General features: G+C 39.7%; 1 pseudogene; it reads left to right on the top strand.

Annotated features, from left to right (window-relative positions):
* The first annotated feature begins 47,623 nt into the window (after positions 1-47,623).
* LOC112621907 lies at positions 47,624-47,723 on the top strand (annotated as a pseudogene).
* Positions 47,724-72,089: the final 24,366 nt, after the last annotated feature.

Raw genomic sequence — 72,089 nt, 5'->3', positions numbered from 1 at the left:
ATGATTCAATTATCTCCCCCTGGCCCCACCCTTGACACGTGGGGATTATTACAATTTAAGGTGAGATTTGGGTGGAGACACAGCCAAACCATATCTTTCTGCCCCCGCCCCCTCCCAAATCTCACATCTTCACATTTCAAAGCCAATCATGCCTTCCCAATGGTCCCCCAAAGTCTTAACTCATTTCAGCATTAACTTAAAGTCCACAGTCCAAAGTCTCATCTAAGACAAGGCAAGTCTCTTCCACCTATGAGCCTGTAAAATCAAAAGCAAGTTAATTACTTCCCAGATACAATGGGGGTTGTATCAGTCCAATTTCACACTGCTGATAAAGACATACCCGAGACTGAGTAATTTAGATAGATAGATAGATAGATAGATAGATAGATAGATAGATAGATAGATAGATTTAAAAAAAAAAAAAGGTTGAATGAACTCACAGTTCCACATGGCTGAGGAGGCCCCACAATCATAGCAAAAGGCAAAAGGAACAACTTACATGGCAGCAGTCAAGAGAGAATGAAATCCAAGCAAAAGGGGTTTCCCCTTATAAAACCATCAGATCTTATGAGACTTATTCACTACCACAAGAACAGTTTTGGGGAAAACCGCCCCCATGATTACATTATCTCCCATTAGGTCCCTCCTACAACACATGGGAATTATGGGAGCTACAATTCAAGATGAGATTTGGGCAGGGACACAGCCAAACCATATCAGGGATACAGGCATTGGATAAATATACCCATTCCAAATGAAAGAAGTTGGCCAAAACAAAGGGCTACAGGCCCCATGCAAGTCTGAAATTCAATAGGGCAGTCATTAAACCTTAAAGTTCCAAAATAATCTCCTTTGAATCCATGTCTCACACCCAGGTTGCACTGATGCAAGAAGTGGGTTCCCATGGTCTTGGGTAGCTCTGCCCATGTGGTTCTGCAGAGTATAGTCCCTCTCCCGGCTACTTTCATGGGTTGTCATTGAGTTTCTGTGGCTTTTCCAGGCACATGGTGCAAGCTGATTGTGGATCTACCATTCTGGAGTTTAGCGGATGGTGGCCTTCTTCTCACAGCTCCACTAAGCAGTGTCCCAGTGAGGACTCTGTTTGAGGGCTCCCATCCCACATTTCCCTTTGGCACGCCCTAGCAGAGGTTCTCCATGAGGGCTCTGCCCTGTAGCACACCTCTACCTAGACATCCAGGAATTTCCATACATCCTCTGAAATCTATGCAGAGGTTCCCAAACTATAATTCTTGACCTGTGTACACCTGTAGGCCCAACATCATGTGTAAGCCACCAAGGCTTGGGGCTTGCATCCTCTGAAGTCACAGCCTGAGCTGTACCTTGGCCTCTTGTAGCCATGGCCAGAATTGAAGCAGCTGGGACATAGAGCACCATGTCCCAAGACTGCACACAGCAGGGGGGCCCTGCACCTGGCCAAGGAAAACATTTTTTTCTCCTAGGCCTTCAGGCCTGTAATGTGAGGAGCTGCTGTGAAGGTCTCTGACATGCCCTGGAGACATTTTCCCTATTGTCTTGGTTATTAATATTTGGTTCCTCATTACTTATGCAATTTTCTGCAGCAGGCTTGAATTTCTTCCCCAGAAAATGGGTTTTTCTTTTATACTGCATTTTAAGGCTGCAAATTTTTCAAACTTTTATGATCTGCTTCCTGTTGAATGCTTTGCTGCTTAGAAATTTCTTCCCCCAGATGCCCTAAATCCTCTCTCTCAAGTTCAAAATTCCACAGATCTCTAGGGCAGGGGCAAAATGCCTCCAGTCTCTTTGCATAGCAAGAGTGACCTTTACTCCAGTTCCCAACAGGTTCCTCATCTCCATCTGAGATCATCCCAACCTGGACCTTATTGTCCATATCACTATCAGCATTTTGGTCAAAACCATTCAACGAGTCTCTAGGAAGTTCCAAACTTTCCCACATCTACCTGTCTTCTTCTGAGCCCTCCAAACTGTTCCAACCTCTGTCTGTTGCCCAGTTCCAATATGTCTTCAGAGTAATGAGTGAGTTACCAGTCTATTAGTTTCCACAAGAGCTAGTTGTTGAAAAGAAGCTGCCACCTTCTTTCTCTCTTGCCAGGTGATCTTTGCACACATTAGCTCCCCTTCACTTTCACCATGAGTGGAAGCTCCCTGAAGCCCTCATCAGAAACAGATGCTGTCACCAGGCTTCTTGTAAACCCTGCAGATTCATGAGCAAAAAACAAACAAACAAACAAACAAAAAAACTCTTTTCTTTATAAATTACCCAGTCTCAGGTATTCCTTTAGCTTACAGTAACACAAACAAACAGACAACCATAGATTGGGTGACTTATAAACAATGGGAATTTATTTCTCACAGTTCTGGAGGCTGGAAGTCCAAGATCAGGGCAGATTTGGTGTCTGGTGACAGCCCAATTCTCTGGCTCATAAACAGTGTCTTTTTACTGTGTTCTCACATGGAAGAGGTGGACAAGCTCCTGTGGGCCTCTTCTACAAGGTGACTGATATCACTCATGAAGGCTCAACCCTCCTGATTTAACCACTTGACAAAGGACCCACTTCTTAATACTATTATATTGCAGTTTAAGTATCAACATCTGAATTTGGGAAGCACACAAACTTTCAGACCATAGCACAGCATACAACTTTTAGCTGGAGCATGGGCTCTGGAGCCAACTGTGTTTGTATCACTATGCAACTACTTACTAGCTAGCTGTGTGCTGTTAGAATGGGCTTTTTAAACCAATTTTAACTCAATTTTCTCATAAACTGGATATATATATATATATAGAGAGAGAGAGAGAGAGAGCCTGCTCCATAGCTTCAAATCAGTTAAAATGAAAAATTGTTTAAAATAATGTTGAGCACATTAAAAATAACATGTTAGTGCTTACTGATATTATAATTGTAATTACTTGTATTACAGCACACAGGCCAGGAATATAAAGACTGGGTCCCATCCCCCTCAAGGGGAGAGATTCTTTTTTAAAGAATTACTCAATTTAAAAAAAGAAAGAAAAGAAATGAGGAATGACTATGAAATAGTGTAACTAATACAGTAAAACCACCAAAAGCTGCAAATAAGATCCAAAAACTGCAATTTTATGAAAGACTGAAGTATTACAAGGCTAGTAAAAACTAATTTTTTTCTACTCCATCTTCTGTGAACTGTTTGAGCAAAGATATTTTCACTGATTAGATGTTTTCATGAATATATTTTCTATGAACTGTTTGAACAAAGATATTTTCACTGATTAGATATTTTCCTTGATTAGATAGATCAATTACGTTTTTAAAACCATACACTGTATCTTGTATACCTACCCCAACCAAACCCCACATGGTTTGTGAATGAAATCCATCACCAAAACTTATCAGAATTCACATTATCCCATGGTTTTGCATATTCTTTATAAGATCAACCAAAATGTAAGCATTCATGTGATTTTTTAAATCTCTGCAATGTTCGCCTCCTAATATTATGCACATATTTTAATTCATGCAACCATTGCTCAAATTATTGTTGGAAGTCATCTTTCTGAATGGCCTCTAGTAGTAATTCATGAACCAGCAGAGAAAACCTAAATTATGCTTTTTAGTTAAAATTACCCTTTTAATAAAATGCTACATGACTATCTTAGTCTGTTTGTGTTACTATTACAAACTATCATAGTCTGCATAATTTATAAACAGCAGAACTTATTTCTTACAGTTCTGGATGCTGAGAATTCGAAGACTAAGGCACAAACACTTTTGGTGTGTGGCAAGGGCCTGCTTCCTGGTTCACAGATTGTGCCTTATAGCTGTGTCCACATTTAAGAAAAATGAATGCATTGAAACTGTCCAAAGATTTTGAAGATATTAAGTTGGGTCATAATTTACAGGTAAGTTTATCAATCAGCTGAGTTTGAATTCTTTTAGGAGAAAGATTAATGTGAGACCAGACAAAATTTAACGAGAAGAATACACGATTTTTTTAAAGTATCATTGGCATTTTAGGGTTTGATAAAGGTAATAAAATTGCATTCCTGAACTTTAGTTCTATTTAAGATTTTATCAAATTTAAGAGAAATTTGTTTACCAAGAAGATATAATCAATAAAAGGGTAGAGTGCCAAGGGCAGACATAAAAGTTTTTCATTAAATGTATTTAAGGAAAAAGTTTGCGAGCACAAACATGTCCTCTTTTCAACTTTGAGTTTGTTAACACTGTGTAAGAACAGATGGTTCGGATAGGGTTTTGTCATGCCCCATGAAATAGGAACTGCAAACGCTTGATTTATGTGACAAGAATCCTCACTCAGATTAATTTCTTTGAATTTTACAATGAAATCACTAAAATATTAACCATGTTTTCTATATCACTTAGATTTCGTCAATACAGTTTAATAAATTTATACAAATTTTCTTTCCCCCAAAACTAAATGCTAAATAAAGCAGCCACTGATCCTTAAGGTGAGAAAGAAGTAGACCAACAGTCCCTGGCCAACACAGCATTCGAGACTTAACAAAGCATCCAGGAGGAAAAGTGTGTCCCCGGGGTGTCCCCATCTCTTTTCCTCTTCCCAAGTAATGACCCCCTTCACCTCTCCTCCCACTAGGGAATTGGTGTTGACCCCACTATGTAGCTTTTCTATTCTGCTTTGCCTCTCTAGCTTTGTTCTCTCAATAATACCTTTATTATGATAACTGTCCTCATCACAATCAATGGTATTTGAAGTATTGTTCACCTCAGAAAAACACACTTCCATTTATAAACAGTCACCAAAATATTTTGCTTTCTCAAAAAACAAGGGGAGTTATTAAGATGGATAGACAACTAGCTAGACTAATAACGAAAAAAAGAGAGAATATCCAAATAAACACAATCAGAAATAACAATGGGGACATTACCACCAACCCCACAGAAATAATATTTTTAAAAGCCCTCTGAGACTACTATGAACACTGCTATGCACACAAGCTAGAAAACCTAGAAGAAATGGATAAATTCCTGGAAACACAACCTTCCAAGATTAAACCAGGAAAAAATTGAATCCCTGAACACACCAATGATGAGTTCAGAAATTGAATCCATAATAAAAAGCCTACCAACCAGAAAAAGTCCAGGACCACACAGATTCACAGCCAAATTCTACCAGATACATACAGAGCTGGTACCATTCCTACTGAAGCTATTTCAAAAAATTGAGGAAGAGGGACTCTTCCTTAACTCATTCTATGAGGCCAGTATCATCCTGATACCAAAAGCTTGCAGAAACACACACACACACAAAGAACACTTTAGGACAATATCCCTGATGAACATAGATGCAAAAATCCTCAACAAAATATTAGCAAACTGAACCTAGCAGCACATCAAAAAGTTAACCTACCAGGATCAAGGAGGCTTTATCCCTGGGATGCAAGGTTGGTTCAACATATATAAACCAGTAAATGTAATTAATCACATAAACAGAACTAAAAACAAAAACCATATGCTTATCTCAATAGCTGCAGAAAAAGCTTTTGATAAACTCCAACATGACTTCATGATAAAAACCCTCAACTAGGCATTGAAGGAACATACTTCAAAATAATAAGAGCCATCTATGACAAAGCCACAGTCAACATCATACAGAATGGCCAAAAGCTGGAAGCATTCCCCTGGGAAACCAGAACAAGACAAGAATGCCCACTCTCTCCACTCCTATTCAACGTAATACTAGAAGTCCTTGCCAGAGTATTCAGGCAAGAGAAGAAATAAAAGGCATCTAAATAGGAGGAGAAGAAGTCAAACTATCTCTCTCTGCAGATATGATTCTATATACTCAGAAAACCCCATAGCCTCTGACCAAAACTCCTTAATCTGATAAACAACTTCAGCAAAGTTTCAGGATACAAAATTAATGTACAAAAATCAGTAGCATTCCTATACATCAGCAACATATAAGCTGAGACCCAAATCAAGAATACAATCCCATTCACAATAGCCACACACACACACACACACACAAAACCTAGAAATATAGCTAACCAAGGTGGTAAAAGATTTGTACAATGAGAATTATAAAAGTCTGCTCAAAGAAATCAGAGGTGACATAAACAAATGGAAAAACATTTTATGTTCATGGATAGGAAGAATCAGTATCATTAAAATGGCCATATTGCCCAAAGCAATTTACAGATTCAATGCTATTCCTATTGAACCACCAAAGACATTCTTCATAGAATTAGAAAAAGCTATTTTGAAATTCATATAAAACCAAAAAAGAGCTCAATTAGCCAAGGCAAACCTAAGCAAAAAGAATAAAGCTAGAAGCATCACATTTCTCAATTTCAAACTGTACTGTAAGTCTACAGTAACCAAAACAGCACAGTACCACTACAAAAACATGTACATAGAGCAATAAGAGAATTGAGAGCTGAGAAATAATGCAGCACACCTACAAGCATCTGATCTTCAACAAAGTCACAAAAAAAAGCAACAAAGAAAGGACTCCCTATCTAATAAATGGTTCTGGGATAACTAGCTAGCCATATGCAGAAGATTGACACTGGACCCCTGCCTATTACCATATACAAAAACCAACTCAAGATGGAATAAAGACTTAAATGTAAAACCTAAAACTATAAAAACCCAGATGGTAATCTAGGAAGTACCATTCTGGAAATAGGACCTGGCAAAGATCTTATGACAAAGATGCCAAAAGTTATTGCAACGACAACAAAAAAAATTGACAAATGTGACCTAATTAAATTTAAGAGCTTCTTCACAGCAAAAGAAACCATCAACAGACTAAACAGACAACCTACGGAATGGGAGAAAATATTTGCAAACTACGCATCAGAATCTACAAGGAGCTTAAATCAATAAGCATAAAACATACAACCCCATTAAAACGTGGGCAAAGAACACGAACAGGCACTTTTCAAATGAAGACACACACACAGCCAACAAGCATATGAAAACATGTTCAGTGTCACTAATCATGAGAGAAATGCAAATCAAAACTATAATGAGATACCATCTCACACCAGTCAGAATGACTATTATCAAAAAGTCAAGAAATAACAGATTCTAGAGAGGGTGCAGGGAAATGGAAACACTTATACACAGCTGTGGGAATGTAAATTATTTCAGGCATTGTGGAAAGTAGTTTGGTGATTTCTCAAAGATCTCAAAGCAGAATTACCATTCAACCCAGCAATCTCATTATAGGGCATATACCCAAAGGAATATAAATCATTCTACCATACAGATACATGCACTTCTTTGTTCATTGCAGCACTATCCCCAATACCAAAGACATGGAATCAACCTAAATGCCCATCAATGGTAGACTGGGTAAAGAAAATGTGTTACATATACACAATGGAATACTACACAACCATAAAAAAGAACGAGATCATGCCCTTCGCAGCAACATGGATGGAGCTGGAGATCATTATCCTAAGTGAACTAGCACAGGAACAGAAAAACCAAATACCATGTTCTCACTTATAAGTGGAAGCTAAACATTGTGTACACATGGACACAAAGAAGTGAACAACAGACACTGGGGCCTACCTGAGGGCAAGAGACTAGGAGGAGGGTGAGAATCAAAAACACTACCTATCAGGTACTGTGCTTATTACCTGGCTGGTGAAATAATCCTTACACCAAACCCTGGCAACACACAATTTACTTACATAACAAACCTACACATGTACCCCTGAAACTAAAATAAAAGTTAAAAAAAAAGGTGGGGGAAGGATGATTCCCCATAGGATCGCTGGCTGGACAGAGGTAGTACTTTGGGGAGGGGATGCAATAAGCATTATCATCCAGGTTTTGTAGGTTAAGGCTAGGGAGAGAATAAAGCCAACCTCATTAAGCACCAGATGTCAGGCACCATATTGGAAGTCTTGCTTCCTTTTTCTAACATGGTCTTCTTTACAATAATACTCCATGTTACTAACATCGTATTATGAAACAAGAAGCTCATGAGAGGAATTAAGCATATTTTATCTGCTCATCCTTTATCTATGGATACAGACAGGCTGAAACCCCAGACCTTTGTTCCAGTGCTCTATCCCTGGATCCAAGCCAAAGGCAGCACTTCCCTGTGGCAGCTGTTACTGTATTTCATTTCTTATGTTCCACACCCCTTACATTTTATCAGCATCCTCTAGAACAGGAAAGAACATTGTTTTTATGGAAGTACATTCATCCCGTGTAAAATTTATTGGATGCTATGATTCAGAGTTACAGAAAAAAGACTACAGTGTAATAACATTATATTTAACGAGGTGTTACATATTTTCCATCCTTCTCTTGGCATTTTAGACATTATTCTCCTAGGTCAGAACACCAATATTTCATGCTGTTTTCGTGGACTTGAAGCTTACTTGACTATGGTTAATGCTAATTAATATTGTGAACCCATAGAAGATGTCTGCTGATGTCACATTACCACTGAAACACTGTCCAAACTATTGTTTTGGAAGTTAAGATACTGAAGAAATAAACCCCTTGATATACAAACACGAGCTGGGAGGTCACGTTTCTAGCGTCTTCTTATGCCTTGGAAATTAGCTAACTAAGTTAGCTGCATCTTCCTAGATCCTAGAGGGAAGCCAGAGGTAGTTCAAAATGCTGACTTTCTATAAACTAAGCCCAGGTGGGGAATATAATTCAGACCACATAGAAAACATTTTTCCCCATTTTTATCCCTTCTCAGACCTCCTAATGTACTGCTCTAGCAATTAAATCTCCGTATACTCATGAGGCATTTCCTAAGTGCCCTGAGACTTCAAACAAAACGCATGGCTGGTTAAAGGTTTGCTTTTTTTTTACGTCCTGATAGAAAATTTATATTGGATCTGGGACACCATCTGGGTGAGACACAAGTGATTAGGGTGTTAGCTCTAAACCCCTTGCTTAGCAATTTTACTAGATGATATTTTCTTCATACCATGATATTCAGCATGTTCCAGAAGGTTTTGGCAAAAAAAAAAAAAAAACTTATTCCCATTATACTAGGGTTATGAAATGCAGGTCGGTTTTGAATGGACACAGAAGGGAACAAGTGTTTAAAAAAAAGTCAAATTGTTTCAGGTAAACCTAATTTACCCCTGACTTTCAGCTGTCATTCATGGGAAAACTGTCACCCGTAAGATGTACTAAAATTACTCTGAAGTAATTTAAAGCCAATTTAAAGCCAATTATTTAAAATAAATGTTGATGACAAAGTATACAAAGTTTAAAAATAAAAATGTTGAATGTAACACAACTTAATTTGTCCTGGTCCCTGTACCAGGTGGAGCATGTAAAGGCAGCAAGCATTGATGTTTTCCTGGCTTAGCAAACTGCCTCACCGGCTTCAAACTGCTTTGGCACTTCTAATTTTACATTCGGAGTAACCGCCTCCTTCCCTCTTCACTGCTGCTATCACTCCTACTTGCTGGTCTCCCTCTAGGCATCTTTGGCTTGAAGTCAACAAAATTACATGAGGGTGAAAGAAATAGAAACTGCAGTTTTCTCTCCAAGCAGCTTGGTAAATTTTCATTTCTTTTCTTTTTTCTTGTCCTACCTTGACTCATTCCTACCACTATCATACTACTAGATCAAGTCTCAAAATATTAACAAATATTTTTTAACATTTTGCTGGGCCTATTCTCTCCTATAAATTGAAATCTATATGTCTATGGACTTTAAATAACTACGATAAAGTATTTCATTGATTTGAATAATTTTAAGACTCTTTTTTACTACTTTTCTTCTCTTTATCTACCCAAAGAAAAGGCAAGATTTTTCAAATAATTTCCTCAGGAGACTGCCTTCCTAACTCACTCACTGGTAGAATCAAAGACTTAGAAATGGATTCCCATGTGTTCTTCATGAAAGAAATAGAAAAGCAACTTGGCTTCTTCTCTTATTACTTGGTTAATATGTGGGCTGCATAGTACAGCCTACACAATACTGCACTTGAAAGTGAAGACCTGGGAGTCAGAAAAATGTCCAACTTCAACTCTGCTGTATTCATTTTCCACCATAATGAATTACCGTAAACTTAGAGATTTAAAGCAACCCAAATGTATTATCTGACAGTTCTGTAGGCTAGAAGTTCAACAAGCCTCTCACTGGGCCAAAATCAAGGTGTCTGCAGGACTGTGTTCCTTTGTGGAGACTCTAAGGGTAAATCAACGTTCTCGCCTTTTCCAGTTTCTAGAGGCTTTCCACATTCCATGACTCATGACTCCCTCCCCCATCTTCAAAGCCAAATGCAACAAAAATACAGAGAAATGCAATTCTCTGACCATTCTGTAATTCCATCTTCCTTTCTCCGATCACAATGGGAAGGGCTGTCTGCTTTTAAGATTAGCTTGAGCCTACTTAGATAATGCAAGATAATTTCTGCATCTTAAAGTCTTTAATATCACATCTTCAAAGTCCTTTTTGCCTTGTAAGGCAACATATACACATGTTCCAAGAATTAGGATGTAGACATCTTTGAAGTGGTCATTATTCTACCTACCACATCACCTATCAGCACCTCGTTCCACATGGACAAAGTCATAGGTTAGTTGTTCTTTATCTGAAGTAACTCCAAGTTCTTGTAAGAAATCTCAGACCTGTCTCTCAATCTCCTCTGTTTTCATCTAAAGATTTCGTTAGTGTATATCTTTGAGCATTCAAAAGTAGACAGATGCAACTACAAACTCATTTCACCTGTTCCACAATGATTTGGTTAAATTGAAGGATTATCTAACGACTCTATAACATCCTAGTTATATTTTCTGAGAAACTTATGGTCCTTATTGGGCCTCAATCAAATGTCATTCATGTCTTATTTCACATGTAGTTAGAAGGGGAGTGTGTGTAAAATATGGCCATGATGTGACTCTTGTAGTATCTTTACTCATCTTGGAAACAGAAAAACTTAGCTAGTTTCATAAACTTAATTTCTTTCCTTCTTCAGTTTTCTCTATCTGAAATTTTGAGGCTTATCTTTAACCCATCTTTGAAAGCACAGAATTTCCTAAACTTTTTAAGAATTAGATGACTTTTCCAGATTTTGGAATTTTCTTTGCCCTTCATGAACACTATCACTGCAGAAAAAGCAAGACTTGTACTTTCAAGACAATAAAATAAGCCTAGTTTATAAAATTATTATTTAGAGGCTAAATATGGAATTTCAGATATTCACTCTGTACCACAAAAAACTGAAATTAGCATTCTTCTTGGTAGCTGTATTCTCTGCTACGGTACTTCCTTATTGTTCTATGTACTGTACTCTACTTTTGAAACTCCCAATCAGTAGGAAACCATTCTATGCTCTCAGATAAATATAAATACCCTGATGAGTGAAAGAAATGTAATGGGACCCTTTGAAAAAGTAAATAGTTAATGTACACAAAGAAGGTGGAAATGACATTTGGATTCTCCAAAGTCTATCAGTTCTCAAACTTTCTGGCCTTAGCATCCCTTTACACTCTCAAAAGTGAAGGGCCTCAAGGAGTTTTAGGTCACGTGGATTGTGTGTACTGATGTTTCTAATATTAGACATTTACATTGAGAAATTTAAAATATTTTTCAGTTTTAAAATGACAGTAAACACATTAAATGTTAACACAAACAACATCTTAATGAAAATTAACTATATTTTCCAAATCACAAAACTTAGAAGAGTTGCACAATTTTAATTTTTTTTTTTTTGAGATGAAGTCTCACTCTGTCACCCAGTCTGGAGTGCAGTGGCATGATCTCAGCTCACTGCAACTTCTGCTTCCCCCACTCAAGTGATCCTCCTATCTCAGCCTCCCAAGTAGCTAGAATTACAAGCATGCGCCACCACGCTGGGCTAACTTTTGTATTTTTAGTATAGACGGGATTTCATCATGTTGGTCAGGCTGGTCTCGAACTCCTTGCCTCAAGTAATCCACTTGCCTTGGCCTCCCAAAGTTCTGGTATTACAAGCATGAGCCACCACACTCGATGTAAATATTTTTACGTCTCTTTAACGTACACCCTAGTAGAAGGCAGCTAGACTCACCAGAGAAGTACCCGCTTGTAAATAGTTTTTTTACTACATTTAGTTAAAATGCTCCTCTCAATATTGTACCATATGAAACTTACATGTGGAAACTTAAAGATCTTTTGAAAACCAAGTTTTATTTGTACTGGTTTCTCCTACTATTAATCCTTTTTTGCCTCCTGCCAAACAGTATTCTTTGTCTTCTTCCACTCATTATGTTATTTATGCTTATGTAGTAAATGATTATAATTTATCTTAGAATTTCCATTAAGTTGTTCTTGGATCATAATCCTCAGGGTATGGTTATAATCCGATGGATGAAGGGAAATGGCAAATAAGATTTCATGTGGGCATAGATTAGACGGGTGCAACAATTAATTCCAAGCATATTTACAGAAGGATAGCTATCACAGTTGTCAACAATGGTCATGACCAAGGAAAATGGTATAAAAAGTATTATGTATGGTTTGAAAGAGATTTGTCCTTTGGAAAGCTATTAACAACAAAAATAATGCTAGGTAATAGCAAAAAAGGATATCAAAAGTAAATCATACAAGTCTGTCATTCCTTATTCAAAATGGATTCATACCATACCTAGGACACTGTGAGCAATTCTGACCTCCATAAAGGCATAGCCAAACTAGATGAAATCCAAGAAGATTAACTAAAATGCTTAAAAGAGAGGTTTCTCAAAAATGAGAGATTAAAAAAAGAAAAGAAGGTTATATGTGTAAGTAAACTCTGTCTTAGTTCAGGTAGTTATAACAAAATACCAAAGACAGGGTGGTTTATAAACAACAGAAATTTATTTCTCAGCATCCTGGAGGCTGGAAGTCAGGGCGACAGTACAGTCTGGTCCTGGTGAGGACCTTTCTCCAGGCTGCAGACTATCATCTACTTGTTGTATCCTCACATGGTGGAAAAAGAGCTGGAGAGTTCTTTTTGGGGTCCCTTCTGTAAGGGCACTAATCCCACTTATGAGGGTTCCACCCTAGTGACCTAATCACCTCCCAAAGGCCTTCATCTCCTAATACCATCACACTGGGGATTAGGATTTCAACTCATGAATTTTGAAGGCACACAAACATTCCATCCATTGCAAAGTCTTTGAAATCACAAAAGATATATGTAGAATACAGAGTTAATATGGAGGCAAATATCGAGTTGTTTATCAAATCTGAGAATTCTCAAATTACCTTCCATTGTGGAACCCAGGAGTGGCATAAATTTAAAATATAAGTAGGTTCAGGAAGGGCTTAGGGTAAAGTCATGAATGACAGTCATAATATAGGATAGAACTTCGGAATGCACTCCTCTAGTATCTCCAACTGGCTGTTATAAAGGACAACCAAGTCTACTGTTAAAATGTCCCTTGGTGCTGTCAGATAGAAAAATTTCTTATATCCTTATTTATATACTTTAAATACAAAGATTATCTTACGAAGATCCCTTGCCTTTCCCATCCTTCTGTCCTATAAAAAAGATTCTAGCTTTTCCTTGTCTGTCTTCCTTTTTCCCACCCTCCAAGGAGCTCCCACCTTTGCCAGACTGACCCTTTAAGGCTTTGTAAGGCAAAATCAGACAGAGGGCAGAGGAGAAAAGCACAGGAAACTAGAGGGCTGGGGCTAGAGGAAGAGACGTCCCTAGGTGAAGGACATTTGAAAATAAAAGTCCGGGTATAACTACAGAGAATATGCACGGAGAATGGGAGAGGAGTGGAAAAGAGGATATTAGAAAGCATTGCTTCTGAAAGATGTAAAGGATTTAGGTTACTTTGAAGCTAATTTTGGTTTCAGTGCTGTGTTCTTTTGACCATGATACTGCCCCAGACCTAACCACACCAGTCAAGGGTTTACAAACATTCCCATGTGGGCTCATCCAATAATACCCTTTGGGATTCCCTATTAAAACACCTAGAATTCCTACTTATGATTTCTGTTTTACCACATGACACTTTTCAGAAGAAAGTGGTTAAATAAGCTCCTTGGAGAACCTCCTAAGTTAGGTAATTGGAGCACAGGGAAGAATCTGTCATCAGATGCCTTTCACTAAGTTAATTACAGATAAAACCAACACGAAGTGGTTAGAAGCAAAGGTTAAAATTTCACTCCCTTGGACTTTGTATAATAATGAATTAAACTGCTGGACTGCATTGGCAACCTGTTGGGAATATGATTTGGAAATAGAAAAACCAGCCAATGGTGGTCTGATTTTGTTCTTGAAAGTAATTTAAAGTAACACAAACCCACCAAGACTTTACCTCTTTTTTACTTTAAAATGCTATTTGTGATTTTTTAAAATGGTGCAGATGTACAAAAGAATCTATATGCTTTTCCTCAAGTAAAGATACTTTCTCCATATGTGTGTGGACCACAAATCACCTAAATACTTTATAACTCAGGCACCATGACAGAATTTCAGTGCCGTTTCATTTCTCAAAACATTAAATCCTCCACAAATTCAGAAATCACATCACCTTAAAAAGCAGCCAGTGCTGGGGAGTGAGGAATAAGGAGTAGGAGTGAAGAGAGGGTGCAATGGAGAATGGAATGAAATATATGGAGGATGGAAGGATCAGTTATTTTCTTTTCTTTAACAGGAAAGAATCAAATGATCCTGTCTCAATGAGTATGCTTCATGTATAGTATTTTTGCTATTTTTTAAAACTTCAGAAAACACATTCCTAAAGGAAGATCCCACCCAAATTCCAAGTTCTTCATTAATCAGGCTTTCCATTACATTGTTCATGAGAAAATTCTCCTTTTTTAAACTACGTGGTTTAACGCCTTCCATATTCCGTAAGATTTCATAACCCATCTTTTCTGCTGGTAGCACCTATATGCTAAAAGTTGTCAAGCTCCAGAGCCTTGTTATGTTTTACTTTACTTCTTCTACATCCACTATAAATACTAGATCCTGATTTTTAATATGTTCAACTATTAAAATATATTAGCTAGAAACTCTAGGTACTTTTAATTAAAAAATAAAAAATCCAAATCCCTACCTAATACACTCGCTTCTGATAATATCCCATTTTCCTTTCCAAATACTATGTCCTCTTAATTGTTTTGGAGGAGGAATGAGAAGCTTTCATTATTGTATATGAGCAATAAATAAGAAAATATTCTATGTATATGAGGGCTGGGGGGCATTGCAGACACCATTAGTGCCTTTTCAACATCAAATATCTGCATATCTCTGCTTGAGGGGGCTCTCTGGCTCCTGAAGTGAATTTGGTCCAGGCCAAACCAGGCAGGAAGTACCGGGGAGTCATGGTTCCTCAGAGCAGCCCTCAACCATTGCCTGCTTGATGTGAGAGGATGTCTTATTCAGTTTGGGATGCTAGAACAGTTGGGGAGCCCAACTTCAATTAGAGGATAGGCTCACAATGTTTAGTGATAGAGAAGAGGCAAAAAATGTTTTAGAACCTGTTGATCTAGAGAGGGCTGATAGGAACAATTTAACTTTAATCCAAGTCTGTCTGTTATATAAACTTACATAAGAGCAAAGCAGCTTGGAAACAATTTGACAGGGATCCAGAAAAGCTTCAGAGGCAGTAACGTTTCAAGGAGGCTTTGAAGAATTAATAGGATTCATCTCGGCAGAAGTGTTTAAAGGACATCCTAGTCGGGGTAGCTTAAACAACAAACATTTATTTCTCACACTTCTGGAGGCTGGAAGTACAAGATCAGGGTGCCCACATGGTCGAGTTTTGGTGAGAGCCCTCTTCTGTCTTGCAGACTTCCATCTTTTCACTTGTCCTTACATGGCAGAAAAGAGGGTGAGGCAACTCTCTGAGGTCCCTGTTATAAGGACACTAACCCCATTCTTGAGGGCTCCACTCTCATGACCTAATAACCTCCCCCAAGGCAACACATCGTAATACCATGACCTTGGGGATTAAATTTCAACCCAGGAACATTGGAAGGACACAAATTTTGAGTCCATAACAGAAGACAATATCCCCAGCATCTTTGCCTTCAGTTGCAACAACCACGAGGCATGTTCTACACAGCCTCTGAGCGGTCCCAGCAGAAAGGATCCCTGGTTGCCCACCGCCATGATCTGCTTGATAATTCCCCACTCCCTCAAAAGCACTTGCTGAGATCACCTCCCAAAACAGATTACTTACACGCAAATCCGTATATCAGGATCTGCTTCTGGGGGAAGCCCAACTTCAATCAGAGGGTAGGTTCACAATGTTTAAGAAGAGGCAAAATCAGTTGTAGAACTTGTTAGTCTAGAGGAAGGGGCTGAGGTGAACAATTTAACTTTAACTCAAGTCTGCCTGTGATATAAACTCACATAAGAAAGCTCAGAAACAATTTGACAGGGATCCAGAAAATCCTCAGAGGCAGTAATGTTTCAAGGAGGCTTTGAAGAATTAGTAGGATTCAGCTGGGCAGGATTGTTTAGAGGACATCTCAGGCAGAGGAACCAAAATCAAAGCCAAGAACACCCTTGGGGGCAACAGAGAAACCACGAACATGAGGCAGGAAAGTGTCTCAAGACCTTGGATATGACATTAATTGCAAAGAGCATACATTTCATTCCATATGCTTTGGGGAAGAAAATAAATGTTTGATCAGGGAATTGATACATTACAATTGTTTAGAAACCTAACTATGAACAAAGCATATGAAATTGATTTTTTAAAATAATAAGAGTATAAAATGTTCAAATTACTTACATTTATAATAAAGCTAAATAAATGTTTTGACCAATTTACACCCATCATGGCAAACCTACTATTTTGTGTATATTTGTTTCCATAGATATATGCATATGAATATGATGCTCTTTCATGAATGAAAATAAGATTTTAGGCAAAAGGTACACTAAGGTTTCAGATTTGTGACATATGTCTGCAAGTAAATAAGGACAAAGGTACTCTGCAAAGTCAGTACTTTTCTGGGATTGCCTTTTGCAATGAACGGCATCACCACAGGCTGAGTTTCCAATCTGGGAGACCAGGATTCATCCTTAACACCTCCCTCTTCTTCCACTGCCACATCCAGCCCACCATAAAGTCCCATCCATTTTACCTCCTAAATAGCTCCCAGATTCCTCCACTTTTCTCCATTGCTTATGCCATCACCCAGTCGCAGCCACCATCATCTCTGACTGGGAGGACAGCCAGAGCAAACATTCACCCTAGATCTGCCATTCTATTACCAGCACAGAAGCTCATGTCTCTCCCCAGCTTAAAGCCCTGCATTGGCTCCCACTGCACTTAGGATAAAGTGATGTGGACTCTGCCAGCCTATTCCGCCTCAACTCTCAGGACTCCCTCATTCATTCTCGATGCTCCAGCCACAATGGCCAACCTTTAGTTCCCCAGGAAAACCTGTGATCCCCAACTGGGGGCTTTGCATGTACAGTTCCTCTTGCTAAGATGCTCTTTTCCCAGGCCCCTCCTTCTTTACTCATTTAACTCCCATTCCTCCTTTTCATCCTAGACTAGTATCACTTTCTCAAGGAACGTTCCCTGTCCCTGGGGACCAAGCCAGGTCTCCCTGTTGGAAGCTTGTAACCTTCTGCGCTTTTCCTTCTCTGTCTGTTATTATCTACCTACGGGCCCATGTGACCGTCTACCTTCTTCTTTAGACCATGAGCTCTATGAAGATGGCACATAGCAGGGGCTTAAGAAATATCCATCATTCTTAGCAAACTATCACAAGAACAGAAAACCAAACACCGCATGTTCTCACTCATAGGTGGGAACTGAACAATGAGATCACTTGGACTCAGGAAGGGGAACATCACACACCGGGGCCTATCATGGGGAGGGGGGAGGGGGGAGGGATTGCATTGGGAGTTATACCTGATGTAAATGACGAGTTGATGGGTGCAGTAGACCAACATGGCACAAGTATACATATGTAACAAACCTGCACGTTATGCACATGTACCCTACAACTTACAGTATAATAATAATAAATAAATTAAAAAAAAAAAAAAGAAATAAGTGTGTGAATAAATCATTTCAATTATATGTTAACTTGTCTCAGGAATATGGTTCATCATTTTATATGCACTATACGTACGTATGCATTATATGTGCATTGTATACCCACATATAGCTAAGAAAACTAAGGCTGAGAGACTCTTAAGTTACTTGTTCATCAGGAATAATGGACCTGGAGTTTGTTCATGAATCCGGCTTGGGCAGACACTCCTGACGAACACCTTGTACTGTACTGCAGAATAATAGGTAACAGTTACAGAGTTGGCTTCATGTCAAGAGTTATGGGGCCCATTTTTCTATTTCTAAAAATTTTATTGTATGTCATTGCCTTGATGCCTCTTCCATAAAAATAGCCTTCTAAATGATGGGTAGATTTTTCTAAGCTTTGTCTTACCCAGAATCTAATGTATTGTTTGGGTTCTCAGAACTTTTTTCCAGGTTGGTTATTTGGCTTCCCATTGTATCATATTATGTCATTCTAGATATATTATTTCTACTCTTTGCCTCTGTTCTCCTTAATTTTTGCAAAGATGCAATACATTGAGAAAATACACCCATTGAGGCCTAGTAGTTTTGCTCAGAATATCGCTATCTTCCTATATAGTTAGAGTATGGAGAGTGTTTTGAAATATGATAGGAACAGACAATGAGATAAGGCTGAATTATATACAGAATAAAGAATAGGAAAAATCATCTCCGTGTTGGAAACAATGAAACCAGGTAACACTCCAGGTTAAAGGAACAAACATGGTTAATGAGTGTCTACTGTGATGAAGACTTGACTAATACACAGAAGGCCAAACATAATCTTCATTTTTTTTCATTTAAACCTTTATTTTTGATTCAGGGATACATGTACAGGTTTGTCACAAGAGTATATTGCATGATGCTGAGGTTTGGGATACAAATGATCTCGTCACCCAGGCAGTAAGCATACTACTCAATAAGTAGTTTCCAAACTCTTGCCCTCCTCCCCCCTCCAGTAGTCCCCAGTGTCTATTGTTCTCATGTTTATATTCATGAGTACCTAGTGTTTAGCTCCCACTTATAAGCAAGAACATGCCATATTTGGTTTTCTGTTCCTGTGTTAATTTGCTTAGGATAATGACCTCTAGCTCCATCCATGCTGCTGCAATGATGTGACTTCATTCTTTCTTATAGCTTTGTAACATTCCATGGTGTATATGTACCACATTTTCTTTATCCAGTCCACCACTGAAGGGCACCTAGGTTGAGTCAATGTCTTTACTCATATTAATGGTGCTGCGATAAACATATAAGTGCATGTCTTTTTGGTAGAATGATTTACATTCCTTTGGGTACATATCCAGCAATTTGATTACTGGGTCAAATGGTAATTCTATTTTTAGTTCTCTGAGAAATTTCCAAACTACTTTCCACAGCAGTTGAACTAATTTACATTCCCACCAGTAGTGTGTAAACATTCTCCTGTCTCTTCAGCCTTGCAAGCATCTGTTAATTTTTTTGACTTTTTATTAATAGCCAGTCTGACTGATGCAAGATGGTATCTCATTGTGGTTTTGATCTGCATTTCACTGATTAGCGATGTGGAGCATTGTTTCATGTATTTGTTGGCCACTTGTATATCTCATTTTAAGAAGTGTCTATTTATGTCCTTTGCCCACTTTTTAATAGGGTTATTTATTTTTTGTTTGTTGAATTAAATTCTTTACATATTCTGGATATTAGACCTTTGTAGGATGCATAGTCTATGAATATTTTCTCCCATTCTGTAGGTTGTCTGTTTATTCTGTTGACAATTTATTTTGCTGTGCAGAAGCTCTTTAGTTTCATTATGTCTCACTTGTCAATTTTTTTGTTGTTGTTGCAATTGCTTTTGAAAACTTAGTCATAAAGTCTTTGCCAAGGCTTATGTCCACAAGAGTATTTCATTGATTTTCTTCTACCACTTTTATAGTTTTAGGTCTTACATCTAAGTCTTTAATCTATCTTAAGTTACTTTTTGTATCTGATGATAGGCAGTGGTCCAGTTTCATTGTTCTGCCTATGGCTAGCTAGTTATCCCAGCACCATTGATTGAATAGACAATCCTTTCCCTATTGCTGATTTTTGTTGGCTTTGCTGAAGATCAGATGATTGTAGGCAGAAGGCTTTATTTCTGGATTCTGTATTCTGTTTTATTGGTCTATGTATCTGTTTTTGAAGTCGTACCATGCTGTTTTGGTTACCATAGCCTTACAGTTTAGTTTGAAATTGAGTATTGTGATGCCTCCAGCTTTATTCTTTTTGCTTAGGATTGCTTTGGCTATTTGGCTCTTTTTTGGTTCTATATGCACTTCAGAGTAGTTTTTCTAATTCTGTGAAAAATTATATTGGTAGTTTGATAGGAATGGCACTGAATCTGTACATTACTCTGGCCAGTATGGCTGTTTTAATAATAATCTTCTAATCCATGTGCCTAGAATGTTTCGTTACTTGATTATGTTATATATGATTTCTTTCAGCAGTGTTTTGTAACTCTCCTTGAAGAGATCTCTCCCCTTCTTGACTAGATGTATTCCTAGGTATTTTATTTTTTGTGGCTATTGTAAATGGAATTGTGTTCTTGATTTGGCTCTCAGCTTGAACATTATTGATGCATAGAAATGCTACTGATTTTTCTACTTTGATTTTGTATACTGAAACATTACTGAAGTCATTTATTAGTTCTAGAAGCCTCTTGGCAGAGTCTTTAGGGCTTTCCAGATATCAAATCATATTATGAGCAAACAATGATAAAAGCATCCTATTTGGATGCTTCTTATTTGTTTCTCTTGCCTGATTGCTCTGGCTAGGACTTCTGGTACTATGTAGCAAAACTAGACATCCTCATCTTGTTCCAGTTCTTAAGGAAAATGCTTCCAGCTTTCATCCATTCAGTATTGGCTGTGGGTTTGTCATAGACAGCTCTTATTGTTTTGTGGTATGTTCCTTCGTGCCTAATTCTTGAGGGTTTTTATTATGAAGGGATGCTGGATTTTATGAAAAGCTTTTCCATGTCTATTGAAATAATCATATGGTTTTGTTTGCAGTTGCGTCTTTAGTTTTCAGTTGTGTGGTGAATCACATTTATTGATTTGTGTATGTTAAACCAGTCTTGCATCTCAAGAAGGAAGCCTACTTGATCATGGTGGATTAACTTTTGCATATGCTTCGGGATTCAGTTTGCTAGTATTTTGTTGAGGATTTTTGCATCTGTGTTCATCAGGAATATTGTCCTGTAGTTTTCTTTTTTCATTGTGTCTTTGCCAGATTCAGCTATCAGGATGAGGCTGGGTTTGTAGAATGAGGGAGGAGTCCGTCCTCCTTGATTTTTTGGAATAGTTTCAGTAGGATTGGGACCAGCTCTTCTTTGTATGTCTGGTAGAATTCAGATGTGAATCCATCAGGTCGAGGTCTTTTTAAGGTTGGGTGTTTTTTTATTACTGATTCAATTTCAGAGCTCATTACTGGTATTACTGGTCTGCTCAGGGTTTCAACTTCTTTTTGATTCAATCTAGGGTGGTTGTGTCTATCCAGGAACTTACCCATTTCCTCCAGATTTTCTAGTTTGTGTACCTAGAAGTGTTTATAATAGTCTCTGAGGACCTTTTGTATTTCTGTGGGATCAGTTGTAATGTCATTTTAGTCTTTTCTTTTTTTTTTTTTTTTTTTTGAGATGGAATCTCATTTGGTCACCCAGGCTAGAGTGCAGTGGCACGATCTCGGCTCACGACAACATCTGCCTCCTGGGTTCAAGCAATCCTTCTGCCTCAGCCTCCCAAGTAGCTGTATTACAGGTGCATGTCATCACCCCCAGCTAATTTTTGTATTTTTAGTAGAGACAGGGTTTCACCATGTTGGCCAGGATGTTCTCCAACTCCTGACCTCAGGTGATCTGCCCATCTCGGCTTCCCAAAATGCTGGGATTACCGGCATGAGCCACTTCACCTGGCCCATCTAGTCATTTCTGATTATGCTTATTTGGATCTTCTCTCTTTTGTCTTCATTAATCTAGCTAGCCGTCTATTGATCTCATTTATTCTTTCAAAAAAGCATTTTGGTTTTGTTGATCTTTTGTATGGATTTTGGATCTCAATTTCATTCAGTTCTGCTCTGATTTTAGTCATTTCTTCTATTCTGGTAGCTTTGGGTTTAGTTTGTTCTTCTGTTTCTAGTTCTTCTGAAAGGTAAAATGTGAAATTGTTAATTTGAAATCGTTCTAACTTCTTGATGCAGGCATTTAGTACTATAAATTTTTCTCTTAACACTGCTTTTGCTGCATCCCAGAAATTTTGGTATGTTGTGTCTGTTTTCATTTATTTCAAAAATTGTTTTGATTTCTACCTTAATTTTGTTGTTTACTCAAAAGTCATTCAGGAGTAAGTTTTTTAATTTCCATGTAATTGTCTAGTTTTGAGAGATCTTGTTGGCATTGATTTCTATTTTATTCCACTGTGATCTGAAAGTATGCTTAGTACAGTTTTTATAATTATTATTTTACTGAGACTTGCTTTATGGCTGAAGATGTACTTGATCTCAGAGTATGTTCCATTTGCAGATGAGAAGAATGTATATTCTGCGGCTATTGGCTGAAGCAGTCTGTAGAAGTCTATTAGGTCCAATTGGTCAAGTGCTGAATTTAAGTTCAGAATTTGTTAGTTTTCTGCCTCAAAGATCTGTCTAACACTGTCAGTGGGATGTTGAAGTCTCTAACTATTACTGTGTGGCTAAGTCTTTTTAGGTCTAGAAGTACTTGTTTTATGAATCGCAGTGCTCCAACACAATCTCCATTTTAAAAAAGAAAATAAATTGCTTGAGAAGATTTATCCAAAGGAGAGTTATGTGAAAACAGATGAACTTATATAATAACAGAATCACTATATATTTTAAATATGTTGCATTTTTTCTCAATAAAATCAGAATTATTTACAATATATACATATATTTCTCTTTGTTTCAAACAAAGAAAATTGTTTAACAAAAGAGACAAAAGGTGAGGCCCTAATGAATTCAGAAAATCCGGTCAACTTGATTCACGATAAGACAAAAGAGTAGATGAAAATATCAAAAATTATTGCAAAATCTGTCAATGATTGTGCACAGCAAGCTTAGGCATGAGTCAAGGTTACCGTCTTCACTCACAATCTTATGATTTTATCCCAGAAAAGCCTACTCATGCCCCACAAAGCCAGTCCCCAAAAAAAGGCAACAATGGGCACCACAGCCCATTCACCCAAGAGGCCTGGCCTTTTCAACTTCTTCCTAGCTGACGTCAGGCTTTCAGTTCTATGTATCCTTTTATGAGTTCTCATCTTTTGACTTCATCTCCAGCCCCTGTGGGAGCATTGCAATTGAGGATCATTATGCTTTGGGTTTATCTGCTTTTGCCTTTTGCCAAGTGGGGGCATTGCTCATTTTCTGGCTCTTTCTGTTTACCATTGACTCTGCCCAACTGCTATCTTTCACCTGAGTCCCTACCCAAATCTCACCTTGAATTGTAATAATCCCCACATGTCAAGGGTGGCGCCTGGTGGAGTTAACTGAATCATGGGGGTGGTTTCCCCCATACTGTTCTTGTGGTAGTGAATACGTTTCATGAAATCTGATGGTTTTACAAATGGGAATTCTCCTGCACAAGCTCAATCTTGCCTGCCACCATATAAAACCTGCCTTAGCTTCTCCTTTGCCTTTGCCATGATTGTGAGGCCTCTCCAGCCATGCTGAACTGTTGAGTCCATTAAACCTCTTTCCTTTATAAATTACCCAGTCTCGGGTATACCTTCACTAGCAGTGTGAGAACAGAATAATACACCAATCAAGCTCCAGGACTCACTCACTTGGCTGTTCCACTCCCTGGGAGTAGGAGTAGGCAGTTCACCGTTATGAATATCCAAGTGCCAGGGTTTGAAGGAACCCAGTAGCTTCTCAGCTGCCCACCCAAAAACACCGAAAGCATCTCTTAACATGCAACTGTTGATGAAAAGCAACCCAGCTTAATCTCTTTATTCAGAGATTCCTTATTTGTAACTCCAAAATCAATTCTCTCAGTGCTTTCACGCCATTCACGGATTTGCACAGAAGAAGAAACAAGTCTGAGTCACCTGACACATACATTCCCAGCTGAGGTCGAACAAGGCAACACGCTGCCTTGTTTCAGTAGACATACTGTAAAACAAGGGTCCTTTTAACTGTCTATTTACTGCCCTGCTTTTTATACTTGAGTGCTTTGGTTTGGTGATTTCACTGCTTAAAAGTTCCCAAGCACAGTGCTGAAGTGTTGTCTAGTATATGTGTTAGGTAAGCTTCATTCAAACCTGAGCTACAGTTTTGTTGGTCATGAGTTCAATACTAACAATTCAACAATAGATAGTAAATAAGGTGATTTTAAACAGAAACACACATAAGGTATGTGATGACCGGATGTTGACCAGAGGCTCCCAGGAGCATAACCCTGTATTACCCCTAGGAATAATAGCTCAGTATTTGCTAATTCACTGTTTACAGTGACTTTATAGAAGACAATTACTATGAATAATGAGAATCAACTGTAACTGCATCACATTATGGTCTTGGAGTAATAGGACCCAGAACAGACAGTAATGTTAAAATATAAGGGCCTGGGGCCAGGCGTGGTGGCTCATGCCTGTAATTCCAGCACTTTGGGAGGCTGAGTTGGGTGGATCACCTGAGGTCAGGAGTTTGAGACCAGCTTGGCCAACATAGCAAAATCCCGTCTCTACTGAAAATACAAAAATTAGCTGGGCATGGTGGTGGGCGCCTGTAATCCCAGCAACTCAGGAGGCTGAGGCAGGAGAATTGCTTGAACCTGTGAGGTGGATGTTGCAGTGAGCCGAGATCGCATCACTGCACTCCAGCCTGGGCAACAAGAGCGAAACTCCATCTCAAAAAAATACATATATATAAGGGCCTGGATGGAGGTTTTGATGGGCTCCACCCTGAGAAACTAAGGAAGTGTCATGCGAAACAGGAGAGCACTGAACTGGAGTTGGAGAAGCACCAGAGACAAACTCGTACCTCTTCTCCATACTTTTTGAGGCCAACCCTATTGCTATGTATTAGTAAATAGTCTGGTAATAATATCACATAACCTATCCATGGCAAAAGAGGTATTATCTCTGGATTTTACACTTAATGTTTGACAGTATAGATTGGTAGGCCAGGCCCAGTGGCTCACACCTGCAATCCCAGCACTTTGGGAGGCCGAAGCGGGCAGATCACGAGGTCAGGAGATCAAGACTATCCTGGCTAACATGGTGAAACCCCATCTCTACTAAAAATACAAAAAACTAGCCTGGTGTGGTGGCAGGCGCCTGTAGTCCCAGCTGCTTGGGAGGGTGAGGCAGGAGAATGGCGTGAACCCAGGAGGCGGAGCTTGCAATGAGGCGAGATGGCACCACTGCACTCCAGTCTGGGCGACAGAGCAAGACTCTGTCTCAAAAAAAAAAAAAAAAAAAAAAGACAGTATATATTGGTACTGCTCAGTATAGTAGGTACCAGCAAATGTAGTCACTGAGTACTCGAAGGTTGCTAGTCCAAATTGAGATGTGCTACAATCATAGCATACACACCAGATTTCACACACGGTATGATAAAAATAATGTAAAACTGCTTGTGAATATTTTTTGAGACAGGATTTTGCTCTGTCTCCCAGGCTGGAGTGCAGTGGTACAATCATAGGTCGATGATGCCTCGACCTCCAGGGCTCAATCCATCCTCCCACCTCAGCCTCCCTGGTAGCTGGGACTACAGGCATGCACCACCATGCCCGGCTAATTTTTGTATTTTTTGTAGAAAGATGTTTCACCATGTTGCTCAGGCTGGTCTCGAACTCCTGGGCTCAAGGTATCCTCCCTCCTCAGCCTCCTAAAATGCTGTGATTATAGGAACGAGCCATCATGGCCAGCATGAATAATTTTTATATTGATTATATGTTGAAGTATTTTTACATAATAGGCATTAAAAGTATTGAAATTAATTTTATCTTTTTTTAACCTTTTTAAAATGTGGCTACTAGGAAATGTTACATGGCTTATATGGACTGCATTGTGTTTGTATTAGACAGTGCTGATTTGGAATAAACAGCTGAATTGGGAGGATTTATAGTAAGAATTTGTAGTGAAAATAGTGAACTAGACCACCATATAACAGCTATCGCTTACATCCTACTTACTCTGAGCCAGGCACTGTTCTAAGTACTTTACATATATTACTAATTATGTATATTACTTTACATATATTAACTTGACAGGTCCTCAATGGAATTCTCAGGATAGATGCTATTCATTTTGCAAATGAAAAACTGGGGCAAAGAAAATGAAGTGATTTGCCCCTGGTCACACTAGATTTGAACCAGATTTGACCTAAGTAATATAGCTCACATTCTTAACCATCACACACACACACACACACACACACCACACACATCTATTTGATGCAATCATCAAACCCATGAAATAAAAATTACTTATCAGTAAATAGAAATCATAGTTTATGCCTCGGTTGCATTCTCTGAAGATATAAAAAGAAACAGACATTTTTATAAAGGAATGAACATTAACTTCTAAAAGTTTTGCAAGGTTTTGCAAAAATTGAGCCACCATGAATGTGAGGATATTTTGTTGTCTTCCATCTAGATCTAGTATAGAAACGCAGGTCAGAAGGTAGGAAGATAGAGTAAAAATATACCAATTTTATTGGTTAAAAAAAACTAATAAAAGAGAATACTAAAATAAATTTAAAGAGGGATTTGGGGATAAATATTAGAAAAAGAACTTCTCAAATGAGAAGAGATAGCATACAGTGAAGTTTGCAGATGAACTAAGGTTCTAGGTAAATGAAGAGCCAAGCCTGCAGAAACAGGAGTCCGATGGAAGAGGAAGAAATATGCTAAATAAACAGACTTAGGATTTGTAAAACAAAACTGCTCAAGCTGCCCATATAAAGCTGCTTGTTTGTTGTTTCAAAAATCAGTTGAAAATTCTTTGAGAGATTTGTTTCCATTTTAAAAATAATGATTATATTCATTTATCAGCAAAGGACAATGACCTGGCTCCTGTGCTGGTTATTCCTGGGAAGAAAGGCATCCAGAAAGGCCATGAGAGGGGCCTGACTCTTTTATACCTGCAGGATCTGCATCTTCAGAACTCCATACAGGCCTTGTAGATTTCTTTTATTAAAAAAAAAAAAAAGAGAGACAGAGTCAGTCTCTCTGTTACCCATGCCGGAGTGCAGTGGTGCAATCATAGCTCACTGCAGCCTCCAACTCCTGGGCAGAAGCGATCCCCCTGCCTCAGCCTCTCAAGTAGCTGGGGCCTACAGTTGCACGCTGCCATGGCCAGCTATTTTTACTTTTATTTTGTAGAGACAGAGTCTTGTTATGTTGCCTGGGCTGGTCTGGAACTCTTGGCCTCAAATGATCCTTCCATGTCAGCCTCCTAAAGTGCTGGGATTACAGGCATGAGACACCGCGCCTGGCCTAGATTTCATTTTAAAACACTGAGAACAATTAGTCTACATGTCACTGCACACTTGCATGGAGACAACTCCTCTACTATACAGGGAAGCCTGGACTAGTAGCAGGTGTTGCTGAACCACGTCACTGGCCTGGGACTCAGAAAACCTGCATTCAAAGTCTCTCTGTTACTTATTACCCTGGGGATCTTGGCATTGCACAGAGTTTCCAAAGACTTTGTTTCTAAAGAGAAAAGATGTAATAAAAGGAAGAAGTTTATACAGAGATTAAAAATCTAAAACAGGGCTCAGATTCTTGCTCTTCGACTTCAAGACGTTGGCCACATTACCTCTTGGAGCTTGTTTCTTCATCAATAAGATGTTGATAATCATGCCTGCCTCATGGGACTGATGAAATGATGAAGTGAGATCATCTTTGTAAAGTGTTTGGCACAGTGTTTAGCCTGGCACATACTATGAACCCAAAAATGATTTTGTAAAATTAGATGATCATTCAGCTTCTTTCCAGCTCAGACATGCTATGAAGATACGCAGCCAGCACTGCCTTGCCATGGTGCGTCTTTTTTTCTGACCCAAGCCTGTTCCTTATTAAAACGCTGCAACTTTGTGGTGAGAAAAGGAGTTATTCCATAATTTTGACCATCAGAAAGTGAACCAACTGACACCAATGCCTCAGCAATGATTCTAAGTATTAAGAGTTGCTTTCATCTTTACAGATGGAAGAAGTGAGGACAACACTTGGTCAAGGTCACACATGTTGAGGAACCACCCAAGAGAGATCAGAAACTCAATCCCTTCTTCAAGCCCTTGGGCTCTGTTTGCTAATTACTTGTGAGAGTTATTAACGTGCTTTTTGTTTTTCTTTAATTTTGGTTTTCTTCATTTATGGGTATCAACATAAGCCCTTGCTCAAAGCTCAAGGCTAAATACTAGGTAAGGCTCATATTCTTGCTGGCAGAAACCTCTGTTTTCAACACTTCTCTAAAAAATAGAACCTTGTTCATAAGCTTTATACCATTGCTGCAAAAATGTAATATGCAAATACGGCATTTTATAACTTTAGAGTTAAATAATAGAGGCAGCTCTCCAAACCTCAACTAGATATTTACATAATTGCATTACTAGCATTTGCATGAGCCATAATGAAAGCTAAGGGGGAAAACCTGCTTATTTCCTAGTAACTCCATAATACAACATGATTTTTATTTGCTCTAACAAATACAGCTTAACTGTTTGTTTGTTTGTTTGTTTTTTAACCAGACGTTATATTTGGGTTCCTTATAGTTCCTGGTTGTAATAACAGAGCGCCAGCAAATTTCATAAGAAGAGAAAATTGTCTGATGAAAAATTAGTTATTCCAAAAGAATTCCCCTAAATATTTGACTTTAGTATGCCTCCACATTTGCTTTCTGGCTTTTGACAGATCAGCTTCTTCACTCCATGTATCGCGCCTTTTTTTTTTATTTTTTATTTTTTATTTTATTTATTTATTTATTTATTTTTTTGAGACAGGGTCTGACTCTGTCACCCAGGCTGGAGTGCAGAGGCATGATCTCAGCCCACTGCAACCTCCACCTCCTGGGTTCAAGCGATTCCCCTGCCTCAGCCTCCTGAGTAGTTGGGACTACAGGTGCACACCACCATGCCTGGGTAATTTTTTGAATTTTTTTGGTAGAGGTGGGGTTTTGTCATGTTGGCCAGATTGGTCTCAAACTCTTGGCCTCAAGCAATCTGCCCTCCTTGACCTCCCAAAGTGGTATCACGTCTTTTTAAGATTAATTTCTTCAAGGTCAGTTTTCCCTAAATCCCTTTAGGTACTCTCAGTAGAGAGGACCAGCTGCTAGTCCTGACTATTCCATCCTGATTAATAAGTCAATGTTGTTGGGTGTCCCTAGAGCAAATCTAGCATGCACCCAATAAATGCATGCTAAATTGGATTGAAATTAAATCTATTCTATATAAGTAAGTGACTTATGGCACATCTCTTGGTTTTCATGTCCCCCAAATACAGATTCTGAGATAGAACCTGGGTGCAGGTAGTTTATTTGGGAGATAATCTCAGAAAGCACAGGTAGGGCAATGGAGAAAGTGAGACTAGGAAGGGAGGTAAACTAAAAGGGATACATTCATGAGACAGGTAATCACTGCAGAAAACTGAGCTGCAAACTCAGAGGGAACACTGGGAGAAAACACATGGAGAGAACTTGATGAAATCTCAGGCATTTCTCCCGCTTAGCCCCCTAACCACACATCAACAGCTTCCCAGAGATACCAGACAAGAGTGAGGGTTTAGGTACTGCCAACTCTCAGACTGAACTCTGCAAGTTCTATCATGTCCTGACTCAGACCCCAGTTACTCTCAGAAGCAATGCTGTCTGCCATATCCAGTCCAGATTCTCAATCTCATTTCAAGTCTTGCTTTTAAATCATTCTGGATGATTTTTATACCTTGGTGTTTGATTTGTCTATTTTTACTCATCTATCCCCCAAAATAATTTTAAAAGACATTGTACCCCCTAGCACATTATTAGGTTGACATCTACAGGCTTTTTTGGTCATCAGTTTAAGTAGTTGCTAAAAGTGACTTTCAGTAAATTGTAAATATTGGAAGTCTAAAATAAAATTGTTACTCAGATCCTTTAAATGTTTCCAATGGAATTTAAATTCCAAAGAAATGTGATATTCATCACTGTTCACTTAAATATATAAATGTACATGCTTACCTTGTTTTATAATGTTCCTTGAAGTCGCATTTCCATTCCATTTTCCCCCACAGAACTTTATGCTAATACAATAATATACTTGAAATAATTTAACTAAATAAGTCTGTCATAATTCACCACAGAAAAGGGTATAAATTAACATTTTTTAAAAAGGTCCTTGACTATATAGGTTCAAATGTATTTTTTTAAGTTTTCTTTTGGGAATTATCATAATATGTCTTACTCAGTACACAATTGATCAAAACAATACAAATATATTTTAAATGTTAATAAATACATTTAAAATTTTAAATTTTAATGGAAAGCCATCTCAATGAAATGGGCAGGACTAGTCTGTTTTTTCTAATTAGTTAATCTTTCCATGAATGAATACTATTTATCAATAGAATGAGACAGAGGTTAATATCAATGTTGTTCTTTGTTTTAAAAATAGCACTGAAAAGACTTGTCCAAAAAAATGTATTTAAGTAGTTGAAAATAGAATCGATTTTATTATAGCGGTGTCTTTCAATTCTTTGAGCTGTTTTAGAGTTACATCCTAAACATAGCACGGTAGTCTAGCGCCAAAGATTACTTTCAAGCCAGACACAGTGGGTCATGCCTATAATCCCAGCACTTTGGGAGGCCAAGGCCTGTGGATCACTTGAGGTCAGGAGTTTGAGACCAGCCTGGCCAACATGGCAAAATCCTGTCTCTACTAAAAATACAAAAATTAGCTGGGAGTGGTGGTGGGTGCCTGTAATCCCAGCTACTCAGGAGGCTGGGGCATGAGAATCCTTGCACCACTACAGTCCAGCCTGGGCAAGAGAGCAAGACCCTGTCTCAAAAAAAAAAAAAATGTAACAAACCTGCACGTTGTACACATGTACCCTAGAACTTAAAAGTATAATTTTTTAAAAAAAAAGATTATTTGGAATATCCTAAGTAGGTTTTCAAATTTTATTCTGAGCAAAGAATTAAAAATCACTATAAAAGAATGTGGTCCCCAGTTATCAGATCAATTAGTTTTCTCAATATCAGTACTAGTTCATAGGGTCCCTTTGCTTGGGTTTTTCCACCATAGCAAGATAAGGAGTGAATCAAGGGATGGAGGTAGGAACACGAAAAGGGCAAATGTGAGGAGAAAAAATGAGCAAGAAACTCTGCAAGTCATAAGGGTGCCTATAGAGGGATGAGTCTGAGAAAAGAAAACACAGGGGATTTGAGCATCTGGAGGTTGATTCTGTTGACACTGTCTCAGTCCCCACGTACTCCCTTGGGAAGTCTATGCATCCCCAGGACACCCACACATTTACACTTCAGTGGCTTTGGAATAATTGTATAGTCCCAAAGTCTTTCTTAGTTTTGCCTTGTGAAATTCAAAGGCCAAGCTTTCGAAACCCAAAAACTAGGAATTAACTCTTTGGTTTGGTTATATCATCCTCAGGACAAGTTGGTAAAACCTAATGCCCAGGCAGCTGCCTGGAAACGAGGGAAGGACACAGGACAAATAGTTTCCAGGAATAAAAAATACATTAGCTAACCTTTCAAAGTTGCACCCTGTGTGCTCAAAATAACAAAGGAGCCACTTCCATTATGGATGCTATAGAATTCATGAAGTTCAATCATTTAATTTGGGCCTTTGGTTTGTAGATTTAAGATTTAGTGCAGAAGAAAAGAAGAGCATATAATGTATAAATTTGCAGGGATGTTAAAAATGCCTGTACATGGACTCATTAGATAACTCTCAATGTGTAGGTAAATTTTATGTTCAAATAGGACCACTTATTTATCAGCCTGATTTCTCTGGGAAGAAAATCAATTCAGACCAGACCTGTTTCATTCAAGTAAGCCTGCGGGCTTGTGTGTGTATGCATACATATAATAATCTGAAGCAGTCTGCTGCTATTTAATTATAGCAATACATGTGACGATGGATACACAGATTGGAGCGATTCAGGGCCATGAGCCAAGGAATGTAGGGTGACGATTTTAGCCCAGCGAGGCCCATTTCAGACTTGGGACCTCCAGAACTAGACAATAACAAATTTGTGTTGTCTTAAACTCTAAGTTTGTGGTAATTTGCTACAGTGGCAATCGGTAACTAATTCAGTGCCCTAATAAAATGACATGTCTTTACAAATTAACTATGTAGACACATTCCATTATCATCCTACATTGAAAGTATTTAATGTCCCCTAAAATAAAATTCCATTTTAATAATTATCACCTATGACTTTTGATTGCCCTAAGTAATCTAATATAGATAAGAAAATAAGTGTTCCACCAGGCTAGGCCCAAAGGAAATTGACAGGGCTGAGCAGTAGAAATCAGGAGTTATTAGAAATCATGGGGCCTCCCTAAAGGGTGGGAAATTTATCAACTGTGCTTTTCTTTCCTATTCAAGTGATTATGTTTGCCCAGAAATCCATGAACATGGAGGAACTCTAAGTATGTCTTTGGTAGGCAAATACTTGTTTTCTTCTAAACTCATGATGTAGAGGGAATGATTAAAAGCTACAGACCACAGGGGGTGGAAAAGTATTAGCTTAAAAAAATGGATCCAATCCAAATGTCACGGGCCGGCTTGAATTTTGGTGAACCTAATGATTTTTGAAAAATGTCTGTTAAAACTGTTCTCCATGCCAAGCTCCAGGGTAAAACCACAAGTAGGAATTGATCTGTTGTATTTTATAAAATCCAAATGCTGTTTTTCTGATTTAAATACTTCTTTAACAGATTCTGAAATAGGACACAAGGGAAGAAATTGAGACAGTACATTTTAACCTTCTCAAGCTGCCAGGACACAGATCTCTCCCTCTTTCCCTCCAGAAGGGATCAAGCAGTGACTCCTGGAGCTGTGACTCCTGGTGAGGGGCTAGTCATACAGTGTCCATTCCTAGACCATGCTTTAATCACGGCCAGGAACACTGAAGCTTTGGGACTGAGAGTGTACTCACTTAGTTTCCCTGAATTGAGAACGCGTGAGAAAAAGCAAAGGGTACCCAAATTCTTGTGGCCTTATTAACGCTTTCTGGAAAGTCTTTAATCATTTAATCTTCTTCTAGGTTTCTCTGTCTCTGCTTCTTGCCAAAATAACATGGGCAGGTGAGAAAGCCTGTAGTTCTCCTCTTCAAGTAACCTCAAAATTTAGTTGCTGCTTAAGCCCCAAAATTCCTCCTTTGCATGAACTTGAGATGTTCGTCCCTGAGATCTAGGCCTTGAATGGGAATGGTTTTAATAGGAGCAAATGACAAAGCCAAGACAGTGGCCTAGGAAATGTCTGTGAATGGGCTTAGAGGTAAAGGCACCTCAAAGCACGTAAGCCTCCGCTAAGTCTTATAGCAGCGCCTAGAAAGAGCATGTGCATTTTTGTTGATAGCAGCGGGACTGGAAGAGCACTGTCTCAGGCAAAGGTGAATCCCAACTGTTTCACTTGCAGAAATGCCTACAGCAGGGGTGTCCAATCTTTTGGCTTCCCTGGTCCACACTGGAAAAAGAGAACTGTCTTGAGCCACACATAAAATACACTAACACTAATGATGCTGATGAGAAAAAATTTTAAAAATCACAAAAGAGTTTCATAATGTTTTTAAAAAGTTTATAACTTTGTTTTGTGCTGTATCCAAAGCTGTCCTGGGCCATGTGTGGCCCACAGGCTGTGGGTTGGACAAGCTTGGCCTACAGAAATTCTTGCAAGAAACAAATACCTATGGAGAGTGTTCATGTTGAGGTTTTTAGAAGAGGGGTTGGTGAGTGATAAACAACACACCACGCCCTTTCCCAGTTTTTCTAATTAAAAAATAATTGGGAAATAACGCCAAAAAGAAAAACACATGGAGAACAAACTGTCATCTTTACGACCAACATAGGGAAGGTCAGAGAATCCACTGACATCTGAGGGGCAAAGGGCTTCCTAAGACTGAACACGAGATTAGCCAGACCTACCCAGCTGTACTAGTTATCTATTGCTTTGTAACAAAACCCCTCAAAGCTAAGCAGCTTAAAAGAACAAACATTACCAGGGGTAGTGGCTCAGACCTATAATCCCAGCACTTTGGGATGCAAAGGCAGGAGGATCACTTGAGCCCAGGAGTTCAAAACCAGCCTGGGGAGCACAATGAGACCCCATCACCACAAAAAAATATTTTTAATTAGCCAGGTATGGTGGGATGAGTCTGTAGTCACAGCTACTCAGGAGGCTGAGGTGGCAGGATCGCTTGAGCCTGGGGGGTCAATGCTGCAGTAAGCCATGATCATACCACTGCACTCCAACCTGGGCAAACCTTGTCTCAAACATACACACACACATACACATACATATTTATTTTCTCACAATTTCTATGGATCAGGGATCTAGGTACAGCATGGCTTCTCTGGCTCAGGGCCTCTCACCAGGCTATACTCAAGATGTTGGCCAGGGCTGTGGTCACATCGAGGCTCCACTGGAAGAGGACCTGCCTCCACACTCACTCATGCGGCATTGGCAGGAATTAGTTCCTCACAGGCTACTGAACTGAGGCCTTAGTTTCTTGCTGGCTGTTGGCTTGGAGATGTGAGTCCTTGCTATGTGGACCTCTCCATAGGGCTATTTAGAACATAGCAGCTTGCTTCCTTCTGTAGCTGGGCTCCAAGACAGCAAGAAAGAGAGGCCTGCAAGCCAGAAGTCACAATGTTTTACAAGCTAACCTCAGAAGTCATACCTGACACTTTTGCTACATTCTGTTTGGTAGAAGCAAGTCACTAAGTCCAGCCACATTCAAGAGGAAAAGATCACACATGTGTGTGAATATTATAGGGGCCCTTCTCAGAGGCAGCCCACCATGACAGACAAGTCAAGCAGTGCTCTGGGAGGACTGCAGGCCTCCCTCTACCCCATCCCAGCAGAAAAAGCTCATGCTCCCTATAAGAAGCCTGCCCATGGGTGAAATGACAGAGGATGGGATACACGGCACATGCTGTGTCATACCCATCAATTGCATAAATAAATCCTGCATGAGGGAGGAAGTGGTGGAGAGAGGCTATAAGCCTTAGGCTAAAAAAGTTGGGGGAAGGGAGAAGAGGGAAGGAGCAGACCTTTTCAAATCGAAAGAATCATTAGGAGTAAGGAATGAGAACCACCTAACTCTCACAATACCCTGTTTATATTATGATGCTCAATTTACATATAAAGAACTTGAAGCTTATAGAGCTTGAGTAACCCAAGGTCACATAGATCCTATGTAATGGAGCTAGAATCTATAAATATCCAATTTCTGAAAAAGTGCCATATTCTGTGTTATAATTATACGTCCCATACTCAGAATCTGCTGGGAAGCAGCTATCTGATGAAGACATTCATACTTGCCCATGAAAATGTCCCATTTCAGGAATGATGCTGCCTCATTCTCTCTGTGTCCTTAGATGTCCCCTAAATCTAAAGTTTTATGAAACAATGGCTTGGCCAGGAAACAAAATACACACCTGGCTTAGAAGTAAGCAGTCCCTTCACGACATAGGGCTAGAGAGAAAAGAGAAAAAAAGAGAAGTGAGCAGTCCCTGGAGCTACCTGCAAGCTGTCTGGGAACTCTGCAGAGCACCCTAGGACTGCACAGCCTGTGCCTGCAGCCATGAACCTTGCCAGGAGCTGGTAGCCCACACAGAGGTGGTGACATGCAAGGCAGCTTGTCCAGAGTCCCTGGGTGGCACGTGTCACTCCTAGAAACCTAGCAGGTCAGAAAAGCATTGCTTTGAACTTGAGACAAGATACTTGCTTTCATCAGCCACCCAGCCTCTCCTGCCCTTTTGTTCTAGGAAGCGGGCTAAATCACCGATGGCGACACTTGGCTTCCTGCTGCCTTTGAGGTACAGGGCTGGACAGTGGCTATTTCTAGCCCTACATGCTGCACAGAGGGAGAATGCCCAGGGACCATCGTCTCTTCAAGATGTCATGTCCTGTGTTAAAGAGAATGGGAAAAATATTTACTTGAATGGCTGTATAGTTATATGTGTACCATCATAGTGTCCTTTATTAAATGGTATTTCAGTACCCATTGTGTGCCAGGCACTGTGATGTGTGCTGAGGGTCGCTGATGAATAAAGCAGAGGACTTGTGTGCCAGGAGCACACATGGTCTCGTGTGAATTCCCAAAGATAATACAGCATATGCTGGCATCAAGGGATGTCCCAGGTCACATAGCATCTCCTAGGACGGACTGCATATGTGAAGGCAGAAGACTGTGGGTTGTGGACGTCACTATCAATTTCCCTCTCTGAGACCCAGTTCACTAAGTTGCTCTTCCCTCGCCCAGAACAAAAGAAGGCTGTAGGCAGGAGGAATGGATGTAAGCATGAAAGGGACTGGTAGGGAGGCCACAGGTAGGGATAAGGGAACTTGTGTAAATAATGTTTCCCAAGGAGACAACAGAAAGGATCACCAGTACATATCCAGCGTGTGCACCCAAATCATCGGAGATCTCCACTCTTCAGAAGAAAATATCCTGTCTGAACAAGAAAAACCTTGATTTCTGCTGAGTCTCAGACCTGACCATTATTCCCTTCTCCCAAATGTCCTTCAAAATCCTCTCCCTGCCTCTAGATAAAATTTTGCTTGTCGGTAGGTAGTACCCAGGTACCTCCAGAACAAGGACTGTGCGATAGTGAAGCTTCACTGGGGTCAACTTGGGCTCTACTCATCACACCTCCCAAACAAAAACATTAAGAATAAGCAGTGATATTGTTTACACAAATTGTGCGGCCTTCCGTTTCCCTGCTCGCAGCAGAATTCCTCTTAGATAACACTGGCTTTGTTTCTCGGCTGAGCATCCACAACAGTGTCCAGCTGAAAATCCCATCATGTACCCTAAGAATCCAACAGCTGCCTCTCCCTGGGCCATATATGCAGGTCTCATGATAAAGGAACCAGTGATGCACTTGTGGACCTCTCTACAGTTGAACTTGAACATGTATTTCCTCCACCCGCACCTTACATTTCCCTCTCCTTTTCTCTGTGGGTCACTAGTGTTTTGACTTAAGTTGCCTACCCTCTCCCCCCAACCCCATTTTTCTCACACACAGGAGTTTTGCCCCATGTAACCTTTTGGTAGCCTGCTTGCTGTCCTTTGCAAGCCACTGTTTAGTCTTCCTCTGCGACAGCCTCTCCCCACCCCCTTCCCAGCAACGGCAGCGCTATTGCTGATCCTTTTCCCCTTCACACTAATCTTCCAGCAATCTCCATCCTCAGATGTCGGTTCTAACATTTCTTGGTTCATTTAGGAATGGTTCATTCACCCACTTCCCCAGCAACAGCAGCCCTATTGCTGATCTTTTTTCTCCTTCACACTAATGTTGTACCAACCTCCATCCACAGATGTCTGTTCTATTATTTCTTGGTTCATTTAGGGATGGAGAAAAGCCATTATCATCTTTCCTGGGAGAGGGTATTAACATCGGATGCCATTGCAGACCTCCTATTACTGAAATACTACAGCAATCAACCCTTCTAAGTTCAAGATCTATAATATCCATATCAGGAGCTCAAAATGAAACTGAGCCACTCACATTTGTTTCACACACCTGCCTGATTATCTTAGGAACATAAAGTAGACAGTAGCCCCCCGAAGAAGAAACTCAAGTTTGCAAACAGGCGGAGTTCACTGAAAACAGTTTAGACTCCACACAGAGACACATTGCATATATTTACAAATATAACTTTTAAACTCTGACAGCACGAGTACACCATTGAAATGTTTTCATCTCTGTTTTTTATATCTGTTGTCTGCCACAGCATGTCTGCTTTCGACTATAATCAGAAATTTGGCAAGACGACTTTTTAAAAATATTTTACTTATTTATAATTTGCAGTCATATTTATAATGGTGAAAAGGTGAGTTGGTAAAATAATTTACCCTGAGCTCCTCATCAAAAATAAATGTTTATAAATGAATTGTTTTTACATGAAGTGAAGGAGCAGTGAGGAACTTTGATATGACCTGTAGAATAATCCTGATTGAACCTATGCCACAGCTTTGATCAGCTCTGTGACTGCCTAAGTACCTCATTGAAATGGGTGGGTCTCATCATGAGTCAACAAAAGCTTTCTATCTGAAGAATCATCAGTTCTAACCTTTCTAAATGTGGCAGTGTGCATGCTCAGCATTGAGACAACTTTGGTGTCTGCTTATAAAGACAGACTTTTTATCCATTAAATATTGCTCTGTAACAAACCATCCCAAAGCATAATGGCCCAAACAACAATCACTTGCATAACTCATGGTTCTGGAGGTCAGCAAGTCAAGAGTGGGACAAACTGTGTGGTTCTGTACTCAGCTGAGTTCCCTCGGGCATCTGTGATCAACTGTGGGTTGGTCAGGTGGCCCTGCTTCTGGAAGTTGGCCAGCTTCAGTGGGGGCTCCTCGGCTCTGCTTCATATGGTCTCTCATTCCCCAGCAGGCTAGTCTGGGCATGGCTTCATGATCTTGCCAAGGTTCTGAGAGAGAATAGAAGTATATGAGGTCTTCTGGGGCTATGTTGGTTTTCTGTTGCCGCATAACAATCTCTACAAACTTAGCACCTTAACAATACAGTCATTTACTAGCTCACGGTTCTGTAAATTGGAAGTCTAGTGCAATAGGACTGGGTTTTCTACCCTGAGTATCATGAGGATGAAATTACGGTGTCACCTGGGCTAAGTTCTTAGCTGGAGGCTCTGGGGGTGAAAATGTGCTTCCAATCCCATTCTTGGTGTTAGCAGAATTCAGTTACTTGTGGTTGTAGGACTGAGGTCCCTGGTTCCTTGCAGGCTGTCAGTGAGAGGCCACTTTCAGCCACTACAGATGACCCACATTCCTTATCACAAAGCTCCCTCCATCTCCAAGGCAGTCAGGGTATGTCAACTTCTTCCCATCTTTCAGACCTTGGACTGCCTGTCTCTGACCACTAGACTCAGATTTAAAGAACTCATGTGATAAGGTCAGGTCTACCCAGATAACCTCCCTATCTTATGCTCAATGGATTTGGAAAGGTGGCTATATCTTCAAAATCCCTTTTGCTACATAACATAACATAATCACAAGAGAAATAGCTCATCATATTCATAAGTGCCGACCACAGTGAAGGCAAGGAGATTCCACAAGAGTAAGGGTCATGGTGGAATTCAGCCTCCTGCAGAAGTCTGGGCTTGACTGGCTCATTGGCCCTTCTACCCCATACTGAAAACTAAAGCAGATCAGCCCAAGTTAAAATGGTGGGAAAACAGATTTTACCTTTTGATGGAAGGAGCTACAAGGGCACATTACAAGGAGGGTAGACACAAGGAAGGGGTATAGGATTGACATCAGATCTTGCAATCTGCTACAGACAGGATATATGAAACTTACAAAATCCAGGCAGCTCAACGCCTTATGACAGCTCTTGCTGCAACAAGGTGGCCTGCAGAGACAGCCCATTTCTAGTTATTAGGATGAGAATATGGAAGGACAAGCAAGAAACGTCAGGCCCACACTGTCCCTGAAGTAGGCTCTATTTCCTTGCTGCTTCACTTCACAAAGCCCAACTATCTTTGCTTCCTGGTCTTTCATTAGTGCAATAGAACAGCAAATCAGGATACTTTCACAGTTCTCTTAAGTGAGTCTAGAAGTGGGGAGCTGCTTGTTAACAAACTTGAAGCCTGAGTATGCTGATATCCTTTCAGTGGCCAGACGCGGTGGCTCATGCCTGTAATCCCAACACTTTGGGAGGCCAAGGTGGGCAGATCACCTGAAGTCAGGAGTTCGAGGCCAGCCCAGCCAACATGGTGAAACCCCACCTGTACTAAAAATAGAAAAATTAGCTGGGTGTGGTGGCGCATGCCTGTAATCCCAGCTACTCAGAAGACTGAGGCAGGAGAATCACTTGAACCTGGAAGGCGGAGGTTGCCGTGAGCCGATAGCGTGTCACTGCACTCCGGCCTGGGCAACAGAGTGACACTCTATCTCAAAAAAACAAAAAATAATACCCTTTCAGAAACCTGCTGGCTGTGTTTGGATACAATTAAAAAAAAAAAAAAAAAAAAAGGATGAGAGAGGCAGGTGCAAAGGAAATAAAAGTCACAACTGATCCAGTTGGGGAACTCAGAATTGACAGATAGGTGTCCTTTCATTTATTGATATTTTGAGATTCACAGGGTAACTTTATTCTTCTAAGACTGAATAGTTCCCACCTCCCTTCCATATGTAAAATTTGAGCAGCTGGGGAGATTTAAAAGAGGCTCTCCATAAACTCAGAAGTAAAAAGAGACAATGGTCTCAGTAAATACAAAATGATTGGGGTTGGGGAGGCAGATTTTCTGTCTTCAGTGAAGTTTTGTTGGTTGGTTGGTTTTTGAGTGAGGGTCTCACTTTGTCGCCCAGGCTGGAGTGCAGTGATACAATCTTAGCTCACTGCAACCTCTGCTTCCAGAGTTTAAGCGATCCTTGGGCCTCGGCCCCCCAGGTAGCTGGGACTACAGGTAAGTTTGGTATTTTTAGTAGAGATGGGGTTTCACCATACTGGCCCGGGTGGTCTTGAACTCCTGGCCTCAAGTGATCTGCCCACCTCGGCCTCCCAAAGTTCTGGGATTACAGGCATGAGCCACCACGCCTAACCCCTCAGTGGAGTTTTATCCACTTATTATAAAATGTTTTTGAGCCTTTAGAGGCAGAGCCAGAGAAAACAAGACTTCAAAAATCTGCCCCTTTTTTTTCTTTAGAAGTGTTGAAATCATAGCCTACTTGTGTTTTAATGGGGTTTCAGAGCTTAGTAAGAAGAAGAAGGAGGAGGAGGAGGAGGAGGAGGAGGAGGAGGAGGAGGAGGAGGAGGAGGAGGAGAAGAAAAGAAGAAGAAGAAGAAGAAGAGGAAGAGGAGGAAGAAGAAGAAAAAAAGATGAGCTGCTGTATGATTCCCCAGCCGCCTTAGAAATGTGCACCAAGCTTACAATGAAAACTTGTAAGGAGCATATATTTCTTTTAAGGATTCTCAAGAGCTCTGGAGAACTGTGCCTTTCTCTACAAACATCACTTCACTGCCCTCACATCTCAGTTAAATGGGCTAAATTCACCAAGCCCTGCTTAACTTCACAAGCCAGGTCTGCCAGAACCCTGGGAGGTTTCCATTGCTGATTGGCAGCTAGCCAGTAATATACACACAGAATGCAAGGGTGAGAGGATGACCTGCGAAGCAAAGAATCGTGTTCAGGGAGAAACACAGAAAGGGGCAGGCTGGGAGCAAACACTGCAAAGCCAATTGCAGCGTGTTTTCGTTTGTTTGGAGAGGCCATTATGGGAGGGCTGGAGGTTTGTTTCTTAGCTTCTTCTGACGACAGTCAGATAATTGCTGCAATTGGAGAGCTCAGAATAGCAACAATTTGCCGACACATGAGGGCCCCTCTTTACGTATTCATCTTTTTTGTCACCTTCCACTTATGTATGTGTTATTGAAGTAGCAATGGACACGTTGAACTTTCTTTTTCAGAAAGCTATTAGCTTAGCTGGTGGTCTGTATTATTTCCACATTTAAGCAATAAAGCAGTGTTCTTTGTAAAAATCTGACTTTTTTCAGTTAAGTTTGTTGCCAGATCTCCCAAAAAGACAGCTGAAGTCTATTACATATGTTGATCGCTATTATTGGGAGAAGGTGTTGGCAACCTTTTGAGTGGGGAGTGATGTTGCCAATGTGTTTTTCCAACAAGGTAAGGATGAGACAAGATAAAGGGCAAGGAAGGGGGAAAGGGTGCTGATGTGGACACAGAACAGCTCCCTCTTGCTGTCCTCCCTATGCTTTCCATCAACGTCAAGTGTCTCTTGTAAACACCAGCAGGGACAGTTCAATCTGCCCATCTCTGACACTTGGGTCTCCCTTTCAGAAACTTCTCTGTGACCTGGGAAACAGTCCCAAGGAGAAGCCAAGACCCTGGGCCTTGACCCTGGGCCTTTACCCTGGGGGCTCCTCATGCAGGTCACTGCCCCACTCCCTGAACTCCGAAACAGTAGAGCTTACCTCCTAGGAAAACCTCCCAGAGGATGGCTCTAGTCCCCAACACTTTTGTACTTGCAACATTTCTTACCCTGTAATAATACAAAAACTCTCACATTTAAATGCATTCATTCAACAGAGGCCAATTTCAGCACAAACACTTCTGGGGCACTTGTGTTTACAATGGGGACAAAACAGACAGTTGGCGTCCATGGGAAGCTTAATCCGAGTCATTTTAATGCATTTTGCTTTCAATTAGCTTTTTCTGAATAATTCTATGACCATATTGAAATCGTGAGTGACATCCTGAAATATACCTACACTGGATTGTAAACCACAATGAAAAAAATATATAAATGTCGCCCTTTCCAGAAGCTCATGTGTACTTAAAGTGAAACCAAAAAAACCTAAATTAGGTATTCGCAGATACCCTTCTGGGAAATTCACGAGAGCAGCAAAAGTATACTGACATGGATATTTCTGACCCCATTTGATGACCTAAAACTTTTCCTCCCTCTTCATTTTCTATTGCTGAACCACAGTATTTTCCTGCTTGGCACAGATAAAGAACACAGGTCCTTCTTTTTTTGTTTTTCCCACTGAGGCTATGAAATTGGCCATTCAGTTATTACAGTAAGGATTAGTCAGGACATTTCAAGCACAACTAATTAAAGAAGTGTTTTCTGAAATTAAGATATTTTTGTTTAATTACATTAGAAGGAACTAAATATAATACGGTATGGATAAAAACAGAAGTACTCAGAACTGAGGGAAAAAAATAAGTTGTGAGAAAATGTTAATAAGATCTGAATAAAGTGAATGCCATCTTCCAGGCATTTTTTCCGTAAACTTCATCAGTTGGGAGAAAACTAAATCTTCAATATTAAAAACAAGTCTTATGAGCAAAAATTGCTGTCTGGTCACCCTCTAGAGCAGGGCGCTATCTAAACAGAACTTTCTGTAATGATGGAAAGATTCTCTACCTGTGCTGTCCCTATAGCCAATAGCCCTAGGTGCCTATTCAAATTTAAATTAACTAAAATTCAATAAGATTAACAATTCTGTTTTTCAGCAACAGCAGCCACATTTTAAGTGCTCAAAAACAACACATGGCCAGTGTCTACCATATTGGACAGCACAGTTCTAGAAGCCAGGAAAGAAGGTTAAATACACAGTGAAAATACACACCCGAGGTTTTCCAAACACGAGTAGAAATGGGAAATTCTTCCCAAAAGACCTCTATGGAGCATGAGAAGAAAGGTCTACTTTGTATCATCTGGAGGACTTTTTCCTCTTTCCATCAAGTTTCAGCCAATAATTAAAACAAGTTAGCAATATTTTTCATCCCAACACCTTGTGCAAATTCTCGTCTTCCCCCAAAGAGTTCCCTTGACATGCGTTTTAACACACCCTGTCTATAGAAAAAGCACTTTCCAAACACCCAGTGTATGTTTTTCATGTAAATTCACTTTTCTGATCATTTTAGTAAATTTATAATGGAAATTCTCACTACTTAAAGCCTATCTATAAGTAGCAACCACAGTTTCCAAAGCTATTCCATGAAGCAGGTCTCTCTATTTACTTTTGTCTATTTGTGTAGCCCAACCACGCAACAAGATTTTCAAACTGGCCAAAACACATGAAAATAGACAAAGTCCTTTATTGTGTGGGTAACCCATTGGAATGTCTTATTCCCTATGAGAGCTGACATAAAGCAGGAATTCAAATGACACTGGGTTAAAACCCGATGGCCAACTGCACATTCCAGCCTACTTTTCAGTCAGTTGGCTATCATAGCTTCCATATGGGCAATAGCGATTGTTTATTAATTAACCCATGCAAAATACATCAAATCTAGTTGGAGAGGATTTTTTTTTTTCCATTCAACTTTTGTTTTTGTTTTTGTTTTTTTCTTTTTTTTTATTATTATTATACTTTAAGTTCTAGGGTACACGTGCATAATGTGCAGGTTTGTTACATATGTATATTTGTGCCATGTTGGTGTGCTGCACCCGTCAACTCGTCAGCACCCATCAACTCGTCATTTACATCAGGTATAACTCCCAATGCAATCCCTCCCCCCTCCCCCCCCCCATGATAGGCCCCGGTGTGTGATGTTCCCCTTCCCAAGTCCAAGTGATCTCATTGTTCAGTTCCCACCTATGAGTGAGAACATGCGGTGTTTGGTTTTCTGTTCTTGTGATAGTTTGCTGAGAATGATGGTTTCCAGCTGCATCCATGTCCCTACAAAGGACACAAACTCATCCTTTTTTATGGCTGCGTAGTATTCCATGGTGTATATGTGCCACATTTTCTTAATCCAGTCTGTCACTGATGGACATTTGGGTTGATTCCAAGTCTTTGCTATTGTGAATAGTGCCGCAATAAACATACGTGTGCATGTGTCTTTATAGCAGCATGATTTATAATCCTTTGGGTATATACCCAGTAATGGGATGGCTGGGTCATATGGTACATCTAGTTCTAGATCCTTGAGGAATCGCCATACTGTTTTCCATAATGGTTGAACTAGTTTACAATCCCACCAACAGTGTAAAAGTGTTCCTATTTCTCCACATCCTGGAGAGGATTTTTATGGGAGGGAAAAGGTACCCTTTCTTCACCAGCCTCGGCTTCATGCTGAAGTATTGCACAACTACAGTGTTGTCATAAGCTTAGAATTCAAATGATGCCAAAAACTATCAAAAGCAACCTGCAATCTTTACCTGACCCAGGAGTTTACAAGATTGAATTCCTAGAAATCATTTGCTTTATTCTTCTGGAGTCTGCTTAAGTCTAGACAGGCAAGAAAGAACCTAGCAGATCAATGCCTCTCAAGGGAATTGATCCCAGTCAGGCGCAGTGGCTCATGCCTGTAATCCCAGCACTTTGGGAGGCCGAGGCGGGCGGATCACAACGTCAGGAGATTGAGACCATCCTGGCTAACACAGTGAAATCCCATCTCTACTAAAAACACAAAAAATTAGCTGGGTGTGGTGGTGGGCGCCTGTAGTCCCAACTACTTGGGAGGATGAGACAGGACAATGGCGTGAACCCGGGAGGTAGAGCTTGCAGTGAGCCGAAATCGCGCCACTGCACTCCAGCCTGGGCGACAGAGCGAGACCCATCTCAAAAAAAAAAAAGGGAACTGATCCCTTCTGCCCAACTTCCTGGGTAGAGTGGCCTTGAGTGAACCATATTCAGAATTAGCTCCTGTGGAACTTGACTACGGAAAAATATGTTAATACATTTTTGAAAATTATTTAATGCATATTTTTGGACACAGGGCACTGTTGATAACTGTACATATACTTTACCTCCAATACAATTACTACTATAACTTACTTCCTCAGTTGGTTTCTGTTTGGTTAACATACACATGCGTTAGCTCCAAGATAACTGAAGAGCATTTCCATGCTTACCAGACCAGCTCCAAACCAAGCACAATCTCAAATCTAAACTCTTATTCCTAAAGTCGAATCAAACCAGATGGGTCCCATGGGAAGAAATGAGATATGTCCAGGCCAACATCATGATTAGACCCATCTCCAATGTCACACTCACAAGTCGGTTTCCTAATCCACTCAACCCAACATTTTACCTCCAAAACAGACGACACAAGATCATGCTTGAAACATATGGAGACAGCATCAGCATGGAGTTTTAAAGGGGGAGGGAAAATGTTTGTATTAGGCATTCAAACCTAATACATAAAGAAGTTTCTTTTTCTAACTTTTATTTTAAGTTCAGGGGTGTATGTGCAGGTTTGTTATATAGGCAAACCTGTGTCATGGGGGTTTGTTGTACAGATTATTTCATCACCCAGGTAATTAAGCCTAGTAGCCATTGGTTATTTTTCCTGATCCTCTCCCTCCTGCCACCCACAACCCTCTACCAGGCCCCAGTGTGTGTTGTTCCCCTCTATGTGTCTCTGTGTTCTCATCATTTAGTGAGAACATGTGGTATTTGGTTTTCTGTTCCTATGTTAGTCTGCTAAGGATACTAAGGCCTCTAGCTTCATCCATGTCCCTGCAAAGGACGTGATCTCATTCCTTTTTATGGCTGCATAGTATTCCATGGTGTATAAGTACCACATTTTCTTTATCCAGTCTATCATTAATGGGCATTTAGGTCGATTCCATGTCTTTGCTATTTTGAATAGTGCTGCAGTGAACATGTGTGTGCCTGTGTCTGTATAATAGAGTGATACATATTTCTTCCTTTGGGTACATACCTAGTAACAAGATTGCTGGGTCAAATGGTATTTCTGTCTTTAGGTCTTTGAGGAATCACCACAAGAGAGAGCCTTCTTTAGAGGGAAAGCAAGCCTGGGTTTGAGGATGTGTCGGCAAACTATCGCTCAGGACTAAATCTGCCACCTGTTTTTGTAAATAAAATATTTACAAAACACAACCATGCCCGTCTGTATATGTATTGTCTATGGCTGCTTTCAGGGTAAAATGGCAGCATTGAGAAGCTTGGACAGAGACCGTGTAGCCCATAAAGCTGACAATATTTACTATCTGGATGGGCCTGTAGAGAAAAAGTTTGCTGGTCCCTGGTTTAGAGTTGTACATTTGCTGAAAACAGTGATTATTGAACAGTTCCTTTATGTTTGCCACAGAGCACCATTTGTGCCTCAGTCTTAAAGCAACTCTACATCTCATCACTCTGCTGCCATAAGTTCTGAGAACAATTATTTCTTTGTTAACATTTGGTAAACTTATCTCTACAGACACAAAAGAAGGTTGGGAACATCTCTGAGGTTTAATTTCAAAACATGTTTGAGTTTAACATGGGGATTCACCAAGTGCTGGTAGCTAGAATAATGATGGTACTTATCCAGAGACTTTTCAAGGGGAGGTTACTGACTAGTGCTTTGTAGTACAGGCCATGAGAGTAAACTTGAAAAAAAAATGGGCATCATTCTTTTTCCAAGTTTTAACCATAAATGATCATTTTTTAAAAGGTTCCAGTAACTTACCCACAAGGAAAAAAAATCGGGGAGGGAGATAACGACACAGTGGTTTTGTTCTAAAACAGTCATGTGCGATGTCATGGTGCCATCTACAGTATTTCAATATTTTCACCCAAACACCAGAATGTGAAGAAGCCCTATAGACACATGTCTATTTATTGAGGGAGAAACGTTTTGCTAGCACAACAGTATAAGAAGGCTTTACGCTAAAATTTTCTCTGTGGTCACGGTCTTCTGTCTTCTTCTCCTATGCACCATTTTTAAGTTTATTCCATTTCTTGATAACTTCTTAAGTGCCATTGTGATAGTAAATGTTAAAATTAATGAATGTGCTATACCTGGTAGGAGTGCAATGAAACTGTTCCAAAATGTTGGGATTTAGTATCTGCTCACGTTCACACAAATGCAGTCACTATTGTCAAGTGCGCCACAGTGGTGGAGTGTAGAACAGCAGGGATGAGACCCGAACATCTGAAAAGTCAGTATTTTAAGAAGTCTTGGAAAATTTGGGGGTTGAAGAATCTAACAGGAGTGCTTGCTTCAGCAGCAATTTAGAGTAGATTAGCATGGCCTCTGCGCCAGGATGACATGCACATTCCTAAAAGTGTTCCACATTTAAAAAAAAAAAAAAATCTAAGGGCATGTGTACATTTGCTAGAACTACCATAACAAAGTGCCAGAGACAGAGTCATTTCAACAACAGAAATTTATTTCTCACATTTTTCAGTCCATAACAGGAAATAAGGAGTTAAATAAAGCATTTGCTTCTACTGTTTGTACCTAAACTTAACAGAATACAGTAAGTAATAAGACACTGGGATGCAGGAAAGAAAAAAGAGAGAGAAGGAAGGAGAGAAGGTGAAGGGAGAATGGAAGAGAGGAAGGGAGAGAGGAAAGAAAAGTTTGGTGAATGACTGCAGTCTAAACTGCTTCAAACAAGAGATCTTATTTAATTAAGGAATTCAGCCCATCTATGCCTATTAGGAGGAGGAAAAAGCCTAAAGTAGAAGATGGTGAAAGTTGGATGACCCCAGCCATTAAGGCCATTCATCTTTAACTGTTAGGCTTGGATCATGCAAATGGCATCTGGTAGCTGCAAGGGTTGCTGTGGGTACTGAATGCTTTATTGTTCTGAGGCTATCAAAGAAAATAGCCATGGGACATATAGACCATGGACTACCACACAGACATAAAAAGGAACAAGATCATGTCCTTTGCAGAAACACGGATGGAACTGGAGGCTCTTATCCTCAGCAAACTAACACAGGAATAGAAAACCAAATACCACATGTTCTCACTAATAAGTGGGAGCTAAATAATGAGAACTCATGGACAGAAAGAGGGAAATAGCAGATACTGAGGCCTACTTGAGGGTGGGGGCTGGGAAGAGGGAGAGGTTCAGAAGAGAAAAAACTATCTGATACTATGCTTAGTACCTGGGTAATTAAATAATCTGTATGCCAAACTCCTGAGTCACGAGTTTACCTTTATAACAAACCTGCACATGTACTCCTGAACCTAAAATAAAAATTAAAATATTTCTCAAAAATAAATTAACAATTAAAAAAAAGAAAATAATGAGACAGTAAGTAGATCCTGGCAAAAACTGTCCCCAGAGTGTTCTTTTAAATTTGCACTACAGATGTAATCCAAGTTGAGTAAAATAGAAAAGCAGGGATTTGCTGTTCCTGACAGTCATTCGTGGTTAATTGCCGAACACTTTTATCTGCAGTGTCTGTGGAAGGCTAGTAGAACCCTAAGTAGTTTTTCATTCTCTGACTACTCAACTAGAAAGGCATAAGAGGCAACTCACTCTATGATATTTCACTGTTTGGCCTCTCCTGTTCCAGAGTAGCAAAGGATTTTTGCACTTATCCACTAATTTATGATTTCTTCTTCATGAATGAAACAAGAGTCTCTATTTATTATGATTCCTGCCATGTATGAGGCTTGAGCTGGGTATTTTACATATATTATTTCATATGATAATCACCTTTCCAAACTCTTCAACCATATAAATGCATTACAGAGAGCTATTTTAGATAGACATGGTTATAAACACGTAAACTATATAAAATCATATTTTAGAACCATTCTGTTTCGTGCTTTTAGAATATCTTACTATATGCCATAAATTAAAAACAGTAAATTATAAACCAAACAGTTGTATGGGGGTTTTTTTTTTTTTTGGTCTTGCAGTTCTAGCTGAAGGAATACTGCACTTTAACTCACATGCTAATTAATTTTATTCACAAATTTTGAATTACAAAATGCGTAGAGTCACAGACTCTAATTGGTATTAAAATAATTGGTATTAAAGATAATTAAAAATAATTTATATTTTTTCAACACCCATTTTCCCAAGACAATAACCGAAGCATACACACAGTAGCCACTATTGGTAAAAAAAAATGTATTCCTCATTTATGGAAAAAGTGCAGATAAAGAATAATTGCTGTTTATAAGCATAATTCCAATGACAGCTGCCAGTGGCAGGCACAGTGATTTTGTGTTAGATTCCTAAGAGCTTACAAGATGGAACCTTGTGGTGTGCGCATTTAGTGGTGCAACACTGTCATCTGGTGGTCAATATGAAGTATTTCAGATTTTGAGACATGTCTTTCTAGTCTCCTTTCACATACTTACTCCCCAGAGAATCTGATTTGTACACATAGACATCATAGAATCTGCTTGTTATTTAAACAAGCAGATGGATGTTGTATGAGGTTGTTCCACGAGTTCACTGCCTTAGACCCGGACGAGAGGGGCCCTGCTCTGGCCCCGCCAGTTAGAGGGCTCAGTTCTGACCCCCCCTGTCTGCACCCCTCTCCACAGATCAAGAAGTCCTCAGACCCAAGAAAGTGCCCATCCAAAGCCAAGCCCTTTTCTTCCCTTTACCTGCCCTCTATTTCACCTCACCAGCAGTTCCACTTCCTTGCATCTTGATGAATGCTCTAATGCTCTCACGTTGCCTGAGGTTTTATGAATAATAGCGGCCTGCCACTTCCCAGATATCATTTGCATTTGAGCAGCTTCCCGACATATGACACGCCCCTTCCCAACAATAATGATGATGAAAGGAATTTTGAAGATGCAAAAACAGGCCCATGGGATAATTTTCTCACCCCCTTCAAATCCCACCCTAGCATGTATACAAAAACACAAGCATTTTCCAAACCTTAGCTCTCCGCTGCCACCTTCAGGACGATTTCAGTAACTGCAGGTACTGCAGCTGCTTAGCTAAAAAATACTAACACGCCCAGAAAGAGAAATCTGGCTGAATCTTGAAATAGAGCCAGGTGAGAAAGAAGTGGTTGACATTTAGTTGATGGTATTTTGCAAAATCTTGTAACATATTTTATTGGATACTCTATCAAATAACAGAATAATAACAATAGCTAACACCATATATAATGTAGATATGTGTAAGTAATAAAAACTGATAAAACGTTTTGTTTCATATGTATAACAAAACTATATGAATATAAAAATATGTATACATCCTACAGTAACAACAGCTGATACTTATTTGGAGCTTTTTCTGTGGCAGGCAGTATTCTGTATACTTCATCACTGTAAATATGTTTACATGTTTTGAAATGTCTCAATAACAACATGAGGTACATACTACTCTTACTATGTTCCTTGCCCTTGGGGGACTCCTGTCTTTGCAGTGAGTCAGAAGATAATGAGAAAGCATAGACATAGTATTGCCCTGCATTCATTCAACAAATATCACTAAGCACTGAGAATGCAGAGATCAGTAAGACAAGCAAGGTCTTCACTCACAACATTGCGTGCAGGTAGGGAGGAGAGCAACAGAAAATAAATATTTTTAAAGGAATATATGAGTGATAAATGTGGCTTATAAAATGTGTAACTATACTGGAAATCAAAATAGGGTGGCGTGATAGAAAGTGACTGATAAGCTATCTTACATTGAGTGGTCCAAGAAGAGGTGATATTAAAGTAGGGCCAATCTAAAAAAAAAGAAAAAAAAAAAACTATCTATATGATAATCTATGGAGAACATATGAAGAGCTAGTACTAAAACTTTGAGAGGGGAAGCATTTCAACATACTTGAAGAACACAAATAAGGCCACTGCCAGGGGTGAAGAAGGGAAGGGAGAGGGTGGAAGAGGGAAGGCTGAGAGTCAAACACAGCCACAGCATGGAGGGCTTGATAAGCCAGGGCTGTGCAGTGAGGTTTTTTACCACATGGGAAAAGAAGTTCTTAAAAGGCTCTGAGCCTATCGAAAAGATCACTCCGGCTGCTCCATGGAGACAGGAATTTATGGAGCAGAGAACGTAGAAGCAAGATACCCAGTTAGAAATCACGTGCAATAGAGGCTCAAGAGACACCGCCTTTCACTAGTAGCAATGGAAATGGACAGATCTAGAAGATCCAGGTATGTTGTGGCCATGGAGTGTACAGGTGTTCCTGATGTTTTCAATGTGGAACAGAAGGGAAAACATGAACTGAAAGTCATGCTTAGATATGGGAATTGCTATGACCTGGGAGAAGAAAGTTTCTGGGTGGAGAGAAGCAAATCTAGAGTTGTCCTGCAAGGCCCAGCTGGAGGAACCCATTCTGTCTTCCTGTTTGACCGTAGTCCAGCTATTGGACCTCACAGAGCCCTAATGTACTTATCTGTAAAAATGCAGCAGCAGGTTCCTGCCAGATCAGCTTCTCCGAGTCTTGTGGGATTTAATTGAAGTTGACACAGAATGACTTTAAAACCTTCCAAGTCAATGGTTAATGATGAAAATACATATGAAAATTAATTGGGTGATCCTGTGCAGAAAAAAAAATTGTTCTGTTCAACCCTCAAAGGAAATGTCCAGAAGTGAAGATGAAGTTATCTTTCAGAGTTACAATCTGCAATTCTGATCGGTCTGCAAGAAATTAAAATGAACATAACCAGAGAGAGATAGTGTATCTCTTATTAGCACATCAGAGGAGTGTCTATGGCTGTGTAATGTTGACATTCTCTTGTCAACATGGATGCAGCTGGAGGCATTATCCTAAGTGAATTAACACAGGAACAGAAAACCAAATAACACATATTCTCACTTATAAGTGGGAGCTCAGCATTGCGTATGCATGAACATAAAGATGGAAGCGATGCTGAGGACTACCAGAGTGGGGAGAGAGAGACAGGAGCAAGGGCTGAAAAGCTACCTATTGGCTATCATGCTCACTACCTGGGTGACAGGATCATTCGAACCCCAAGTCTCAGCATCACGCAATACACCCATGTACCAAACCTGCACATGTACCACCTGAATCTAAAATGAACATTGAAAAATATAAAATAAACATTGAAATTATTTTTAAAACAGAGGTATAAGAATATAAATTAACAATGATATTCACCTTTTACTATACCTTGGTAAAAAAATAATTATGAGTTCAGTTTAAAAAGTCCTCCAGATAACAGAAGTATCATTCTGCTTTTAAATAAACATGGTAGACTGGAGTAAGTTCTTTTTCATTTGGCAGTGACATTGCTCTTTACACAAGTTTCCATCAAGTATTGAACCACTTGTGCTTGATTCTTTCCCTCAAGTTACTTTTGAAGATTCTGTGAGGTTTGGGGATTATTGCTGTGATATCTGGGTTTTCTAAAGAAAATTCCTGGAAACCAAAAGGATTTGGGACAAAGCACACATGAACAGGAAACAGAGACATGGAAATAAATATTCCTTCTTCTGTGAAAACACGCACCATTATCAATTATATGGAGCTAACCTTCATTTTAAAAATCGGTTCCTCTTTCCACTGTCAGAGAGAGATTACAAAGATTGGTAATATTCCTGCCCTGTTCCTTAGAACTTTTAGAGAATTTCCATTTTCTACTTTGCTTTCTCCAAAGACTTGGAGGCCAGCTAAACTATTCATATTACCAAACTCACGACGATATGTGTCCCACCAACTGACCCATATTTGAGCAAATGGATCTAGATGCTTGATACATCTCGTTGTCCAATAAACATCGCACACTTTATGATCTGGGTTTAACATGTTATCAAACCTTGGAGACAGGGCTCCTTAGATCCCAGAAGCAGAGTTAATTTAGCTAACCAGTGGTGAGCTGCATTCTGCTGTACGAGTTTGCTCTACCTCCTAAGGTAGCTATAATATTGTAGGAGATTCCAGCCTTGGCCAAGAGAGTGGACTACCTTCCCTTTATGATTTCCTGGAACCCTAAAACTTTATGAGACTATGACTATGACTAGGAACAAGATGATGATTTTCTTCTCAGTAGGGAAAATCATTATATATACATCTATATCTTTATAATCCTAATAGCACAACTTATATTGTTACTATGTTATATGGGCCAAGCACTGTTCCATGCTCAAATTAACTCATTTAATTCTCATAAGAACTTATGTGGTAACTACTATTATTATCCCATTTTTAGAGGAGGAGATTGACGTAGAGAAAGTTGAAATGATTACCTCAAAGTCAGAGGATCCAAAGTACCTGCCCATCTTACAATAATTTGAAAGTATGAACTTGTTTTCTGCCATGAAGGACACACAGCCAGAATTCCACACAAAATTCCTAACAGCCCTGTCACTTTTTTAAATGTGCAAGAATCCAATCAAGAAGTGTGAAGACTGAGATTGTTCAGCACTTGGTGACCTTGAACTTGATCGTCAGAGTATGATCCTGTAAAAGGCAATCTGTTTTAACATGGTCTTTGCTCACAGCACAGGAGGACAGCAATTTCAGGAGCAGGGTGAGCACTGCAGTTGAAGGCTAAGAGGACATGGCTCTCGGCCAATGTAACAGATCAGTCTGTAAGAAATTAAAATTGACATAACCAGAGAGAGATAGGGTATCTCTTATGAGAACATCAGAGGAGTGTCTATAGCTGTGTAATGTTGACATTCACTTCCAAAAATTGGTATATTTTCTAAAAGGACAGCAAACTGTGGATTGACATGCCAAAACCACTAGTTGAGAAATAAAAATAATCCATTATTAAGTCAATTTTTTTGTCATTGCTATTTTCACCAATCTAATAGAACAGGCCAATGCTTTTACAAGAAGTAGACAAGTCACTCATCTTGAAGTTTAGGACTAATAGCCAAGTAAATACTTCTGAAACACACAGAGGGAAGACTAACCAACAGTATTCACAACACAGTGAATAAATATACTGATATATGTAGAAACCCAGGCATATATTAGGTTAAATTAAGAAAAAAGAAGCACATGAATATCCTATAGAATGAGATTTGAGGAGAAAAATCTTCTAAATCTGAAATTAGTTTCTCTCGTCATATTTAATTTTTAGCTGTAAGATAATCTACTCTAAGACCACTGTGTAGAACATCCCAGTGCAGACATAATTTAATAGACTAATTTAATAACTTCAGAAATAACCGTAGATGTCAACTAGGCCAAACCCATTTCATAGAGTAGAAAACAAAGTCTCAGCCGGGAGCGGTGACTCATGCATGTAATCCCAACACTTCGGGAGGCCGAGGCAGGCAGATCACTTGAGGCCAGGAATTCTAAAACAGTCTGGCCAACATGGTGAAGCTCCATCTCTACTAAAAAAACATATAAAAATTAGCTGGATGTGGTGACGCACACTTGTAATCCCAGCTACTTGGGAGGCTGAGGCAGCAGAATCGCTTGAACCCAGGAGGTAGAGGTTGTGGTGAACAGAGATTGCGCCACTGTACTCCAGCCTGGGTGACAGAGCGAGACTCCATCTCAAAAAAAGAAAGAAAGAAAAGAAAAGGAAAACAAAGTCTCAGAGAAGTTAAGCAATATTCCCAGGCTCATACAGTTCATTAGTGACAGAGTCAACTCTAGAACCTGGTTCAGTCTTTCACAAAAATGAAAGAAAGAATTTTTGGCAACAGAAATGCAGTTGGGCCTAAAATATTATGATACAGAAGCTTTCAGCCATCTCTTCTCCACTCTCCATGTTCTGAAACTTCAGAGAGCATTAAGATACATTAGTTCATTTTCATGACACAGAGAGATCCTAAGTTACTCTCCACCTAATACTTCTAAGGGGTGTGGGCTTCTATCAAATGCATGAATTCTTGAATGATCTTGAAAAGAACCCACTATCATTTTGAATGTTGCTTGAAAACATATCTACTGTTCAAAGGAACTTTGTTGAGCTTAGAATTGAAACAGAGCAAGATTAACGTCAGAGCACGTATCACGTGCAAATTAAAAACTCCACTGTGGGTTATTCCAGAAGTAGACTAGAATTTTTTTCATTTTCTTTTTGAAATCATGTGTCTAAAACCAGCAGTTAGTTAAGGGCAGAAGAGATGTTGCAAATGAAGATTTAGACAGAAAAATTTCAAAGCCAATTTTTAACCTCTATATTTTGTTCAGAACCACCATAAGCAAAAGTTGTTTTTTTTTTTTTTTTTTTTTTTGGAGACAGAATTTCGCTCTTGTTGCCCAGGCTGGAGTACAATTGCATGATCTCGGCTCACTGCAACCTCCGCCTCCTGGGTTCAAACGATTCTCCTGCCTCAGCCTCCCGAGTAGCTCGGATTATACGCATATGCCACTATGCCCAGCTAATTTTGTATTTTTAGTAGATCACTCCCGACCTCAGGTGATCCACCCACCTCAGCCTCCCAAAGTGCTGGGATTACAGGCATGAGCCACCATGCCTGGCCAAGATTTATTTTTAAAAAAAGAAAAACAAATGTTGGTTTTATAGACAAGAAATTGGGAAATAATAAACTGAAGAGAACATAAAACCCTTTCACTGTCTAAAAACAATTGGATTAGTCTCTGGTTCCAACTTAAGTCTTAAAATCTCTAAAATTAAAATATCATGTGTAAGTCATGAAACCAGTTTTTTATGTACATTTTCTCAATTCCTGTTTGCCAGTAAATAGACTAATTGTCCCCAAAGCAAACAAAGTCCAATCTTACAGAGCTAAACAAACAGAAAATTAAAATAACTGGAAGGAGCATTATCATCTGGTTATCTGGTCATCATAATAACCAGAGAGTGAATCAACTGATTCCAGGATAGTCCAAAGGACCAAACAAACAGCTGTTGTTCCAGTTAATAGCACCTCACTTGACTCAGCACATCAGAAAGTCCTTCTAAGACGTTTCTAATCTAGGTATGTGAGCCTAGCTTCCAACATATCTCAGAGACGTAGAAATGTCCTATGATAATCTTGATGCTTCTTCCATAGTCATGTCTCAAATATTATAATTCTTGCAATATAGTATATGTTTTCTTCCTCTGTCATAAAAAAAATAGAAATGTTTCAATGTCATCTAAAGGCAGACCCTTCCAGCTGTGGATACTGAGTGCCCACACACAGTGAACAGAGCCCTGGATTAGTCATCAGGAGAACAGGGACCACTCTCAACTCAGTCTTTTCCCAGCCTTGTGTCCTTAGCAAGTCTCTGCACCACATGTCCTCATCTGATGGGTGCAGAAATGAGAGAGAAAGGGATAAAGCCAGCTCTGCATGTCTCTTGTAAAGCAGAAGCACTGTAAAATGTAAGGTATTGTTCTTACAATGCAAAGGGTGAAGCCAGGAGCACCCCATTGTCATGGCACAGACAGCCCATGGCAGAGGCCCATGGGGATGTGGGGCAGGTATCAACGGATGACTTGTGTGCACAGTGAGCCCATCCTTCTCCATTCGTGCTTGGCATCATGAATCATGAATGGTTCCTCTTACCCCTGCAGAACAATTATTGTTAAGTTCTGCAGTCCCTGCTATGGAAATGAGGCTGTGGTGATGCCCTCTTAAGATGGCTCTTAACCAAGAATGGTTCTTCAGGGTTAAGAAGTAGAAGGTACACTTTGGGAGGCCAAGATGGGCAAAGCACTTAAGGTCAGGAGTTGGAGACCAGCCTGGCCAACATGGTGAAACCCCATCTCCACTAAAAATACAAAAATTAACGAGGCATGGTGGCGTGTACCTGTAATCCCAGCTACTTGGGAGGCGGAGGAAGGAGAATTGCTCAAATCCAGGAGGCGGAAGTTGTAGTGAGCTGAGATTGCACCACTGCACTCCAGCCTGGGCAACACAGTGAGACTCTGTCTCAAAAAAAAAAAAAGTAGAAGGTAACTCACATGTCTGCATTTTTCCAGAATCCTTAGTGCCTGCAATACTAGAGCATGTGCTTTCTTGCATATGGCCAGAATAGATCATCTGGCACGTCCCAGGGTTCACATCTAACTCCCAGGGTCATTATGGGAGCAGAAGGATTGACATTCTCAATCACCATTGGAGAAAGAATGCCCCTAAAGAGAAAATAATGCCCAATACATCATAAATCCTACATCAGCTTTTAAGGCAGATGATTTGAATTCTCAGCAGTAACTTCATCTCCAAGGGGAGCCACTTACAAATCTCAGAGTTCACCATATACGGTAATGTGAAGAGAAACACCTTTCACAAAACAGCACTATTTTGGAAAAAGAATTCATTCTGCTTAGTTTTATGAAATTCTTTTCTATAACCTACCTATCTACTATTTTTGTCTAGACAGAGATTTGGTCCTTTCAAACACACGTGCACACGCAATGCCCTCCTGTCTCCTTTTTTGGGATGCTCCTCCGGCTAAAAAGGCAGTGGAATTCCAAAGGTTACTAAATATATTCTGGCTTTTTCATGGCGTGCAATCATAAAATAGTGCTCTCTTTTCATCTCTTTTTGTCTTTTTAGGTAAAAGTATTTTTTCGGGAAGGAACTTTCTAAGATCATCCGTACGTGTTTGGAGTGGAGCCCTGTTCACTTTCATTTCTACAAATCTCATACCAGAAAGATCTAATGCAGCCCCACTCCTATGTGTAGCTTCCACCAGTATCAATGCCAGAGAGGCTCAAGGGCCCCCTCGCGCAGTTGAGTATATAACCTTCTGAGTCCACAGCTTCACTTCCCCGAGTGAAGAGAAGAATGGAAGTGGAGAAAAGAATGGAAATTCAATCGGTACCAGCAGACTGTCAGTTCCTCCAGTAGCAAACAATAAATGCATCTGAGGAAGTTCTGGTGAACCAATCAAAAGGGGGGCTTTGTTCTGAACTTGGCGGAGCCTACCTCGTGCCTTGTAAATGTCAGTGTGTGTACGTGTGAGCGTCTGACATTACTCAGCAGCACATACCAAAGGCCAGGAATTTGGCAGAGCTGGGCTGATTACAATGCCTAAAAATATTCTGTTTTATCAAAATCTATTCTGATGCCTTTTAGCAGGTGGGCAAAATGCTAGAGCAGCAGGCTCTTTAGGAAGCGGAAATTCTAAGAGGTGTTCCAAATATCCAAAACGACACAACCTCATTTTGTAAGAAGTAACCCTTCAGCTTAAATTCTTGTTGTTTGTCTATTTTTATCTCAACAGAGTTTTTTTTTTTTGTAAACCATGTAAGGCAATGATCTCTCATTTGTAAATATTTATAAAATATAATATAATTTATTCAACAAATAATTATTGAGAGCCTATTATACACAAGGCACTTTGTTGGGCTTAACAGGAACTATAAGGTCAAATAAATAATTGTTCTTATTTTTAATGTGCCTGCAATAAGCAAAGTGTTAAGACCTTTCCTGAGAATGAGCTGCTCTGGACAAGGCAAACCATGATCCAGGCTTTAGAAGAGGCAAGAAACAAGAGCTAGGGAGAAAGGGACAAGGAAGGAATTAATTTTCTGCTAAGGACTGCCAAAGGCTTCTTGAGGATTGTGGCATTTTGATGTGGGCCCTTCAGAGTAGATAGAAATGGCCAAGCAGAGCTGGGGAGTGCTCTAGGCAGAGGGAGCAGCGTGGGTGTGTGCAGAGATGGGAAGTCCAGGGCAGTAGAAGAATTTGTGCGAGGTTTTCAGGTCTTCATCGTCACCAGGGATAGGATTTTTCCAAAATGAGAAGGCTAATGGCACCTAGAAAATGCACTACAGTGCGGTAGACTCTAAACAAAAGGGAGGATATCATTTCTGTGAAATTGCCAAAGCCACAAGAGTGATGAATTAGGCTGGAGGGAGGCAAGGCTTAATCCTCATTTGTTGAACATGTTAAAAATATGTGTGTCCATCACAATACATGTACACATGAACACACTCTAGGCACACCACCTTATAGCAAGTCTTCCTTTTTCAGTAAGTGACGTACTCTTGGTCCTGGGTTTTAGTTTAGGTATCTCCCACCCGTTACAGATTGACCAAGAAGCTGCAATTCATGTTTCTACCGTAGAGTTTGTGGGAGTAAATACAAGAGGCGTGATATCTATCTTCGGTAATAAGAGATCTGGAAGGCTTGCTCAGGAATCACCTTTATGTTTACCTGTAAATTGACTTACTTAAAGAATAATTGTCTAGCAATTGTGAGGAAGACTGCTTGCCAAGTTATGACACTACCAGATAGAGCCAGCTAGGCGCTATTGCCTAGCCATTCAACAGTTACTCAGTGGTCACTGTCTACACAGGTATAAGGCAATGAAAATTGTGCCTGAGAGATGCCTAATAAGATGGAAATAAGAGCAACACCATTTTTGTGTGTGAGAGAACAGGACTGATCAATCTACTGATGGATTTCAGTCTTTCTCCTATACCCAAATGCCTATACGCATATACCCTTATACCGATATGCACGAAACAGAGAAGAGCTAGAAATAAAGGATATATTCCAGCACAGAAGGTATATTGAACCAAACATTAAAATATATATGTGAGCCCAGTTTTTACATTTCTAAGGTCAGAATTGTAGCAACTGAAGTCAAGTAACTTCTGATCATCGGCACAGTTTTCATGAGTGTTCTCCATAACTCCATAACTCAAGAAGATAGACACAAGGCCAGTTCTGGCATTTGGTTCATTACCAGTGGCCAAAGATATACTTTGTTTCTCTGAGCAACAGGTGAGTTGTTCAACCATGCATTCCCTATGAACTGTGCATCTGTTACCCTAGGGCCACCTAATATCACAACCAACTGACCTTAGCCAACAGCACCACTGGTGGCTAAACCACTTAGTGGTTTAACTTCTAATCTCTTCCTCACTGCACCTTCCTACAGAGGCAGATCATGCACATACCATGTGTCCAGTTTTTCTGTCTTTCCCCACCCTCTAGCCATTTACTGTCACTTCAGGCAGCCTTTTCTCACTTCACTCTCTAATTCATTCCACGTAGAAAATGATCTCAGGAAAATCTCCATCCATTCCAACCATAAACCAAAAATTTATTTATTTTATTCTTTAGCTCCTATTTGAGTCTCACCTTGTATTGTAAAACACATTAAATATGTATACTTTCACTTGATTCTCCAAACCACCTTGTGAGATAGATATCACTTACCACAATTTACAGAGAAGACAAGTGCCTGTGCCAGAGAGTTCAGCTAGTAAGTGAAAGAACAGGCTTACAAACCAAGGCCTCTTGATTCCCAAACACTTTGTCCTTCTAGGGTGAAACAATAGTACCAATGGTTCATCTACTATAAATTAGAAAGGAGAATTTTTACATTTTGACATGAAATTAACATTAAAAAAACTTCCAAAAGCAATATCCTGTAAAACTACTCGGAAGTCTCCTTCAGCATCTAGATAATGTTCTGACTTAGATAGGTTTTTCTCAAGACGGGTGTCTAAGATTGATGTACTCAATGCTATTTTCTACTTATGGGAAATAAAATTCACTTAATAATTTTTTCTATCATTCATTGCAAATACAATATTTTAGTTTTGTCATGTTTTACATGGAATAGCCTAAATAGTTAGTATTGCTTTGAATTCCATTATACATACAGCTATTCTTGCATCAATTTATTCAGCAACTGCCTATTAAATATTTTCTACAGTAAAGATGCTGTACCATACAGTATTAGGAATATCAAATTATGCCAGCACACTCTAAGTTGATCTATTTATAAGGTGTCATCCATGCTTAATTCAGGTATCATGTAAGTGATTCAAACTAAATGACAGTAATGAAGAGAACCCAGTTATGGTTAAATTGCTTAAACAAATAATAAAACCAGTTGGCACATTTTTAAGTATTTATAAGAATATTTTATACCATGGGAGCAGAATGGAGGAAAAGATGGAAGGGAAACAAATTTTAGTTTGTTTCCTTAAAGAAATATATGTTAGATTTTCTCATTCCTGCCTGCCCCATTCCTCCATCTGCTGAACAGAATCAATGATAGCAGCAGCCGAGATCCCAGTGGACCCTCTGGCCAAAGGCAGCTGCATATGCAGAGTGAGCCCAGGTGAAACCAACAAAGGAACTCCCCTGCCATATACAGATGTGTTAGTTTTAAATTGTTTAATTTAAATTTGTTGTTTAAATTTGTTGTTAAATCACTGTTGTTAAATCTGCAGATGAGGAGTTGCAGGGTAGTTTGTTACACAACAATCAACAGCAGATACAACAAAACAGAGGAAATTCCCTAGAGACTGTAGGGCCAGAAGAAAGGATTGAGTTGGTCAGGTGCCTTAGGGCAAGAGAGTGGAAAACACTATTGACTAGGATAAGCACAGCTGTAAGGCCAAGAGGGGGTTTCCATGAAGGAGTGTGAGGAGGGCATTCTGGGACAGCAGAAACAGAGTTTGTTCAGGAGCTTTTCCTGGGTATAAGAGAGAGACTGCAAGCAGAGGAAATACAGCAGATGTGGCTATGCATTATTAATTTATTTCTCCATTCCATCATTTTCTCAGTAAACTGAAGAAAGATCTCAATTGCTTTCAAGTGTTTATTATTAATGAAAATTCGCTTTGAGATTCATTTTAAATATGCATTCTCAGTAATTCTTTTTACTTTAGGGGCAGAGGAAGTATAATGGATGATTTTCCTCTCAACCATATGAAAGAGTTGGACAAACAAACTAAGTAAGATTCTAAGAAGAAAGAAGATTAAATACAGCTAGATTGTGGTCCTAAGACAAAAAATGAAGGAGCTAAGGCATGCAGACTGGCTGGTCAGTTATTTCCTGACACCTTAGTATTCTAAGGTAGATGGAAGACTGAACAGGAGGTCAAGAAAACAACAGAACAGGAAAGGTAGGAGCCATGATTAAGAATGAGTTGCTCTGTGTAATCAGGTTGGGCGGGACAAAAACAGAAAGTCAACTTTTGGATTTGAGAACTAGAAATTAAGAGGCAAATATGATCATAGCAAAGGAGTAAAACTAGAAAGGAATCTGGAAAGGACAAAAAGGAAGTTGGCCACAACACTAACTCATCCATCGCAGAGAACCAGAGGGGTTGGCAGCAGATGAGGGAAAGGAAATTCGTGTGGCAGTGAGGAGTTCAGCAACTGGCACAAGAGAGAACTATGAAGTTGGAGAAAACTAAGTTAGGAAGGGCAACGAGCAGAAGAGAAGATGACTAAGAAGAGAAATTCTTAATAGTAAGGCAACAGGAATAAAACCAATGTGCCTTTCATAATATCTGTGTTGCGTTGTATTAAATTCTTTGGAACACTTCCCATGAAACCCAATCCTCGGGCATGAAAATAACATGTCAAACCTCCCCATGACAGGTTACCTAAAAATAACCTCCAGGTACCAGGGGAAGCTGGTGAATAGGCTGGAGTTCAGTGATCTGTGGATCCAGATAGGCTTTTTAGATCCAGAAAGTACACAATCCAGCAATTCATTTCAAGTTAGAGAAGCACGTACGCCTGCCGCGAGCCCTCTCCAGGGCTACTGATGTCTGCTGCACTCTCACTCCTGGTAGTCAGCTGAGTAGCCTGGTATAGCTGGTTTTCAAAATGCAATTGTTGCAATAAATGGATAGGTGCCCTCTCATGTCCCTTTGAGCTCCAAAGTCCTAGGATCAGGGCTAGCTTTCTGGGCATGCAATCTATGCATTTGCACAAGGCTCTGTGCTCCAGTGGGTCCTGCATTTGGTTTAACGCTCAGCTTCTACCATCTTAAAATTCTTGACAGTTTATTAGCAAGATCCCAGCATTTTCATCTTGCACTGTGCCCAAGAGCATGGGAGCCCACCTCTTGCATCAGTGTGACCTGGATGTGAGACATGGAATCAAAGGAGCTCATTTTGGAGCTTTAAGATTTGACTCACTGGATTTCAGACTTGCATGGGGCCTGTAGTCCCTTTGTTTTGGCCAATTTCTCCCATTTGGAACAGCTGTATTTCCAATACCTGTACCCCCATTGTCTCTAAAATGTAACTAATTTGCTTTTGATTTTACAGGCTCATAGGCAGAAGGGACTTGCCTTGTCTTTGATATGACTTTGGACTGTGGACTTTTGAGTTAATGCTAAAATTAGTTAAGACTTTGTGGGACTGTTGAGAAGGCATGATTGATTTTGAAATGTGAGGACATGAGATTTCGGAGGGGCCAGGGGTGGAATGATATGGTTTGGCTGTGTCCCCACTCAAATCTCATCTTGAATTGTAGCTCTCATAATGCTCACATGTTGTGGAAAGGACCCAGTGGGAGATAATTGAATCATGGGGGCAATTTCCCCCATACTGTTCTAATGATAGTGAATAAGTCTCATGAGATCAGATGGTTTTGTAAGGAATTTCCTCTTTTACTTGGCTTTCATTCTGTCTTGTCTGCCACCATGTAGGACATGCCTTTCACCTTCCACCATGATTGTGAGGCTTCCCCAACCACGTGAAACTGTGAGTCCCTTAAACCTCTTTTTCTTTTTAAATTACCCAGTCTCGGATATGTCTTTATCAGCAGTGTGAAAACAGACTACTACACACTGAACATCACAAATTATGCAGCTGGTCCTGCCTGGGATCTGTGTCCTGCACTAAAACTGAACAAGGACTGAACTGTCATCACTTGTGGGATATTTTGTGGACTTCTTTCTGGACTTCTTTCCTTATAGCACAAACTACCACACTAAATGTATAAAATCTCACAATGCAGCAACTGTCCAAGGCATCTTACTGCTTCTATCTTGACAGAGAAGAAGAGGATGCAATAACAATTCCCAACTCTCAGGGTAAGAAGGATGATGAAAAGAAAATTCCTCCAGATGGATTAGGTTTTTGGTGCTCTCTGAAAGTTTCAATTAGGCTTTGTACCATATTTCTGGAGTCAATTATCAGAAATATCAAGCCCATGCTATATCAAGGCCTTCATCACTTTCCAGATTCAGCAAACTTTTTCCATAAATGGCTATAGAGTAAAATTTTAGGCTTTGTGGCACATACGATCTTTGCTGCAGCTAATAATCTTTGCCATGATGATGTGAAAGCAGACATAGACAACACCTAAACAAACAGTTACGTCTGTATTCTGTTAAAAATTTAATTGCATAACCCAGGTACCAATGACATTAACACTGAAAAAAAACTTTTATACAGATTACAGACTTTCTCTATATTTTGTAAATTGTTTTGACTGTATCCATTAGTTACAAAATAACGTCCAATATCACATATCACATTAACTCAACATATCTCTTTGGTTCTCTTTAATCTTGAACAATTTCTGTACCATTCTTTATATTTACGACATTGATATTTTTAGAGGATAGTCATTTATTTTGTAGACTGTTCCATCTTTCATGGCCCCTTCGTTTTTTGACATGGGTAATTTGTATTTTTGCTGTTTTTGATCAAAGTCCGATCTTGCCAGATATACACTGAATTAACATGTTTGGATAAAGCCAACATTTGCTCTTCATTCCGTTTCACATTTGTTTTCTATTTCAATAATTTCTACCGTGTATTTATTGTTTCTTTCTACTTTACTTGGGGATAATTTGCTCTTTCCCTTTCAAACATACAGAGATTTACTTTTTGTTATATATCTATCCATTTATTACTGAGTTTGTTATTATTTATTTTCACCTTAAATTATATATAATCAGAAAAAAATAATGCCAGTGATTTTATTACTGTTTTGCTTTGTTCTGAGGGGACTTCTTTTATGGCCTAGTATATGATTATTTTTGAAAAATGTGGGTTCAACAAATGTAAATTAGCTGAAATGTATTGACTGAGGTTTTTTGAATCATCTATGTCCTTCAAGAATCAGTTCATAAGAAATGGACACTGAAGAATTTAGGTATAAACGGGCACCATATTTGCAACTTATTCTTTAACAGTTCAGTGAAAAAAATATATATGCATGTGTTTGTTTCATTATTTTGCACTATTTTAAAAACTTTTCTGTGAGTATGAAATTATCCAAAATGTTTTAAAGTAAAGCCAAAAAATTAATATTAAAAATATTTTCAATTGCAAGGACCTGTGGTGAGCAGGATTTGGCCCATGAGTCAAAATTTGCCAACCCTGCTTTAGAGAAAGGAGTCATCTCATTGCATCACAGATTACAGTAAAAATTAGATGACCTCAAGTTTATTCCCTTGGTTACCTGTGTCACATAACTCAGACTGAGTCCTTTATTCTCTTGGTGTCTCAGTTTCTCTATCTGCTCTACAAAGCTTTTTTTTTTTTTTTTTTTTAATTTAGTATTAAATATATGGGAAGCCTTAGGAAAACTGTATAAACTGGCCTGGGAAGGGTTACTGGTCTCTCTTCTTTCTGTCTCCTCCCCCATTTGCCACATACAATGCACTAAAATGCCTTATAAAACAAAATGGAGGGAAGACACAGAGAAGGCACACAACAGTTTGAATAAAAGATGAGGCATCAAGAAGATGAAAAGCAGCAGGATCTTTGAAGGAAAGATGTAGACCATAAAATGGGGCAGCAAATTGAAAAGATGAAGATTGGAATGAAAAGAGTTTGAAGCCAAACCACAGAGAATTCAACCCAATGAGATCACTAGACTGAGGTAGGAAAAGAAACATCATGATATACTTCCAAATGTGTTTCCAGTCTCTGCTCATTAGGAATAAAATCTCTACCATTGTGTATTCCTTACACCCACAGATAATTTGATACTCACTCTGGGGTAAATCTGAATATCTTAGCTTTCCCTAAGAAAAGATGTTGCCCTCAGATTGCTGACAACCTGCAGAAACTCACACAAGAAGAGAGGAATACTGCCTGTGTGTGACTCCTGAAGATGCTATCTCTAGCACATTATGTTTCACAGCATTTATTAATACCATTATTGGCCCAAGTTACCCACATGACTTGCTATTCTTGTAATCCTTTAAAGGCTTGCACAAGAAAACAAAGAACATGCCCATGGATATTTTTTAAATGTCTACAATATTTTCTGCTTGACATATGAAGGTTATCCAAACTATGGTCTACATTAAAAACAAATAAAGCTGAGTCTCACCTTATTTATTTATATCCAGCCCACCAGAAAAAGCAAGGCCTCTCTCACCTGTTTCACATTGTTAGGGTTGAAAGGGTCACCGAAAATCACTGAACATGAAAAATTAACTCCAGAGAGAGTATGTGATTTGACGAATGTTCCAGAACTAAATGGAACCATTGCAAGCTGCAATGGTTTTAATGTGTCCCGCAAAAGTTCATGTGTTGGAAACCTAATCTCTTCGCCCTCACAAAAGGAGTCATGGAATAATGTTGCTATCACTGCAGAGGGTTTGTTATTGTAGGAGTGGCTTTGTTTTAAAAGCAAATTCCCTCGGCTCTGCTTTTCTTCATCTTTCACCTTCTACCGTGTTATGATGCAGCATGAAGGCCTTCACCAAGTGCAGGTGCCATGCTCTTGAACTTCCCAGCCTTTGGAACTGTGAGCTGAATAAACTTATTTTCTTTATAAATTACTCCATCTGTCATATTGTTTTATAGCAAAACAGAATGGACTAAGACATGAGACAGACATTCAGTAGGCTTATTAAATTATCTATGTAACTACAGAGAGCTAGTGAACCAATTTCAGCTTAGGGGAAACAGGAAATTCAGAAACAGGAAGCCCAGAGAAAAATGGCACTGGACTGTGACTCCTATTGCCTCAGGTTAGATCATCTGACTTCACAAGGTAAAAGCTTCTGCACACAAAGATGCTTCAGCCCTTTTCCACCAACGGGACACCCTTGCTATGTAGAGTAGTGCAAAACTCTTGTCATTTACTAGTCATGGGACATTGGGCAAGTCACTCGGTATTAGTCCATTGTTTTGCTATAAAGAAATACCTAGGCCGGGTAATTTATAAAGAAAAGAAGTTTAATAGGCTTATGGTTCTGCATGCTGTACACGCCTGGCACTGGCATCTTCTCACTTCTGGTGAGGCCTCTGAGGAGAGCTTTTACTTATGATGGAAGGTAAAGCGGGAGCAAGCATGTCATATGGTGAGAGAGGAAGCAAGAGAGAGAGCAAGAGGAGGAGGTCAGGCTCTTTTAAACAATCAGTTCTTGCATGAACTCATTCATCACCAAGGGGATAGTGCTAAGCCATTCATGAGAGATCAGCCCCCATGACCCAGTGACTTCCGACCAGGCCCCGCCTCCAATAGTGTGAATCACATTTCAACACGATATTTGGAGGAGACAAACATCCCAACTATATCACACTGGAACATTCTGAGCCTCAGCAGCCTTATCAGAAGACTGAGGATAACCCAGTAAATTCAAGCCTAAGTGATGGAGCTGTGGTAATGCTCGACAGATAGAGGTGTTAAAAGGGGAAGCTATGTCATCATAAATGGGAATGAGCTGAGGACTATGATCATGTTCTTTTCAGGAGACACAGTGAGGTACAGTTAAGCAGATGTGATTGGTGCTCCCAAACCAACTCTTTTGACTGCCAACACCAACTACTCTCTTCCTGAGGTCATCTCTGGCCATTGTAGCCCACATGGACCACATGGAGCAGACTAGGGAGTTAATGTACCCCTAGAAACAGCCCTCAACGAGTGACTGAAAACCCCAGCTTCCTCATTCTAGGATGGGAGCAGGCGCAACAACTCTGAATCATGTTGCATAGTATCCCCACGGCGGAACTAAACCTCAGCTGTACACAGCAGTGACCTACTTAATATCATACTCTTTAATAGTTTTCTCTTTTTTTCCTAACTCACCTCCCTACTCCCTGCTGCTGTTTTCTGGAATCATTTCCCACATAAACTATTTACACTCAAATCCTTGTCTTAGAGTCTGTTACTGGGTACTTAGCCAACCTAAGATAGCCAAGTAGAAATACCCAGCAGGTAGTCTAATATCCAAGCCTGGGAGTTGTGTCAGCAGGACAAACTGTACCTGCAAGTTGTTGTGCATTCATATTTGCTATGTGGAAAAGAGTGGTTACAGTGAGTTTAAATAAAAATTTTAAAGTGAGTCAGAAGCTGCTAAGACAAGAGATAATTTGAGCAAGAAATATTTCTGCAGAGGCCCAAAAAGCAGCAAAAGAAGATGATAACAAGAACGCCCCTTATAATAAACAAGGAATATAGGAGACAGAAAAAAAGCTGCAGTGAAACCTGTCTTACTTCTAGCACACTTATCTCTTATCAGGATGTGTACGGAGAACACAAAAGTCCTAAAAAAAAGATAAACAGCATGTCCCTTTGGCAGTCCATCAGTTGCACTCAGCATCTTCAGGACAGAATAGCCAGGGCATCTGGTTTCCTATCCAGCGTTGCCCCCTCCTAGAACTCACAGATGCAAGTTGTTGACTCCTTTTTTAAAACTTAAGGCTGCAGCTGTCAGGAAAGAGAGGGAGACAAGCTCACCATTCTCAGTGGCCAGAAATCAGGTAATGTGATTATTTCACCTCCTTCCACTAGCTATTTCAGCAAATCATAAATATGCAATGACAGCTTTATTTACTTCTAATTCTGGACATGAGTACACTAGTTCTTCAGTATTGCTCTCAGGCATACTATAAATTGCCCCCTTGACCCACCTGATATTCATAATATCCTACTGACATTTAATCTCTTGTGTGATCCTCTCCCCTTGAGTGTGGGCAGGACCTGTGACTTGCTTCTAACCAATTGAGAATGATGAAGTTGATAGAATACATGTAATTACATTACATAAGACTCTAATGTCTTTCCTGTAAGGGAAGTTTCACCCTTATGGCCTCTGAGGGAGCAAGTGGGTATCTTGGGAAGAAAGCGTGGCCTCCAGCTAACAACCTGCAAGAAATAGAGGCCCTCAACCTAACATGCCACAAGGAACTGAATTCTACCAACAACCACAGGAGCTTGGAAGCAGATCCTACCCTAGTCGAGTTTCAGGTGACATGGCAGTTCCATTTAATATTGTGGTTTCAGCCTCATGAAGCCAGGGACTAGAAGACACAGCTATGGTACACTCAAACTCCTGATGTACAGAAACTTTTAAGTGTGTGTTGGTTTAAACTGCTAAAGGTGAGTTGTTTTAAGCTACTGTGTGCTAATATTGCTACACAGCAATAGCTAAATAATATGCTAACTATAATCTTGTATTGTCAATATTGACTTACAATATTGTAAGTCAATATATATCTTGTATTGACTTATTAGCTTTTAGTCCTAAGAATTTTGCTATTTATATTGAATCCTTTTAAACCATTAAACCATGTGGTTTGCAAATTACTGGATTTGTCATTGCCTTTTTGAAGTACAAGCTACCAAATCAGCCAAAAAGGTTTCCACCAACACACAATTCCTCTGGTGAGTGATAAGAGAGACTCTGATAATAGCCAGATATGAGGAAGAACTTGACAAGTCTTACCACGCCTGCTGTAGGTCAGAATCAGCCTCCAAACAGCAGGAAATATTTGGTGTCGTGAGCTCCATTTCCCTCACACTTGAGCTTCAGGAGAAATCTGAGAAAGTGTGAGTAATGACTAGCTAAAGAGCCATGATTTGCAAATGTTCAACATTACTAATCAACAGGGAAATACAAATTAAAACCACAATGAGATGCCACCATACTCCTGCAAGAATGGCCATAATTCACATATACACCATGGAATACTACATGGCCAAAAAAAGGATGAGTTCACGTCCTTTGCAGGGACATGGATGAAGCTGGAAACCATCATTCTCAGCAAAATATTACAAGGACAGAAAACCAAGCATGTTCTCACTCATAAGCGGGAGTTGAACAATGAGAACACATGGACACAGGGAGCGGAACATCATACACCGGGGCCTGTTGGGGGTTAGGGGGCTGGGGGAGGGATAGTGTTAGGAGAAATACTTAAAGTAAATGATGAGTTGATGGGTGTAGCAAACCAACATGGCACATGTATACCTATGTAACAAATCTGCACGTTGTGCACATGTACCCTAGAACTTAAAGTAGAATAAAAAAAAAAAGAATGGCCATAATTAAAAAGTCAAAAAGCAATAGATATTGGCATGGATATGGTGAAAAGGGAACACTTTTAAACTGCTGGTGGGAATGTAAATTAGTTCAACCACTATGGAAAACAGTATGGAGATTCTTTAAAGAACTAAAAGTAGAACTATCATTCAATCCAGCAATCACACTACTGGCTATCTACCCAAAGGAAAAGAAGACATTATATGAAAAAGACACATGCACACTCATGTTTAAGGCAGCATGGTTCGCAGTTGCAAAGACATGGAACCAACCTAAGTGCCCATCAACCAACGAATAAAGAAAATATGGTATATATATACCATGGAATACTACTCAGCCATAAAAAGGAATGAAATAATGTCTTTTGCAACAACTTGAATAGAGTTGGAGGCCACTATCTTAAGTAACTCAGGAATGGAAAACAAAATGTTTTATGTTCTCACTTATAAGTGGGAGCTAAGCTATAAGGATGCAAAGGCGTAAGAACAATATAACAGACTTTAGGGACTCAGGGGTGAGAAGGTTGGGAGGGGGGTGAGGGATAAAAGACTATGTATTGGTTATACTGTACACTGCTTGGGTAATGGGTGGACTAAAAGCTCAGAAGTAACTGCTAAAGAACATATCCAAGTGATATGGTTTGGCTGTGTCCCACCCGAATTTCATCTTGAATTCCAATGTGTTGTGGGAGGGACCTGATGGGAGGTAACTGAATCATGGGGCCAGGTCTTTCCCGTGCTGTCCTTGTGATAGTGAATAAGTCTCAAGAGATCTGATGGTTATAAAAAGTGGAGTTCCCCTGCACAAGTGCTCCTCTCTTTGCCTGCCACCATCCATGTAAGATGTGACTTGCTCTACTTGCCTTCCACTATGATTGTGAGGCTTCCCCAGCCACATGGAACTGTAAGTCCAATTAAACCTCCTTCTTTTGTATACTGCCCAGTCTCAGGTATGTCTTTTTCAGCAGCATGAAAACAGACTAATACACCATGTAACCAAAAACCACCTGCACTGCACCCCAAAAACTATTGAAATTTTTTTTAAAAATGTAAGAGCTATGATTTGACACAAAAAGTGCATTCGATTTAAAAAAAAAAAAAAAGAATTGTGTTCTTGAAAAATTAGTGAGAATACAAGGCACTGACCAAGACCCAGGAGAATTCAGGACTCCAGTCTGCATATAAACCCATCTGATACAGAGTAGTCATTAAAGAATTGGCAAGAGCAACAACATTATGCTAACTGGCATAATACCCTTGATAATGAAAGAAGGGAGTTATAAAATTTATTATGAAATGACTTTACTGGAATCTGTTGTAACCACACACAGAGCCAAGAGGAGCATACGAAACAGGCCTTACTCCATAGTCAAGTCATATCATCTAACACATAACAGTTGATGTGTCTTGGGGTAGGCAGTAGCTGGTGTCTCAGGAGTGACTTCTTTCCTTCTATAAATTCATTCTGCCCAACTCCTTTACAATCATGGGTTCTTTAACACTGGCTCATGAGACATCCTCTTGCAGTCACCTGTCTCATGGCTGGAAAGTTCTATGAGAACTCTCCTCTCACAGGACCTCACAGTCCCTTTAGCTCTTCTATGTGCCCCTCCAGTGACCCCCCTTTTTTAGTTTCAGCCTCCAATGTGGTTGTCAATTATTCGGGTCCATATGCGTCCTCAATGGATAAGGAGCAAGGAATCAGGGTGTCGGGAAAGTGTGAGAAAGAGTTAGAAGAGGGTCTTTCTCTCTCATTGTATCTCTGAGAGGCTGAGACCTCTCACAGCTAGAGGTGGTCTCCTCACAGAGATGTTATTGCTCCGCCCAAATAGGATGCACTTC

The sequence above is a fragment of the Theropithecus gelada genome, chromosome 3 (assembly GCF_003255815.1).
Source record: "Theropithecus gelada isolate Dixy chromosome 3, Tgel_1.0, whole genome shotgun sequence".
NCBI classification, from domain to species: Eukaryota; Metazoa; Chordata; class Mammalia; order Primates; family Cercopithecidae; genus Theropithecus; species Theropithecus gelada.
The sequence above is the reverse complement of the archived record's forward strand: the minus strand, read 5'-3'. Positions and strand labels throughout refer to the sequence as shown.